The following is a 72,089-nucleotide window of genomic DNA, read 5'->3' as shown; positions in this document are numbered from 1 at the left end:
TGGGTATTCATCCTTTCTGATGGAGGCATAATACTCCATTGTATATATGGACCGTGTCTTCTTTATCCATTCCTCTGTTGAAGGGCATCTTGGTTCTTTCCACAGTTTGGCTATTGTGGCCATTGCTGCTATGAACATTGGGGTACAGATGGCCCTTCTTTTCATTACATCTATATCTTTGGGGTAACTACGCAGTAGTGCAATTGTAGGCTCATAGGGAAGCTCTATTTTTAATTTCTTAAGGAATCTCCACACTGTTTTCCAAAGTGGCTGCACCAACTTGCATTCCCACCAGCAGTGTAAGAGGGTTCCCCTCTCTCCACATCCTCTCCAACACTTGTTGTTTACTGTCTTGTTACTTTTGGCCATTCTAACTGGTGTAAGGTGGTATCTCAATAGTGGTTTTATTTGAATCTCTCTGAAGGCTAATAAGATGAACATTTTTTCATGTGCCTGTTAGCCATTTGTATGTCTTCTTTGGAGAAGTGTCTATTCATGTCTTCTGCCCATTTTTTGACATGATTATCTGTTTTGTGTGTGTTGAGTTTGAGGAGTTCTTTATAGATCTTGGATATCAGCCCTTTGTCTGTAGTGTCATTTGTGAATATCTTCTCCCATTCTGTGGATTGCCTCTTTGTTTTATTGACTGTTTTCTTTGCTGTGCAGAAGCCTTTGATCTTGATGAAGTCCCAAAAGTTCATTTTCACTTTTGTTTCCTTTGCCTTTGAAGACATATCTTGAAAGAAGTTGTTGTGGCTGATGTCGAAGAGGTTAGTGCCTATGTTCTCCTCTAGGATTTTGATAGATTCTTGCCTCACGTTGAAGTCTTTTATCCATTTCCAGTTTATCTTTGTGTATGGTGTAAGAGAATGGTCGAGTTTCATTCTTCTACACATAGCTGTCCAGTTTTCCCAGCACCATTTATTGAAGAGACTGTCTTTTTTCCAATGTATATTTTTTCCTGCTTTGTTGAAGATTATTTGATCATAGAGTTGAGGGTCCATATCTGGGGTCTCTACTCTGTTCCACTGGTCTATGTGTCTGTTTTTGTGCCAGTACCATGCTGTCTTGGTGATCACAGCTTTGTAGTAAAACTTGAAATCAGGCAACGTGATGCCCCCAGTTTTGTTTTTCTTTTCAACATTTCCTCAGCAATTTGGGGTTTCTTCTGGTTCCATACAAATTTTAGGATTGTTTGTTCCAGCTCTTTGAAAAATGCTGGTGGAATTTTGATTGTGATGGCATTGAAAGTATAGATTGCTCTAGGCAGTGTAGACATTTTAACAATGTTTATTCTTCTGATCCATAAGCATGGAATGCTCTTCCATCTTTTTGTGTCTTCTTCAGTTTCTTTCATGAGTGTTCTGTAGTTCTTTGAGTACAGATCTTTTACCTCTTTGGTTAGATTTATTCCCAGGTATCTTATGGTTCTTGGTGCTATAGTAAATGGAATCGATTATCTAATTTCCCTTTCTATATTTTCATTGTTAGTGTACAAGAAAGCAACTGATTATTCTTTAGAAAATTTCGAAATTTATGGGCTGCCTGGGTGGGTCAGTGGGTTAAGCCTCTGTCTTCAGCTCAGGTCATGATCTCAGGGTCCTGGGATCAAGTCTCACATCAGGCTCTCTGCTAGGCAGGGAGCCTGCTTCTTCCTCTCTCTCTCTCTCTCTACTTGTGATCTCTCTCTGTCAAATAAAATCTTTAAAAAAAAAAGTCTTTAGAAAATTTCGAAATTTATTTGTTCATTATTTATATCTTTTTTTTTTCTTTCACTTACTAATATCTCAAATTTCCCAGGCCATGGTATATTTTACTTTCCTCTCCTAATCACTTTTGCAGCATTATCAAAATTAGTTCCATCTCAGAATATAATCTATAGATGTTTATTCCTCTTTCCAAATAATTAATTAGCATGCTACATAAAATAAGACTTGCCCCTTGCCTCTTTGCCATCCCATTAAATATATTCTTTCAGTTCAGGATGCTGATATTTTTCATTGTTTGCTATTTCAAGCTCAGTGACAGGTTGCTTAACCAAATCAGCTTTAAAACACTTTCATGTAGGGCTTTATAATGCAGTGTTTCAAATGTCCTAGTAAAACTCAGTACATTTCCTCTACTGAGTTGGTTTTTTACTGGTAGTGCTTTTTCCTAAGTCCATGGCTGTTTGGTAAATTTTGTAATTTAAAATTTCACTGTGCTTCCTAGTTTTTCAGTCATCTTTTTGCTCAGGGTTTTCCTGTATTTTTTTCAAAAATGAAAATTCCTTTTGGAGGATTGGGAAATTTATAAGGATGAGCAAATTATATATTTGAAGGTTAATGAGAACTGTACCAAAGTAGTACAAGAGATAGTAAGGTTTTATGGCTATATAAAAGTAAAGTTCATAAACAAATTGCCCTTACACAAATCATTTATGTCCTTTTAAACATGGCATGGACATATGAATAAGGATGAATCACACAGCAAAACGCTGAGCTAAGAATCTTACCATGTAATATGATTAATTTATTTCTCCCTCTCTCACCTCCATGCCACCGCAGATCTCTTCCAGTGTTCTGTTAGCTAATGTTCTTGTGATACACACAAAGGGAAGAATTTCTTACTGCTTACTATGTACTGAGCTGTTGATTCAAATACGAATAAGACATACCCAAGGTTTGGGTCCAACAATTACTTCCCAGTCCTCATATTTCTTGGCATTTCAGCAACTTTTCACACTATTGACCACTCCTTCCACCTAGGAATATTTTTAAGACTTGGCTTCTGCAAACCATTTTTGCTTCTTGTCTTAACATCCACAGTGACTTTTTCTTGGTCTTTCTTCCTAATTCCTCCTCTTTTCCCCTCCCATTTTGTGTTGGAGTGCTGCGAGTCTTAGACCTTGACCTTTCTTTTTATCTTACATGTACTATCTTGGTGATCTCATCTCAGTTGATGCCAACTTTATTTATTTTTTCAGTTGCTCAAGTCAAAGAGCAAGCAGTTGTACTTGACTTCTGTCCTTCCCTCACACTGCACATCAATCTGTTATGGAATCCTATGTGTTCTGTCCTTCAGGTGTAACTTATATCACTACTTCTGCCACTCACCTCCTTGCTTTGAGTTACCCTTACATCTCTTCTTACTGCAGTAGTCTTCTAATAGGGCTTCTTGTCTCTGTCTTGTCGGTTTAACCTTAAATTAGGTATCAGAATCCGTTTTTTAAAAAAATCAAGTTACTTTGTCATTCCTTTGCTCAAAATCCCGTGGTGCAGCTTATTTCATTTAGGGTAAAAGCCAAAATCTTTTAATGACCTAAAGGAACTCAGGATTTTAAACCCATTATACCTCGGTGACTTTCTTCCCTCCTATTCCCTCCTTATTCCTTTTGTGTTAGTTACACCAGTCAATTTACTGTTCCTCAAAAGCTCCCACCTAAGCACTTTGCACTAGCTATTCTCTTCATGTGGAATGATCTTCTTCTTGAGTTCCTCTCTGAGTCCTCATGTCTTTGTTCATGTATAACCTTATCAGTGATTCCAGCTCTATCCATCACTGCCCTGACCCTCAAGGCCTGCATCCGCCCCTAGTCACTCTGTTAGTTCTTGCTTCCTTTTATTATAATGTATACTTTAATTATTTTAAAACGTAGTGTAGCCTTTGGCTCTTTCCACTAGAGTATAAGTTTCTTTATTGCAAAAAATTGTTTTGAGACTACAGTATCCTAAGAACCAAGAACATTCTCAGACCATAATAGATGCTTGGCAGGTATTAATGAACTAGGAAGAAATAGAAAAAAAAGTGAAGATTATTGAAATATATCATAGTAAATTCCGAGGTTGCATATTAGGTGCCAATAGAGAACAAAAAGAGACATCTAATCTAGTCTGTTCTGAGGATTCTGGGAGGGCTCCCAGGATAAGAAGATACCTGAACAGAATCTTGAAATAATGGTAGGGTTTAGTCAGTGGAAGAATTCTTGGAGAAAATAAAAAGTTCAGAGACACTTAAAATGTAAAGGGGTGTATTGAATGAATAGGTTTGGACAGAGGTAGTAAGTTTAGTTTTGGAATGTTACTATAAATGTATCTGATGTACATTCACATGAATGAGATCAACAAACAGAGAGACCATTCATCTAAAACACTGAGCACAGTGGGTGGCCAAGTAGAACTTAGTATCAGAGAGATAAATAACTTCCTCTGATTATTTTAAAGTTGTTCTTAATAACCCCCACCCACAAAAACAAACAAACAAAACATGACAGCATTGAGGACTTGTTCTACACACAACCAGTCTTCCTTGATAGTAAATTCACAAAAACTGAGCATATACAAAGAGTTGGTGGTTGTAATTTTAAAAATTTACATCAAAGCTGATTTGCTGCAGATTTATTACTATATATAATCATGTCTTTGTTGCATAATTATGTGCATGATAAATTACCCATACAAATTACTTTAATTAGATAAATTTTACATAGTCAGATCTTAACTTGGGTTTTCTATCACTCTATCACTATCTCTGTCACTTCATAGATAACTCATGCTACCGGATTTTTACTACCCCACTGCTACTCCAACTTCCCCTACCATCTTTTCCCACACAGATACTGGTACACAAGCAAAGATCCATGATTTTATTTCCTAGAATCTAGGTGTTTTATTCTGCTATGGACTAAATTGTGTCCCCCCCCCCCATATTTATATGTTGAAGCTCTAACCCCCAATGTGACTATATTTTCAGATAAGGCTTTTAGGGAGATAACTAAGGTCAAATGAGGTCATAAGAATGGGCCCTAATCCAACAGGGCTGATGTCCTTATACGAAGTGGAAGAGACATGAGAGATCTCTCTACTCATGCACAGAAAAGAAATCATATGCAGATACAGTGAGAAGGTGGCCATCTACAAGTTAGGAAGAGAGATTTTACCAGAAACTGAATCTGCCAGTGCCTCTGTCTGGGACTTCTAGTCTCCAAAACTATGAGAAAATACATTTTTGTTGTTAAAGCCATCCCATCTTTTATATTTTTTTTTATGGCAGTCCAAACAGACTAACACATCTTCTTATGCTACCCAGTTCCTACATGCATGCTGGTATTTTATAGTTAAGTCTTTTTCATGTTGGCTATGAATTCCTACTCATTTACTTTTTTTTTTTTTCATTTACTTTTTTGTTCCACAATTTATTTAACAAATATGTGTTGAGTATTAGCTATGAGCCAAGTGTACTGCTAGTTTGGGAGACAGAGGAGAAAAAGCAGAGGCAGACTCTTATCCTGATGGAATTTATAGTCTAGTAGAGGAGAAGATAGTAGAAGAAGTAGACAAACAGATCTTGATTCAATTTATAATCCATGATTTGAAGGGATTATACACATTGAAATACTAAAAAATAATTAAGAATGGGTAGGAGAAGGTGATCTGACAAAGTGGTTGGGGAAGAACTCTCAGAAACATAATGGAGCCTGCCATGCAATGAAGTATAGGCTGGAAAGGTTTGGTAGGGAGACACATTTCAGCTACGTTTGAAAACCTGCAAAGAGGCCGTAGTGGGGAAGGAGTAGAGAGATGGAAAGAGATTAGATCTTGTGGAAGCAGATTCAGTTTTATTTTTGGAAAAAAAAAAGCAGATTCACTTTTATTCTTGAAATACTGGGAAGACATTCTAGGATTTTAAGGAAAAGAAAGTATTATGATTTCAAAATATGCCTCTGGCTGCTCTCAGGAAAATAGTTTTGAAGAAGAGTATAAGTGATGACAGAGAGATCTTAGGTCGCCATTATAGTGCTTCAGGAAAGAGATAATTACGGCTTGCTCTAGGATGATGGCAGGGAAGATGGAGAAATGGAGGAGCCCCACCAGTTTTTAAGGCAGCAGACGTTCTGAACCATGATGCTGTGGGGTTGTCATCTTATATGCTGTGCTTCAAGAAGTGTAGAAGTCAAGATGGGACTCCCGAATAGATGATGAGTAACAGGTAAAGGGAGAGAGAATAGGGGTGCCTGGCTAGCTCAGCTGGTTAAGTGTCCAGCTCTTGGTTTTGGCTCAGGTCATGATCTCAGGGTCCTGGGATTAAGCCCCATTTTCTGGCTCCACCCTCCATGCTCAGTGCGCAGTCTGCTTTTCTCTCTCCTGTTCCTCCCCCTGCTCTCTCTCTGTCTCTCAAATACATAAATAAAACCTTAAAAAAAGTTGTGTGGGGGGGCAGAGAATAACTTGGTTACCTGGCTTCTGTAGTTATTTTTTCCCTCCCATAAATATTAATTGAATGCTTAAAGACAAATGGTGAATACTAGTCCAGGTGCTGAGGCTGCAGTTGTATAAGCGATAGATCTGATCAGTGCCTTCTTGAAATTTGAGGTGTACTGGATAACAGGCAAGTAAACAGGGACTTTTAACATCGTATGATGATGGTAATGGAGCTTTAGGTATGGCAAAGACAACAAATTGATGCAGGGGCAGAATAAATTGTTAGGAGTAAAATTTAAGTCAAGGATGATTAGAAGTAAAAGGATTTAAAAGAAGAGAATGATTAATACCAAATTATGAAAAGGGCTTTAGTGCAAAGGAAGATGTGAGGGAAGAAGGGTAGGGATCTTCTCAGGCTTCCTATAGGCACAATGACATAGCAGCTGCCATTCCCACCATCAAAAAAGCCCTAAATGGCAAAGTCAGTGAATCTTAGGAACTGCTCAGCCTTCCCAACTCAGAAAACTGATCTACCCATTAGTGAATTGCCTACTAACAGTGTTAAAAGCCTTCCCTTCTATAATTAGAAACAAAAAAGTTTCTTTTTTTTTTTTTTAGAAACAAAAAAGTTTCAATGGAAAATACTTAAGAAATATACACATAAAATATGAATACAAAAAATACCAGTTGTTCCTATTTTGGCAAGGAATCTGGAGGGTGGGGGTGAATGACACTCAAAAAATTACGTAAAGGAGAAGCTACAGACCCTTTACTGGGCCAGCTCTTTCAATTTGACATTAATGGATGATGCTGTATGGCTCTGAATTTATCATTTGGTTCTAGTGGCAGAACCTTGATTTTTCAATGACTAAAACCCCTCTGCCTTTTATCCTAGGACAAGGGAGTGAGTTTTTATTTTATTATTTTTTGTTTGTTTGTTTGTTTGTTTGTTTTTAACTGTGGTAAGAAAATTGAACATAAAATCTATGCTCTTAACAAATGTGTAAGTATAAGGCAGTATTGGTAACTATAGGCATAGTGTTGTGCGCATCTCCAGAACTTACTTATCTTGCATAGTTGAAACTTTATGCCCATTGAGGAGAAACTTAGGGAGAGAAATTTACTTTGGCCTCTTTCCTTTCCCCACTTTGATAACCTGCCCAGGACTCTAGGACCTCCCAGACTCAGACTCAGTTCTGTGCTTGCTGATCCCCCCAGAGGCTGTCACTCTCTGCTGAAATCTACTGAAATCCAAGGCCAACCTCATGTTTATATTATTATGAATATATTACCTGGACATTCTTTGTTTTACTTCCTTTTTAGAAAAACTTGACCATCTCCTGCTTTTCTTCCCTAATGCTAACCAACTACTTCCTTGCCTACCTGGATCATCCTGTTTCTTGACACTGGACATCACCCCCTTACAGTCAGGTTAATTGCATTTCCTGTGCTATTTACATTTGAAAACACCTGGGCTCCTTGTCTGTTCAATGGGTGTGTCTGATCTCTTGGTCCTGGCGTCATTTAGTTTGGTCCATCCTGCTGTGCACCCAGTCTCAGTAACATAAATCTTATACTTGATTTTAGGAAAAACTCATTCATTCCCACAGGTAGAACTAAAACTGAGCAGTGAGTAGAAGAAACTGTTGTCCAGAGGGGGAATTAAAAATACACATCTAACAAAATACTCAGGTTGGATAAGGAGACAAGAATCCCCCAATTTATTCTATCTTCCTATACTTCTGTCACTATTTTTCTCATTGTTCTCCCAATCATCACTCCATTAGAACTTAACACATTTTTTTTTCTTTCCTTTAGGTAGAACAGGAATTTATTTAGGTAAAGATTAAAAAGCTGAATTTATAAAATAAGGTTTTTTCTTTGTGAATTTTAATATAGTTTATTTTTATTAATTTTAATATAGTTTATTTTCCTTCTCAAGTTTGTTCTTTCATTGGCTTAAGCCATAGATGGCTCCAATAATCTAGAAGTTTTACTAAAATGAAGAAAGGTCTTATGGACATAACACTAGAATTCAAAGTATAAGATCATTTTTCTATTCTGCTTTTTATTAACTTTGACTTTGCTGTGTATTTTAACCTCATTTTTCCATAGATAAAGAAAATACTAACTTGGACACTGTGAGGATAATTTGGTAATGTCTAAAAAGTTTTATAGTTTGCCACATAAAATTACTATTAGCATCTTAAACATATTTAATAAAAAGAAATGGATATTTTTGAACATCTATTTTTCACTTGGTCTGTCAAAAATTGACACGTCTCCACAAATAAGCTTATTTTAAAAATCATTGGCATTGCTGTAAGATTACTGAAGAATAGTTGTGTGACAAAATTGTGTGCAAAGTATGAACCTGTTTTCAATTTGAAACTGGCCTGGAAAATGAGATTCGTGACACTTCCAGTGGCCTAAAATATTTTGTCAACTTTAGGTAGAACTAGATTTTACAAAGTCTCTGAGTCTGCCAAGAAATACAAGGGAAGAACAATTAATAGAATTCCAAATCCAAGGTAATTTGCTAATTTTAGTGTCTAAATAAATTTCTCAAGTTTCTTAATAGGAAAAAAAAGTATTTTAAAGGCACTGAAAGAAGCTCACGTGAAGATTATGAAGTGCAGGGCAAAGTAGGTTGTGGGACAGTACTTGCCTAATAAGCTACCTGCTTTGGGGTTATATTGTGGAATTTTATTAATGTGATGCTTATGCCATATTAGATATCATGGAGAGATCTTACTGTCTTAACATACTCTTACTGTAATCCAATTCTCAATAAAGGTGGACATATCTAACTGAATTACGAATTTTTTAAAATGTTCTCTATAAATACATATACTGAGTTAGGGAATATTATGATATTAGGAAGAGATTGGGTATTTCAGGATAGGCTTACAGGTCTGCTGTCTCATTTTGTGGTATGTTGGGATGAGTTAGAATGGGGATCATCTGGCGAAATTGGTTTGTCACCAGCTAGGGATAAGGTGTCAGAAACTATTCTATTCATTCATCTGGACAGTGTCAGTCTCTGAGGGATTGATTCAGACTATGCCAACAGAGAAAAGATTGTTATGAGTGCTGATGTATTAATATCCTGTTTTTCTTATATGGAATTACATAATAATTTGGAGACTAAAGCAAGGAAAAACTTCTCCAGAAATGAGGTTTGCTAAGTATTGGAATGTACGAGTAAGGGAGGACATCTGGATATCCTTCCTGGATATCTTTTTAAAATAGGAGCAAGATTAATTATCTAGGGTGATTATGGATGGGCTTGTTTGCCACAGGAGGGTGGATCATAAGTGCTGTTCTATGAGAGTTCTTGCAAGGGCTTCACTGTGGATGGCGTCTATCAGTGCCTGTCCCTGTTTTTATGATTACTCCCCCAGTCATCACTCTAACTGATACTAATATTTTTTTTTCTTACCTTCAGATGGTATGGGAGTTTATTTGGGTGAAGATTTAAAAGTTCATAATATAAAACCTGATCTTTCTTTTCTATATTAATTTTTAGTTTTTTATATCGTTCTTTATTTTTACTCACCAAGTTCGTTCTTTCAGTGGCTTAAACCATAGACAGAGACTGGGAAAAGCCATTGTAGATATTGTGAATCAATGAAGGTTCAGTATTATGTTTTCATGTTTATTTAGTACCCTCATCACAAACTAGAGCAGTGGGTCCACATGCTGTCAATAAAATTGATTAATTGAAATAAATTAATAATTTGTTCTTTTTAGCATGTCATAGTAAAAAGGAGTTTTAATTACTTTTATAAAAGTTACTTTCTTACAGAAATGTAAAATTCACAATCCCCATTAATTGAATTTGTTATCCTTTCAAGAGCCATATGACTATCTTGGGCGTTTTTAATCCATTGTTTCATGAATCCTCTTTCATCTAAGACTTGATTTATAAGGAGATTACAGAATCTCCAGATGCTTTAATAAAGATCTGTTCTCCCTACACAAGTTAGAGTTACTGGTTTAGCTGCTGTGTATTTAATATATTTCATGTATATTTTAGAGGCAGAACGAATGAATGAAGGTTTGTGTGGAATGATCAGTGGTGTACTTAACAAGTTCATCAGAGGTTTTTCTTTTTTAAAGTAAACATTCGATGTTTGAATTATTTATTATTTATCTACTTTTACTGAAGTGCAGTTGACACATGATGTTGCATTAGTTGCAGATGTATAGCACAGTGAGTCAACAAGTTTAGATGTTATGTTATGCTCTGTATAAGTGCAGCTACCATCTATCACCATATACCTCTAGTACAATACCACTGATATTCCCTCTGCTGTACCTGTTATCCCCATGACTTACACATTCCATAACTGGCCACCTATACCTCCAACTCCCCTTAACCTATTCTGCCCATCCCTCATGCCCTGACCCTCTGACTACTATCAGTTTGTTCTATGTCTTTATGGGTCTCTTTCTGGTTTTTGTTTATTCATTTGTTTATTTTTGAATAATTTTAGATTCACAAACGTCGTATAGGAAGTACAGAAAGTTCCCATATACCCTTCATCCAGTTTTCCTTGTTGACATCTTATATTAGCCTGGTACTTTTGGAAAAAACTTTGTGCATTACTATTAACTAAACTCTAGACTATAATCAAATTCCTCCAGCTTTTTTCATGAATATATATTTTTTCTATTCCATGATTTGATCTAGATTGATCTAAATTGCATTTAGACAAAATTTTTATTGAAATAAAATGTTAGCATTAGAAATAAATGTTAATCTTCTATGAAGAATACATTGCATGTCTGTAATCCCCATTCAAGTCAAGATGCGAAGGAATGCTTGCTCCTGTGAGAGGGTGCTTGGAAGAACTACCTCTTCAGTCTGTTAGGTAATTTTCAACCCTTTCTCTGGCTTTCCTCATTTCATGCAGGTAAGTGAGAATGAAGAAGAAACTGCACACATGACTGAGTCTGCCCTGAATACTGTCCCACTTCTGCCTTCTCTAATAACCCAATAAATGTTCCAGCATTTTAAATTCTTTTTTCAATCACCTGTCCTCTATAATCTGTAGTCCTCACAAGATTCTTACCGGAGTATCAGTGGACTGCTCTAAAAGGGCATTAAACCAGTCCCCTGTGAAACAAAGTGCAAGATACACATGATACTCTTTTGTGTTAGAATACTTTTATTGGAGAATGGTAATGGCTTTCTTTTAAAAAAACATATTCTGGAAAATTTTAAATCATTTTCTTTCATTGCTGCCATATTATATACTGATATAAACATTATTTTCTTCTCCTAAAATATTTTCTGGAAAGGATATAAATCCATGGCATTCTGGAAAAGTGTCAAGGCCATCTGACAGCTGTGTGAGAAACTTTCTTATACTGGGCTTTGGAGAAAGGGTTGATCCATTAGCAAAGTTTTAAACTGAGGTGGCAGTGGAACTTTACAACTTTGCAAAAAGAATTATTTTGCAAGCTATTAGAGAATATCCTTAGAAGCTATTATTTTACTTTTGAGCTTGATTTTCAAATAAATAAAACTGTAGGTTTAAAGGCTGTCTTTTTAACATATAAAAATAAAGATACATTTAAAAAGCTTAAATTAATATTATTTGATTTGAAAAAGCAGTTTTGGGTGCCTGGGTGGCTCAGTTGGTTGAGCAACTGCCTTCGGCTGAGGTCATGATCCTGGAGTCCCGGGATCGAGTCCCACATCGGGCTCCCTGCTCAGCAGGGAGTCTGCTTCTCCCGCCAACCTCTCTCCTCTCATGCTCTCTCTCTCATTCTCTCTCTCTCTCTCTCTCTCTCTCAAATAAATAAATAAATAAAAATCTTAAAAAAAAAAAGAAAAAGCAGTTTTATTAAATGAGAATTAAAAGTATTTTCACTCTGATCATATCAGAAAGTGTAATGTTATATATACTACTTCTGAATGATTGGACAACTGTCTGTGAGAGATCTTGACTGTAGATGTTTAGGAATAATAACAGTCTCATATATTAGAAGATGCATTGAAATAAAACTGGGAGATTTTATAAGAATATACTCTGCATATGTTGTATTTCTTTAAGAGCTTTAATCTCATGTATTTTAGATTGAGATATTGGGATGTAAACTTGTCTTACTGAATTCATGTTGGGTTACCTGTCAGTTCTTTCTTTCTTTTTTTTAAAGATTTTATTTATTTATTTATTTATTTGACAGAGAGACACACAGTGAGAGAGGGAACACAAGCAGAGGGGGAGTGGGAGAGGGAGATGCAGGCTTCCCGCAGGGCAGGGAGCCCGATGTGGTACTCCATCCCAGGACCCTGGGATCATGACCAGAGCCGAAGGCAGACGCCCAATGACTGAGCCACCCAGGTGCCCCCTGTCAGTTATTTCAAAACTATTTTGCTCTCAGTCTCTTTGGTGTCCACACTAGCAACTCATTTTAACTTGCTGTCAGCTTGGATTTTGGGTTATCCTATATTCTGAAACCAGCCCCTGTATTTGGCCTAAAGTTTATAGAGATCTCGTCTCAGAGTCTTGAAAGTTTTGATTTCCTAGTATTTATTTTCCAGTATCCTGTCTAGGTCTTTGACGTTTTGTTGCTAAGGCTCATAACCTGAGTGACTGCTCCCTCTTGCTTAAAACCTACATTCGTTGACCATTGACAAATTCTGGCCTGAGAGGCCAGTTTACCCTTCTTCCACCTACTGAACTAATTGAGCCGTAACTTTTCTTGCCTAAACATGTGGTGCCACCCTGTCCTCTGGACTGTAATCTCTTGATTAATATATTTGGAAAAAAAAAAAAACCCAAACTGGACTCTTGATCTTGCCTCTTTTAGTTCTCTTCTATCTTTTTTGTTTAATTACTGCACTTCTACTGTGAATCAGGAATTGGGTAGATGCTATGGGGAATAATGAAAAAGACCCTGCATTTTTACAACCTTGGCTGGTGGAAATAAAAGACATGCAAACATTATTTCTTGACTGTGTAGTGAGAGCTCAGGGAATTTTCCTGGACTCTTGTTGAGTCTTGGAGGATAAGTAGAACTAACCAGGCCTTGGGGTCCTCCTGGCTGTTGGTGGCATGCAAAGGCACAGAGATGTAAATCAATATGGTGTGCATGAGAATAAAAAATGTTGTTACTACTGAATGAATTTGAAAGCTTTTCTTGCTACCTCCCTTACCATAGTAGTTGTGACACAGTAGTTGTAGAGAAATCAATATGGCAGGGCTTCCGTGAAGTTAAGTCAATATTAGATCAAGGGATTTAGCAACTAGAAGGAACTGAACTCTGTCTCTAATCATGGCTTAATTAATTTGCCATGTTCCAGGTGAGAACTCTGGTGAAACAAGAATCATCTCAGAGAGATCGTTCTGTTCCTCACTGATTTAATCAAGATTTATCTAATATTCATAAGGATCTGCTATGATCCCAGAACTCATGGGATCATAGGGATCATCTCATGGGATCTCATCATGAATATACATTTACAGAATGGAAGTAGTCGGTCCTTCCAGTAATTGAACCTATAACCTTGCCTATAGCAGGGTGGGCTAATGAACATTTTGGAATGAATTAGCTTCTATTCATTAATAGGAATTTTTATTGAGTTGAATACAATGAGAAAGGTAAAATAAGACACTGCCACTGCTTTCAGAAGTATTGATGGAATAATAGAAAATTAAGATAATGTCATTTAGTGCTAAATTATATAGTTTAATTGAACTTGTACTTCACGTGTGTAGTGGAAAATCTCCTAGCTGGAGTTATGTGACATACATTCTCTCTGGGTCACTTGACATTGTGGTGGGGTCTAGCCACCTCATCTGTAAAATGTAAAGTTTGATTGATATTTAAGGTCTTTTCCAGTGTTAAAATGTAAAGATTTTTAGAAAGTCTGTTCAAGAATTTCAGTCTTAGATCTAGATATTCCAGTGTGTGTAGGGGGACCTTGGGTCTACGAGGGGAACCGTCTGCTCTAGCATCTCTCCTTTATAATGTTGGTAATGAGCATGTGGTTTTATGTCAGATAAGACTGTTGACCTGGAGAAAGACAGAAAAGAGAAGAGACAAATACTGTCTATGTGAGTCAGCTATACAGATGAGATGTTGTTTGGATTCAGATATAGATGATTGCACTAAACATATTTTCCTGTATGGCTAATTATCATGAATCTATAGATAAGGATCCTCCCTCTCTTATTTTATTGAAAACTTCCTTTGAAAGCTAACTTTATATTACTGTGGTTTGCAAAGCGTGGCTAGAGATGGCCTAGACTCTATGTGGTTGGACCATCACAGGCCACTCTTTGCTAGGCTTGTGTCGCTTCAGTAATACAACCTCCATAAAGCCTCAATGACTGGCAAACTCTCTTCTGGGGACTCAGGCTAATAAAAAGAGCCAGAAATTTTATGGAGCCTGGTCCTTGAGCTTGGACTTCTCTGCAATAAACCTCAGTGTTGTGTCTGTCTCTCATCAGAGCTGCTTCTAGCCGTAGGTACTTCTATCTCCAGTGTATTCTGTATACTAAAGCCACCCTCAGGAGGATAGTGTTGATTGGTTGGGGATTCCTGAGTGGAACATTCTGGTTATTATCTGAAATCAGGGCTACAATGGTTTTCTTCTATTTCATTATGAAAAAACAAAAATAAAAAAGAAGGGGCAAACAGAATTGAGGATGGAGAAGGGTTTTAGGAAATGGAAACTGAATCGGGAATAATATGATTTGAAACTTGAATTGTTAGGGAGTCAAGCTTTATGAACATCAGTTTGGGTGATCTCAAGTTGTGGAAGAAAACTATTAAGATTTTCATATAAGAATTAGAGTGAATCTCTTCTCTATTTGAGGTTGGAACTATTTTCTGTTTATTTTGCTTTTGTGATCCAAAGGTTTCACAAGATTTGATGCGACCGTTGTAAATATTTGAGAGTAGAGTTGGTCCTTAACTACTGTCAAAATCAATCCTGTGGTCCACGTTTAGAAATTATGATGCTCTGTAATCATTCCCTAATTATTGCAGATACTGCGGCTAGATAAGCATGATACAGCCTATTCATTAATGGGAAGCTCAAAGGTGAGCTCACAATTCCTGTCCTTCACAGATCATTTCACAAATGGACTCTGAGTAATTTGATTAATTCTAGCTGATATTTGGAATGTAGTTCCTATCCCTTTTTTTCCTACCTGATAAAGAAGAGAGTTTCTCTCAGGCAGGCAACGGGTAACCTGCTTCTCCTCCTGACAGGATCCCATTGTGCTGTGCTATTGCCCCGCTGTGTTCAGGCAGGGAAAGGTTTTCTCTGCAAGATCCATCTACATTTCTGTTCAGAAGTGAGGGCTGATGTAACGGTTAAAAGAAGGCAGAATTGCTTTTTGGGCTCAATTAGCTTATGCTGCCAGATACGATTCTGTGTATTTATATAGCTACTTCCCTTACCCTTTATCCTCTAAAGCCCCTTGCCCTTGCTTTCTCTATCAAATCAAAACAGTAACATCTGTTTCATACTTTAGAGTTGATACAAGTCGTTTCATGTGCAATATCTCATTTAATTTCAACCACTCTTGACATGTCCATGAACATATCTAAACAATTAAAATGTTTCAGGATTAAAGATGAAGAGTTCAGTCATCCCAAGTTTTACTGACTAGATGACAAACATATGGTGGCTAGAACTAACTAACCCTTGGAAAAATTAGAAAGTGGACAGTTTGTCTTCTACATTCTCCCACCTTGTTCGGTGTTTCTTTTCCTGACACAGCCCAATCTTCCTTCTGGCATACTACTGCAAAGGGCTTTCACTTGGCCTCTGATGAACCAGGATTCTCTCTGTGAAGAGCCTCCTCTGTAAGGCAGCCTGCTTCCCATTTAGTTTCTTTCCCATCCAGTCATCAAAGTGTGCACGCCTTACATTTTTTCTTCTGAATCTCTTCTCGGCTTATGGCTCATTGCAGTGGTCTCTCTGAGGGCTATTTGCCTCTTGGATGAGAAATCCCAGAGATAATGTCTTCACCCAAAGAAATAAACCAGGAATGCTAGAATTTCATACAGAATGGCAGATGTAAATTAGAGAGTCTTCAACTCACAGGAGGCAGGTGACTATCCATGCCACACAGTGCAAAGCAGGTTCTTTCTGGAAGGCACAGTATGGATAAATAGTCAATTGAATCTTTACTTTTCACAGACAGCTTTCAATATAATGTAGATTGATATTAAATACCGGTTATTTATCATTTTCGCTTTTAAGAATAAACTCCCAAATACACTCTGACCACTGCATAACTCATTACCACTGGCAAATAGGTGTTTAAAAGGTGTTTGGGAAGAGGATACTCTTATACACGGAATACTAAGTCTTTTCCCCTTAGGAAAGTTGAGTTGCTGATCATAGAAGTAAAATGTATTTACATTTATAAACTTTCCTCAGAATAAAATAGAAAAGAAAGTTTCATGTGGTTTAAGCTAATCGAAGAGAACATACAGACCACCTAGTCCAAATTCCCTTACCAGGCAGATGAGAAGACTGAGGCATAAGGAGCTCGGCCTCTTGCATGTTAGCGTAGGCTGTGCAATTAGAACCAAGGTCTCCTTACTCCACCTGCGAACCTCTTCTGCAATACGGTTTTGTTGCCCATCGTCAACTGTGATAGTAACCTGGGATGAAGAGTAGACAGTCTCCCGCAGGCCTGCTCATCTACCTCCTGACTGTCACCACCCCACTTCGGTTTTCAGTCTACACTGCTTCCCTTATCTCTACTTGAACCACTATAATTTGGTTTCCTGCCTTATAACCTGAGTGCACATTATTTGAAGTAGACACCATGTATACATCCCTTTCTCATTCTAAGGATAAAACAGAGCACCTCGTGCATGGAAGGAACTTAATGTACACTCTGTATGCAAATGTTTAAGTAATAAAACTAAGATATCTCTGGGTCAATTAGCTTCGTAAAGGTAGAGACCACGTTTTATGCTTATATGCCCACTACTTTATCCTTAGGTGCTAGTGTTAATTAACTATTTGTGGAATGAATAATAAATAACTAGATGAGTAAAGTAGGTATTTAAACTATCACTGCTTTCCTAATAATTTGGAACTTTTCTAAGTGATATTTAAAAATATTGTCATTCATCATTTGAGTGGTGTTTGGTAGAAGCTAATTTTGTGTTGATTAAAATGACATAATTCTATATTGAAAGAAAGGTTTTTACATGCACTGAGAGTCATTCACAGTTTATTTCAAATTATCTTTTTTTTTCTTTTAATTGGACAACAGAAGTCGCATTCATATAGATAGATGCAATTTATTTGTATGAATTGAAAGTTATTTTTCAAAATAGATTTAAACGTTCTTTCTGGTTTCCATGTTAACACAACATTTCACACTTCTGTTACTATTCTGTGTCTAGTTTTTGTTCAGACCTAGGCAACTTCTTGGGAGTCACGTTAACAGGCTTAAAAGATAGATGACAATATAATTCACTCATTCTCCATGGAAAGCACTATTCTGTCATGCTTTATTTTGCTCAGGACTCAGCTGACTGCTGCTGCCAACTTTAGGAAACTGTCAGCTGGCTGATTGCTGGATGAGTTAGAATTTTAGCTCTTATAGTTATGTGGTGTGCAGGGGAGATGCCTCTTACCATGAGACATTGGACAAGAGTCTTCACCTCTATTGGCCTTTGTTTATTTCAGCCAGAAATTTGGGACAATAACACAATTCCTGTAGTGTTGTTACAAGGAAGAGATTAAGTGCATTCAGTGCCCACCTTTGTGCTTACACAGTAGGTGCTCACTGGGTGCTCCCTATACAGTAATTCTCATCACCACTGTGAGGGAAAAAAGGCTCACAACTCATTGAGCAGGAATTTCTTGCATCTGATGAAATGGTTTGTTTTCCTAACTTGCACAGCCCCTGTGGCATGTGCTTTAGTAGAGTGGCCAGTCTCGAAGACAATTCCTTGTGGCAGCATTTCATTTCTACAGTGTTTACAAGAGGGCAGCCAGCCAGGAAGCCAGATCAGGGCAGATTCCAGGCATAGGCAGTATAGGAAACGTGCATAAAATTATTACCACAAACTGCCTTCAAAGGGTTGTTCTGATTGTCTAAAAATATACAAATAGAACTTACTCTAATGATTTCATTCTTTTGAGGATTTCCTCCCTATTTCTGTCAGTGTTAAAAAAAACCACTGACAATGAAGGGAAAACTGTTGCCAAAACTCTTTACAATATGTGTATTTAGCTGGTCATGTGTGTTGGAAAATTACAGCCAGGATTTGGAGATTCAGCCCATCAATCTCAAGTTCAGTGTCAGCACGGCCACAGTTTATATATAATAAAATCCATTGCTTTTCCTATCTTTGATCAACATACACAGATTTAGAAAATATAGCAGATTATATAAATATTCTGGAAAACGAGAATTCATCCTTTTTAGGTTCAGGCTCACATGAAAGTTCATTTTCAATCTGAGGCACTAGAAAATGGTGCTCAAGTGATTTCTGTTCTGCTTTTCTCGGGTGCTATTACTTTGGAGTTATCTATTACCTGCAAGATCAATTGTTTCTCACATGCCATTGAAATAGATCATCTCATAATAGAGGCAGAGCTGACAACAATGTTACACTGGAGGCATTTGGTCTGGTGGCACACATCCTGTGACTTGTCCTCTCAAACCACCAACTTCATTAAGTATCTTGTGTGATGGGTAGTTCAGCAAAATCAATGGATATTCAACTGGGCTCCTTACTGAATGGGAGAGAGAAATTATGTGCAACGGCCACTTTTCCGCTCACACAAAAGAGTTTTATTGGAACAGTAGATGAAACAAGTGGCCTCAATATCCTTCCTTAAAATTCATTTTACTGCTTTTTTTAAAAAAAAAAGGTGCATTTAGAAACATTACAAATCACTCATCCATACAACTTCTGCTTTAAAGGAAATAACTAATTAAGTAGATGCACAGGGATGTCTAAGCTTCTTTTCTTGATGAATGTTGCCCAATGCTAAAAAAATAAAGCAAAAAGGGATAAAAGAACGTAATGTAGCAGCTTGAAAATGGAAATTTAGAGAATAAGCTAAGATTTTCTAGCCTTCATCTAAAAAACTGAAAGCATCAAAGAACTTTGTTTTTCCTGTTCAATTTGCAGAAGTCTATCTATCTTGTGAAGCATCATGAAGAGAAATTATCTCTTAGAAAGAGGAAACTAGGAATATAAAGTTAACTGCTAGTAGAATCTTAAAACAAGTCACTCTCCCTCCCTAAATGTCAACTTCCTTCATAAAACTTATGTAACACCAGTTTTTATATTATGTTTTAGAAAAATAATAATCAACCTTGGCTTAAAAATGCAGGCTGACATGATTGGTAGGTTTAAAGATTATTATATAGTAGTAAATCATTTTATTTTGCTTTGCAGGCTGATTTTCCTATGTGGGGGGGGGAATAATTTAGAATTTCAATGAAAAAAAAGATTTCTATTATAATTTTACTTTCCCCACTGGAAACAGCTAAAGAAAAGTAGTCAGCTTTGGAATTTGCAGTAGTGAACTTGTTGTTTTTTGGACTTGTAGGACATTGCAAGTTTGAGATCATAAAATATAAATTGGACAGCACAGGAAATATAGGTGATTATTTTGTCTATATAATATAGATGTTGCTTAGTATTTCAAAAATAATTTGGAGTGATTACTCAATTCATTTACTAAATTTGGATTGGCTTTCATCTATTAGATTATTTTATTTTATTTATTTATTTTAAAGACTTTATTTCTTTGTTAGCAAGAGAGTGTGAGTGAGCACAGGCAAGGGGAGTGGCAGGCAGAGGGGGAAGGAGTCTCCCCACTGAGCAAGGAACCCGATGTGGGACTTGATCCCAGAACTATGGGATCATGACCTGAGCCAAAGGCATGCACTTAACTGACTGAGCCACCCAGACATCCCTAGATAATTATGTGATTTTCCCACTTATTCAAATAACGTTAATTAAGAACTTACTGTTTAACAATATTTTAAGGAGTTCTATATTCACTTACTCCTGTTTATTTCCACATTTTTTTCATATAAAACGTAATCATCTGATGACTTCCATGTATATATTTGATCATTTTTACCTAAAAAATAGCGATTTCACATGGTTAAAAATCTCTATATGTGTGTATACATTCACAACTGTTATAAAATGGGTATAGAGGAAAAAAAAAAGACCAAAAGGGAACCATTAAAGGATTTTATTTCTCAAACATGATCCATCCTTAAACATAATCCAGAGCTTAAAAACAAGAACTTGTTGAGTTAACATAACTATAAATGTTGAATATATCTGAAGTGACAGGAGAAATATTGAATCTACTATAAATCCCTCCATCTTATTTTCTCCAAAAGGTGCAGTGTCCAGAGTTTTTTATTAGAACAGCTATCAAGTAGCAAAATAACATAATTTCCCCCCTCCTTTTTAGGATACCTTCTGACATATCAAAACAAGGGGAGGGGTAGAGGAAAGAGGGGCCAGAAATCAACCACCATTGGAAACTCAACCTATGAACAACTCAGAATAGACACAGCAGTTGCCCTTCTGAAAGGGAAATATATTCCCATTTATCTTTCCATATGATTTGTCATAATTACAAAGTACCCCAGGAATGGTTACGCTGTTTATTTCTTTTCAATGTGGAAAGTAATGTTATTAAGTAAATCCTTGAAGTCCTATATCTTACTTATTACATCAACAAAGGGCTACCTATTTTCCACATACACAGCTAGTCACATAAATTGCTTAATTTCCCCTTTATTACATTAACAGCATGTAAGATTAAACATTAAGCCCTTTGGCTGTTAATAATATACTTAACAAAAACAATATTCTTCAAGTGAAAAAGAGAGGTTCTTTCAAGAGTTCTGAAAGGCTACTTAGAAATGAGAGCCTACCTATTAAGGTACCACATAGTTATCAAATGGTTTAACACATTTTGATTTATGCTGTTCTGTTATAGGTACAAAATACAAGCTAACTGGTTTGACAGTAGAACATTTTGATAAGGAGTTACATTCAGAAAAAAATGAGTGGTGTAGAGAAACCTTAATTTTCTTTAATTAGGAAAGCAGGTTGGGACATCTGACTTCATGGTGGAACTATAATAATATACATAACACTTTCCTGAATTCTTCAGAGTATAAATTTCTATTCCTCTGTGGAAAATCCTTTTATCTATAGGAGTTGGTCTTACCCTGTTATCTGCTTCATCTTACCATCAGACAATCTGTAGACATAGAAAACCCCTGAAGTATGTGTCTTTAAGTATGAGTTTAAGCAGATAGAGTAATGCCATTGGATGAATGGCATTTCTTTTTGTTCATTTTACCTGCAGGGCCTAGAACAGTGCCTGACACATGCAGTTGTTGAATGAATGAATAATTTGTGGGTGGGAAGGCATTTCAGCAAATGGACCAGGTGGGTTTTTTTTTTTTTTTTTTTTTTTTTTTGCCAAGTCTCCATCAAGGTCTTTGTTAGAGCGAGACAAAGATGTGCCCACTCATCATTTTTCAATGATCTCTCTATCTCTCTCTCATATAGATACTCAACAAATACAAAATACAGTCCTCAAAGAGAAACAGTATAAATGTAAAATCTGGGACAATGTTGGGATGAGCTTCCTAATGTTTGCAGACCTGGTGAGTGTCTGTAGGGTTCTTGTGTATCTAGTTAGAACCACAAGAGTGTTGATTTTATAGATTAAGTTTATTTGCTCCACTTCAGAGTTCATAAGGGGTGTCTCAATATTGGTTTTACAGTAGGAGGGAGATTGTAACTGGAGTAAACATGTATTTTAAAGGTTTTGTTTTAATTTATTCTTATTGGATACACAAGAACACACTATTTCCCAGCATCCCCATCAGTTGGATTTGAGACACATAATGTATTCTGGCCAGTCGGCTAGATATAGCAGTGATCTGTGTAATTTTTCAAATAAGAACATGATAACATGTGTGTCTAGGTGACTCCTTTCACCCCTGTGGCAACTGAGGTCAGTTGTCCTACATGGAATTGTCAAAACCCTGCACACACTGGTTCTTACTAGACATATAATATGAGCAAAAAAGCATTTGTTATTAAGTCACTGAGATTTTAGAGATGTTTGTTTCTTCACAATCTAGCCTATTCTGATTAATACATTTTGCAATCTATAAATATTTCTCCTTAGTTGTTTGACCCAACATTCTAAGCAGTGTTTTTCATCAGCTCTGAAACTCTGTGTCATTAAAAATTAGGAAAGGCAGATATATGAAGATTTCAAATGTTTTACTTGGCAGTTTTACAAAAGAAATAGATGAGAAAAAGAATTACTTAATGGTTAAATAAAAAGATGTTTTGTTTTTCCTGTCCCCCGTGCTTCCCCCCGCCCCCCGGATTATGTTAAGGCAAGTTCTAGACATCATGTTATTTTACCTATCTCTAATGAATGAGAATAATTCTTTATGTATATAAGTACCACTCCATTATCTCACTTAACAGAATTGATACTTCACATAGTGAGTGTTTAAATTTCTCTGAATGTTTAAAAATTTGGCAGTAATATATTTACATTAGAATTCAAATAAGGATGACACATTGTCTTTTGTATTTGTCTTAAAATTATTTTATTCTATATGATTTCCCTACTACAGTCCCCTTTTTTCATGCCCATGAATTTTTGGGAGAGAAAATGGGTCTTCTGACTTTTAAAAAAATTCCATATTCTGCATTATGCTGATTGCTTTGTTCTGTCTTTTGTCTTGCTGCTCCATCCCTGTATTTTATATAAACTAGTAGTTAAATCATTTCATTTTATTTCATATTATTTTATTGTGCAAAAAATATATCCGGTACATTATGAGAAATATAATGTCTGGTTGTTCACCTTTATTGAAGCTAAGTTTGATCATTGGTTTCATGTGCAGTCAGCTTGATCCTTCCATTTTAAAATTCCAAGTGATTTAATGTCTATTAGCAATTGTTGCCTCAATCCATTTGCTTATTTGGGGTTACAAAATGGTTATTTTCTAATTCTATACACATAAACATGAACATACAAACACACACAGACTCATACACCTCCTTGTTTCATAAAAGAGAGCTTATTAGCTCTGAGCAAATCCAGCTGCCATGAAGTCCATGTGTCACAGTAGTGACGTCACTAGCCAACGGCCAACAAAGATCTAAGACCTGTCAACAATATGAGTGAATTTGGAAATGGATGGTCCTTCAGCCAAGCCTTGAGATGACTGCCAACACCTTGATTGCAGCCTTGTGAGAGACTGTGAGCCAGACAGTCTAAGCTGTGCCCAGATTCCTGACTTAGAAACTGTGAGATATTTGTTACTGTAAGCCACTAAATTTGGGGGCAATATTTTCTGTAGGAATAGATAACAAAAACAGATTTTGGCTCTGGAAGTACAATTGATGTTCTACGGGTTGCTTTTTCATTAGTGAGATAGCCTGGAGATCACTGCTTATTAATTATAATTTTTCCTTCTTTTTATATTGCATACCAGGTCATTGTGTTGATGTACCATAGTTTATTCAACAGATATCTTGCTAATGGATGTTTAAGTTGTTCCTAGTTTTTGCTGTAGCTAATAATGCTACAGGGAATAGTCTTATGTATAGGTCATTCTCATAAGTGAGGTTGAGGATCTTTTTACATATTTTTTCTTTTCCAGTGAATTAGCGCTATATATATATATGTATATATATATATATAATAACGATTTTTTAAAGAGCAGTTTTAGGTTTACAACAAAGTTGAGATGGAAGTAGAGAGATTTTTCACATACTTTCTGCCCCTTCTATTATCAACATCACTCGCTGGAATGGTACAATTTTGCCAACTGTGGACCTAAATTGACACATCATTATCACCCAAAGTCCATCATTTACTTTAGGGTTTACTCTTTGTGTTACATATTCTATAGAGTTGTAAAAATGTATAATGACATATATCCATCATTATACAGAGTATTTTCACTGCCCTAAAAATCTTCTGTGCTCTGCCAGTTATCTCTCTCCTTCTGGCAAGCAGTGATTTTGTTGTTGTTGTTGTCTCCATAATTTGCCTTTTCTAGAATGTCATATAGTTGGAATTATACAATAAATTGTCTTTGCAGATTGGCTTTTTTTCTTAGTAATAAGTAAGTTTCCTTTTGTCTTTTCATGACTTGATAGGTCATTTCTTTTTAGCACTAGGTAATATTCCCATATTATCAATTATTTCTCTCATGGATCATGTCTTTAGTGTTCTATGTAAAAGGGTATCATCATCATTTAGGGCCTGGTACTTCCTGTTTGGGGAAGATATTAACTATTAATTAAATTTCTTTAAATATAGCATATTCAGATATTCTGGTCCTTTTTGAGTTTTGATGGATTGTATCTTTCAAGGAATTTGTCCATTTCAACTAGGCTATTAAATTTGTGGACATAGAGTTGTTCATAGTGTTCCTTTGTTATCTGTCATTTTAATTCTCAGATCTGTCATAAGATCTGTAGCGATGTCCCCTCTTTCATTTCTGATGTACTTTCTAATTTATATCCTCTTTTTTCTTAGCCTAACTAGGAGCTTATTAACTTACTGATATTTTTAAAGAAACAAATTTTGGGGGCACCTGGGTGGCTCAGTGGGTTAAAGCCTCTGCCTTTGGCTCGGGTGATGATCCCGGGGTCCTGGGATTGAGCTCCACATTGGGCTCTCTGCTCAGTGGGGAGCCTGCTTCCCTTCCCTTTTCTCTCTCTGCCTGCCTCTCTGCCTACTTGTGATCTCTGTCAAATAAATAAATAAAATCTTAAAAAAAACAAAATTTTGGTTTTGTTGATTTTCTTTGTTGATTTCCTGTTTTAAATTTTATTGGTTTCTGCTCTAAATCTTGTTAAATTTCTTCTGGTTACTTGAGATTTAATTTCCTAAAGTGGGAACTTGGATAACTGATTTTAGGTGTCTAATATGCATTCTATGTATAAATTTCTCTGTAAGTATTACTTTTGCTGCATACTAAATTTTGATTTGTTTTAATTTTTATTTAGTTCAAAATGTTTTAAATGTCTTTTGTGATTTCTTTGACCCATGTGTTATTTGGAGGTATGGTGTTTAGTCTTCATATATTTTGGCATTTTCCAGTTATCTTTCTGTTATTGATTTTTAGTTTAATTCCATTTTATTCTGAAAGCAGACATTGTATGATTTATAATCTCTTCAATTTGTTAAGGTGTGTTTTATGTTTTAAGGTTACTTGTTAAAATGTGGTCTGTCTTGGTGAATATTCCAAACGGGTTTGGAAAAAAAAAATGCATATCTGCTGTTGTTTGTTAAGTAGTCTATAAATGTGTATTATATCTAGTTCATTCATGATGTCATTGAGTTCAACTACGGCCTTAGAAATTTTTTGCCTGGTGGATTTGTCCATTTCTAATGGAGTAGTGTTGAAGTCTCCAACTATTACAGTGGATTTATCTATTTCTCCTTGCTGTTCCTTTGTTTTTTGCTTTATGCAGTTTGACATTCTGCTGTTAGGAGCATACATGTGGAGGATTGTTAAGTTTTCCTGGAGAATCAACTCCTTTATCATTATGTAATGCCCCAATATTCCTTGCTTTGCAGATTGCTTTGTCTGAAATTAATATTTCAAAAAGAAAGCAGACAAAACTCCTGCTTTTTTTGGATTAGGGTTAGCATGTTATATTTTTCTCCATCCATTTTCTTTTAATGTATATGTGTTTTTGTGTTTAAGTGTATTTCTTGTAGAGAACATATAGTTGGGTCTTGTTTTTTGATCCACTCTAACAATCTCTGTCTTCTAATGGGGGTGTGTGTGTGTGTGTGTGTGTTTATTTATTTATTTTTAACTGGTGTATTTAGCCCACTGAAATTCAGAATAGTTAGTTGAGTTAATAGCTACCATATTTTAATTATTTTTTATTTGTTGCCTTTATTCTTTGTTTCTATTTTTGTTTTCTGCTCTTTTACTATCTTTCGTGGTTTTATTTGAAATTTTTATACATTTTTTCTCCTTTCTTAGGATATCTGTTATGCTTTTTTTTTTTTTTTTTTTTTTTTTGTGGTTGCCCTAGATTTTGCAGTATATATTTACAGGTAGCCTAAGTCCCTTTTCAAGAAACCCTGTATCACTTCACTGGTAATGTGAGTACCTTACAATAGCAAAATAATTCTAATTGCTTTCTCTCATGCCTTACATCATTGCTCTCATTCATTTCCCTTATACACAAGCATAGATGCATGTACATACACACACACACATATGCATACACAATCAAATACATTGTTCTTATTATTTTGAATAAACTGCTATCATATCAATTAAGAATAACAAAAATATGTTTTCATTTTACCCTCACTAATTCCTTACTTGCTGCTCTTCCTTTATTTCTGAAGATCCAAGTTTCTGACCTATAGTATTTTCCTTCTCTTTAAAGAATTTCACATTTCTTGCACGGCTGTTCTTCTTGTAACAAATTCCCTCAATTTTTGTTTGAGAGAATCTTTTTTTTTTTTTATAAACATATAATATATTTTTATCCCCAGGGGTACAGGTCTGTGAATCGCCAGGTTTACACACTTCTCAGCATGTTTGAGAGAATCTTTAATTCTTCTTCACTTTTGAGGGATAATTTCATGGAGAACAGAATCCTATATTGGTGTTTTCTTTCTCTCATCAATTTATTTTTTATTTTTATTATCATTTTTAAAAATTTATTTATTTGACAAAGAGAGAGAAAACACAAGCAAGGGGAGTGGCAGGCAGAGGGAGAGGGAGAAGCAGGTTCTCCGCCAAGCAAGAAGCCCTACTCAGAGCTTGATTCCAGAATCCTGGGATCATGACCTGAACTGAAGGCAGATGCTTAACTGACTGAACCACCCAGGCACCCCTCTCTCATCACTTTAAATATTTTACTTTACTTTCTTCTTGCTTGCATGATGGTTTCTGAGAAGTCAGATATAATTTTTATCTTTGTTTTTCTATAGGTAAGGTGTTCTTTTCCCCCCTCTCTGCCTTCTCTCAGGATTTTTTCTTTATTTTTCATAGTCTGAAAAGAATATGACTGAGTATTTTTTGTTTGTTTGTTTTTCATGCTGCTTTGTGTTTTCTAAGCTCCCTGGTTCTGTGGTTTGGTATCTGACATTAATTTGGTTAAATTCTTAGTCACTGTTGTTTCAAATATTTCTTCTGTTTCTTTGTTTTTTTCTCCTCTCGTGTTTCCTGTTATGTGTAGGTTATACTTTTTGTATATTCTGGGTTTGATCTGTCAGTGCTTGAATATTCTGGGTTTTTTTTCCAGTCTTTTTTTCTTTTTCTCAGTTTTTGAGGATGCTACTGATACAGCTTCTAACTTGGACATCCTTTTTCCCTACCACGTCCAGTCTACTTAATACCCCATCAAAAGGCATCACTGTGACGGTGTTTTGTTTTGTTCTTTTTATGCCTAGCATTTCTGTTTGTTCCTTTCTTAGGATATCAATCTCTCTGCTTATATTGCCCATCTCTTCTTACATGTGGTGTACTTTATCCATTAGAGTGCTTAGCATATTATCATAGTTGTTTTAAATTCTTGATCTGGTAATTTCAATGTTCCTGCAGTGTCTGGTTCTGATGTTTGCTCTGTCTCTTCAAATTATGTTGTCTTTTGATATACTTTGTAATGTTTGCCTGATAGACATAATGACAGGGTAAAAGGAACTTTTGTAAAAAAAGGCCTTAATAATATGGTAATAATGTGTGGGGGAGGGTAAATGTGTAATTGTAAGGATAATACAGTCCTATGATTAGGTCTCAGTCTTTCAGTGAGCCTGAGGCTGGATTGTGAACTTCCCAAGTGTTTCTCAGTTTTCTTCTTCCCCTTTAGGTGGAAGAGGATGGCCAGAATGGGCTGATTGTGTATTTGCCTATTCTCATGGGAAAGATAGAGTGGTTGGAATTGGGTATTTCCTTTCCCTAGGTCAGGGTAGGCTCTGGTTAAGTAGTTCTCTTGAGGGTTGGTTCTGTTAAGGGTGCTTTGGCCAATTTCAAAATGGTTTGTTTTCCCTTCCCCCTGCAGAGAGCCAGGGGTGATTTTTCTCTGACGTAAATATAGGAATCAATTCAAGTCCTAAAGGTAAATCTCACAATAGTGTGAGAGTCCAACTATTATAGGGTCCCTCCGGAGTTTTGAACTCTCAGAGTCGTCTACACAGAACCTCCAACAACTCATCAGTTTCAGCTTAAGTGTTTCCACTCTAGCACTGGAGCCCACAGCAGTTTCCATTCAAGAGTTTCTGCTCCAGTAACCTGTTTATCCCTGTTTTTGTCTATCTTCCTATTTTTGTCTCCCCTGTTTTGTCTGTCTTTCCAGCATTGAAGTGAAATGGTTTTTCCTATGACCTCATCTTACCTACAAATCCAAGAAAAGTTGTTGATTTTTCAGACTCTTCAACTTGTTAGGATAGAGTGGCAATGTCTAAGCTCCTTAAATGCAGAACTAGAAAACTGTGTACCGCCCATACCATTTGTTAAACAGGTTATTTTCTCTTCTCAAATTTTAGGAGTCCTTTATGTATTGAGGATATAATCTCTTTTTTATAAATTACACTTTTTCTCCAATTTGTCACTGATCATTTAGCTTTTGCTTTTATTTAATAATATTTGTTTTATATAATAAAATTTATTGTCTATTTTCAATGGCTCTTGGATTTCAAAGTATACTTAGAAAATTTTTTCCAATCAATTTTAAAGAGATACATTCATTTTTTTTTTCTTCTAGAACTTGTGTAGTTATAATTATTTCACATTCACACCTCTAAGTCAGCTGGAATTTATCCTGTGTGAAGAAGAGATCCAATTTTAGGTTGGTTGGTAGTTTATAACTTCTGTTCCTTTTATTTTTTCTATTTTATTATCTTTTGACTTTTTTTTTTTTTTTTTTTTTTTTTTAGAAAGAGAGATCACAAGTAGGCAGAGAGACAGACAGAGAGAGGGGAAAGCAGGCTCCCCGCTGAGCAGAGAACCTGATGTGGGGCTCGATCCCAGGACCCTGAGACCATGACCTGAGCCGAAGGCAGAGGCTTAACCCACTGAGCCACCCAGGCGCCCCTATCTTTTGACTTTTAAACCTATTCATTTTGTTCTCTTATGGTTTATTTTGTTGCTTTATTTGTTGGTCTTTTTTTATCGTTTTGAGATGCATTCTTTATTGTTAACATAAGTATTTCATTCTTTTCTCTGAGCACTGCTTTAACAGTATTCCATATATTTAATCTGTTTCATTGTCAATATTTTCTAGAAATTGTGTAATTTCATTTTGTATTTTTCCTTTTGATCCAATTAATGTCATTTATATTTTTTATTTTAAAAAATTGGTTATTTATTTTAATGGGAAAGTCTCTTTATTTATATTTCATTTTGTTTATTTTTGTTTCAAGGTTTTATTTAAATTCCAGTTAGTTAACATACAGTGTAATATTAGTTTCAGGAGTAGAGTTTAGTGGGATCCATCACTTGCACATTACACCCAGTGCTCATCATATCAATTGCCCTCCTTAATACCTCTCCATTTAACCCATCCCCCTGCCCACCTCCCCTCCAGCAACCCTCACTTTGTTCCCTGTAGTTGGGTGTCTGTTTTATGATTTCTCTCTCTTTTTTTCCCTCTTTGTTCATCTGTTTTGTTTCTTAAATTCCACATATGAGTGAAATCATATGGTATTTATCCTTCTCTAACTTATTTTGCTTAGCTCACAGATTGGAAGAACAAATCTTGTGAAAATGTGTATACTACCCAAAGCAATGTACACATTCAATGCAATTCCTATCAAAATACCACTGGCATTTTTCACAGAGCTAGAACAAATGATCCTAAAATTTGTATGGAACCGCAAAAGACCCTAAATAGCCAAAGCAATCTTGACAAGAAAAACAAAGCTGGAGGCATCTCAATTCTGACTTCAAGTTATATTATGAGGTTGTAGTGATCAAGATGGTATAGTACTGATACAGAAACAGACACATAGCTCAACAGAACAGAATAGAAAACCCAGAAATGCACCCACACCTATATGGTCAACAAAGCATGAAAGAATATCCAAAGGAAAAAAGATAGACTTGTCAAATGCTGCTGGGAAGACTGGATAGGTACATGCAAAAGAATGAAATTTGATCACTTTCTTAGACCATACATAAAAATAAATTCAAAATGGATGAATGACCTGAATATGAGATAGGAACCCATCAAAATCCTAGAGGAGAACATAGACAGCAACCTTTTTGACATGTACTGTGGCAAGTTCTTACTAGACAAATCTGAGGAAAGGGAAAAGAGGCAAAAATAAACTATTGGGACCTCATCAAAATAAAAAGCTTTTGCACAGCAAAGGAAACAATCAACCAAAAAAAAAAAAAAAGCCCTTCAGAATGAGAGATGTTATTTGCAAATGACATGTCTGATAAAGGGTTAGTATCTGGAACCTATAAAGAACTTATGAAATTTAACACTCAAAAAACAAATAATCCACTGAGAAATGGGCAGAAAAATGAATAGAAATTTTTCCAAAGAAGACATACAGATAGTAAACAGACACACGAAAAGATGCTTAACATCACTTATCATCAGGAAAATACAAATCAAAACTACAAGGAGATACCACCTCACACCTGTCAGAATGGCTAAAATTAACACAACAGATTTTAATACCACTTTAAAAAATTACAAGTAGAAGGGACTTTAAAATTTTTCTTATTTCCTGCTTTTATTGTATATGTTAGAGAATACAGTTTTTACTGTTTAGTTTTTTTGTTTGTTTGTTTTTTAAGATTTACTTATTTACTTTAAAGAGAGAAAGAGAGAGGGAGAATGGGGGGGGAAGAAGGAGAATCTCCAGCAGACTCCCTGCTGAGCATGGAACCCCACATGAGACTTGATCCCTTGGCCCTGAGATCACGACCTGAGCCAAAAATCAAGAGTCCGACCCTAACCAACTAAGCCATCCAGGTGCCCCAACTTTAATATTTTTAAGCTAGCTGCAGTTTTTAAAATCTATTAACTTGTGTGTGTGTGTGGGGGGGATTATATGTAGTAAATTTTTATGAATGATCTATGTTCACTTGAAAATAACCTATCTTCTGTCAAAGTAGTAGTTTACAGTATTTTCCTATAATATACCTTATTGTTTTTTTTTTATTTTTATTTTATGCATTTGGGGTTTTAAAGTCTCCTCTATCTTTGCTGACTCAGTCTACTAAATCTGTCTTAAAATGAGAGAGATATTGAAGATAATTCGTAATTAGTGTTTCACTACATTTCTTCTATCTCCTGTAGTTGCCTCTTTATGAAATTGTTGCTGTGTTTTTAGTTTATAGATATTGACTTATTTATTCTTCATTATGATTTATAGCCTTCAACATAATGCATCCTACTTGTCATTTAATACCTTTGTCTGTATTCTGTCTAATATTAATGTAATGATCCCTGCTTTCTTTTTTTTTTAAAGTGCATTTGCTTATTATATCTCTGCTTTATTAAGATGGAAGATTCATTAGGCTGAAAGGGAACTCATGCAGCCTTGAAACGAGATATTCTAGCTCAGGACCAAAAATAGGGGAAGTGAGGTGGGACAAATTCATGTCTTATTCCCATTTGGGATGTGTGTGTTAGAGGACCTAGCCTGAGATGACATTTTTTTTTCATTTTGGTCAGTATAATCACAAGTTACATTTTCCCCACCTCTAATAATAGTCTGTTTGATTTCATATTCTAACAGGACTAATAGTTTCAGGACAGAAAGTCTCGTTTTCTCTCATGAAGCAAAACACTGGAAAGGTGAAGGGGAGAGACAAATATTAAGATCAAAACTAATTATTAAGGATTTCTATATAACATTTATGGTTGTTTGAGGATTTTTATTCATTTTTTTCTGTGGATTTCAAAGAGATAAGATGAAAATAGACTTTTGCAAATGATAGTAATGTAGTTTGCTAACCAGCCGACAAGAGTCTGTTTTTGCTTATGGAGTTTGACTTTACAGTGGTGAATCAAGGGGTCATTTTCATTAAAAATATTTTTTCCCACCAATATTTTAGATTTGTTTTTAATTAGATAGGCTAAGGATAGATAGAATATCATGGTAGTTGGCATGCTAATATTAAAAAATACTTTTTTCAGGTGCCTGGGTGGCTCAGTGGGTTAAGCCTTTGCCTTCAGCTCAGGTCATGATCTCAGGGTCCTAGGAGAGAGCCCTGGATCGGGCTCTCTGCTCAGCAGGGAGCCTGCTTCCCCTCTCTCTGCCTGCCTCTCTGCCTACTTGTGATCTCCCTCTCTCTGTCAAATAAATAAATAAAATAAAATAAAAAAACACTTTTTTCTTTTTTAAGTAAAAATAAAATTTAATGGCAAAAATTCCATAAACTTGATGAACCATATACAGATAAAGCATGTGAAAGGATTTTTATTTTTCTTGGTGAGATATTTTTGGGAACTAAATTGGGTTGAAAGAGCAGAAACAATATCCTTTGTTGACTTGCTTATCTCTAGAGGGTATATTTATATTCTCTTTTCTATAGGAAACACAGTGTAATAAAAAATTCCAAGTTGTCTGTTCATACAAAGCTTAAGTACTCCCGAGAGCAACACATTCTTTATTGGAGAAAATGAAAGTTATTAAAAACCTCTTAGGCTCTATGAATAGCTCATTTACCTACTTTGCTTAAATGCTAGTCTAGAATTAGTTCTTGACCAGAGAGCTGCTTATTTTGCAATTAGCAAAGAAGTGAGCTTTTTTGATAATTTTGTTTACTTGTTCATAAATTAACTAAATGTCAGTTCAGTAGTCTGCTTAAATGTGGTGCAACATTTAGTACCCAAAGTAACTATTTTTTTCACACGGCATGATTGACAAGGTGTTAAATGTGCACAGAAACTTTATGGTAACTAGTATGTCCTTTTTGAGAAAACCCTGACTGCACTACAATATAAAAATGATTCCATAATAAACAGACTCAAGAGACAACTCCCTAGGGGATGAGGCACATACAGGTAATGACAGGTCCCATTTATTGAGTGATTTCTGTATTTGGCATTAAAGCTAAGTGCTTTACAAATGTTAACAGTAGTCATTAATTGTTATCATATATCTGTAAGGTAGGTATTATTGTAACTATTTTTCTATCAGATCGTGAGGCTCAAGTAGGTTAATTAACTGGTTCAAAGAAATGTAATAATGATGGAGGTGGGATTCACACATTGATTCTAGATTATATACTCTTTTAATTTTTAAAAATTAAAGAAAAAATTTTAAGAGAGGGTCAGGGGAGTGGAGGAGGGAGAGAGAGAAATCCTAAGCAGGCTCAGTACAGAGCCCAACAAGGGGCATGATCTCACAACCCTGAGATCATGACCTGAGCTAAAAGCAAAGTTGGATACTTAACCGACTGAGCCACCTGGGCACCCCCTACTTCTGTTTTTTATTTATTTATTTATTTTTTATTTTATTTTATTTTTTAAATGTTATTTATTTGTTTGACAGATTACAAGTAGGCAGAGAGGCAGGCAGAGAGAGAGAGAGGAGGAAGCAGGCTCCCTGCTGATCAGGGAGCCCGAGGCGGGGCTCGATCCCAGGACCCTGGGACCATGACCTGAGCCGAAGGTAGAGGCTTTAACCCACTGAGCCACCCAGGTGCCCCTACTTCTGTTTTTTAAATGAAAACATTTTGATGTAAAAAGATGCCAAAACTAATGCAATAAATATATACATAAAATAGATTATGAGATAAAACATTACAAATATAATTGAAGCTCATTTGTTCTTGGCCCATTTCTACTCATATTGTTCTCTTTCTTTACCAGAAATAGCCACCGTCTGAATTTTTTATTATCTTTCCATGTATTTTTTTGTTTAACTGCATGCCAACTTACTCCTAAACAATATATCCTATTTCTTTAAATTAAATATTTAAAAACATTATATAAATTAGAAACTACTGGTGATATCCTTCTGGAATTTGCTCCATTGTTTCTGTGAGATTTATCCATGTTGAAACAGGAGTTCTTTTTCATCTCTTTTTAATTATATATTGTAGTATGCTCTAGAATGTAACGAATTATTAATCCATCCTCTTCCTGGTAGGTATTGTTGTTGAATCCATTTATTGGATATTTTTGAAACATTTATATCCTAGTTTTCTTTGTACATATCTTAAAGTTCCCTAGGAGTAGAATGACCAGTGGTAAGGAGTGTTCATTTTTAAATTTAGGAGATAGTTACAGATAAACTTCCTAAATACTTGTTTTGGTGTACATTCACACTTCCTGTCATTCCATATGTCCCTTTGTATTGTTGGATTCCTTTTTCAATTCAGTTTTGTAAATCTGACTGTGAAGTGATTCTTCCGTGTGGTTGTTATTCATGTTTCTCCTTGTCACTGGCTGAGGATCTTTTCATATGAATGTATCCTTTGTTTTCATCTTCTGTGAATTGCCTAGTCATAGACTTTGTTTCCTATTGAGAGCTCATTTAAAGTTATTTGCCTTTTCTTTTTTTTTAATTAAAGTATAATTAACATACAGTGTTGCATTAATTTCAGGTGTACAATGTAATGATTCAGTGATTCTATACGTTATTCAGTGCATACCACAATAAGTAGAGTCACCACCTGTCACCAAACATTGCAGTCTTGTTAATTATATTCCCTGTGCTGTAATTTTCATCTATATGATGAAAATTTATTTATTTATTTTTGTAACTGGAAGTTTGTACCTCTTAATCCCCTTTGTCTGACCTGGCAACCACCAGTTTGTTCTCTGTACTTAAGACTTTTTTGTCTCCTTTTCCTTTGTTGTTTGTTTTGTTTCTTAAATTCCATATGAGTGAAATCATATATTTGTCTTTCTCTGTCAGACTTATTTAACTTAGCTTAATGGTTTCCATTAAGTGGCCAGTGCTCATTATTTTTCATGGCTGAGTAATATTCCATTCTTGTTTTCTCTGTCTCTATCTATTCTTACATATAGATGTTCTTTATTCATCTATTGGTGGGTGCTTTGGTAGCTTCCATATCACAACTATTATAAATAATGCTGCAATAAACATAAGGATGGAACTGTAATTTTCTTTTAAGAATTTCCTTTCTTACTCTAAAATCAAAAAGATTTCCTACATTACTTCAAAAAATATCATTTTGCTTTTCACATATAGTTATTTAATAACTTTGGAATTTAATTTTGCATAAGGTAAACATTGAGACCTAATTTCTTTTTTTTTTAATTTTTTTAAGATTTTATTTATTTATTTGAGAGAGAGAGAGCATGAGAGGAGAGAGGTCAGTGGGAGAAACAGACTCCCTGCTGAGCAGGGAGCCCGATGTGGGACTTGATCCTGGGACTCCAGAATCATGACCTGAGCTGAAGGCAGTTGCCTAACCAACTGAGCCACCCAGGCGCCCCAAGATCTAATTTCGTAAACAGAACCAATTGTCCTCGCACTATTTACTGATCATTTATCCCTTTCTCTACTGATGTGCAGTTCTGGAGCTATTGTATATCAAGTATGCATATATACATGAGTATATTATTGGACTTTTTCTTCTATTCCATTGGTTATACGATCATCCACATGCCATTATCATATACACATAAACACATATACATATAAATCAGATATACATATGATTCTTTCCTTTGCTGTGCAGGAGCTTTATATATGTATTTTTAAAGATTTTATTTATTATTTGACAAAGACACAGTGACAGAGGGAACACAAACAGGGGAGTGGGAGAGAGAGAAGCAGGCTTCCCATGGAGCAGGGAGCCTGATGTGGGGCTTGATCCCAGGAACCTGGGATCATGACCTGATCTGAAGGGAGACGCCTAATGACTGAGCCACCCAGGCAGTCCAGGAGCTTTGCATTTTGATGAAGTCCTAATAGTTTATTTTTGCTTTTGTTTCTCTTGCCTCAGGAGACATATCTGGAAAGAAGTTGCTACACCCATTGTCACAGAAGTTACTGCCTGTGCTCTCTTCTAGGATTCTTATGGCTTCAGATCTCACCTTTAGGTCTTTCATCCATTTTGAATTTATTTTTGTGTATGGTGTAAGATAGTGGTCCAGTTTCATTCTTCTGCATGTTGTTATCCAGTTTTCTCAATACCATTGTTGAAGAGACTGTATTTTTCCCATTGGATATTCTTCCCTTTCCTTTGTTGATGATTAATCAACCATATAATTCTGGTCCATTTCTGGGTTTTCTATTCTGTTCCATTGATCTATATGTCTATTTTTGGGCCAGTACCATACTGTTTTGATGACCTTGGCTTTGTAATAAAACTTGAAGTCCAGAATTGTGACTTCCAGTTTTGCTTTTCTTTGTCAAGATTGCTTTGGCTATGTGGGATCTTTTGTGATTCCATACAAATTTTAGGATTGTTTGTTCTAGCTCTGTGAAAAATGCCAGTGGTATTTTGATAGGGATTGCATTGAATGTGTAGATTGCTTGGGTAGTATAGACATTTTAACATATTTGTTCTTCCAGTACATGTCTTTCCATTTCTTTGTGTTGTCTTTAATTTCTTACATCAGTGTTTTATAGTTTTCAGAATACAGGTCTTTCACCTCTTTAGTTAAGTTTATTCCTCAGTATCTTATTTTTGGTGCAATTGTAAATGGGATTGTTTTCTTAATTTCTCTTTCTGCTGATTCATTATTGGTGTATAGATATGCAACGGATTTCTATAGATTGATCTATAAATGTAAGTGAGGTGTTAAAGTCCTCTACTATTATTGTATTACCATTAATTAGTTCCTTTATGTTTTTTATTAACTGTTTTATGTATTTCGGTGCTCCCATGTTGGGTGCATAAATATTTGCAATTGTTATATCTTCTTGTTGGATTGTTCCCTTAATGATTGTATAGTGTCCTTCTTTGTCTTTTGTTGCAGGCTTTGTTTTAAAGTCTGTTTTGTCCAATGGAAGTATTTGTCTTCTGGCTTTCTTTTGACATCCATTTACATGATAAATTTTTCTCAATCCTCTCACCTTTAATCTGCAGGTGTCTTTACCCATTAAATGGGTCTCTTGTAAGCAGCATAGATGGGTCTTTTTTTTTTTTTTAGGATCTATTTATTTTGAGAGACAGAGTGTGCAGGAGTGGGGGGAGGGGCAGAAGGAGTGGGAGAGAGAATCTCAAGCAAACTCCCTGATGAGCATGGAGCCTGAGCACAATGTGGGGCTCAATTCCATGGCCCATGAGATCATGATCTGAGCCAAAATCACAAATCAGACATGCCAGCTGAGCCACTCATGTGCCCTGGGTCTTGTTTTTTTAATCTACTCTTTATTCTTTTCCTCCCCATGTTTTGGGGATATGGTGTCATTTTTCATCCTTTTATTTTGTGAGTTCCTTGACTGATATTTTACAAAATTTTTGATTTTTACTGTTTTTTGTTTTTTTCTATCTTCATACTGTCAGTTTTGGTCTTTCCCCTCAAAGAGTTCTGTTTAATAGTTCTTGCAGGCCTGGTTTAGTGATCATGAACTTCCTTAGTGTTGTTTATCTGGGAAACTTTTTTTTTTTTTTTTTTTTGGTCTGAGTATCTCTTTATCTTTTCTCCTGTTTTGAATAATTACCTGCTGGACAGAGTATTCTTGGCTGCAGATTTTTCCTCTTCACATTTTGATTTCATCATGCCCCTCCCTTGGAATGGCTTGGAAAGTTTCTGCAGAAAAATCCCCTTAGAGCCTTATGGGATTTCCTTTCCCTTTTATGTAACTGTCCTCTTGTCTTGCTGCTTTTAAAATTTTTTCTTCATGACTATAATTTGCCATTTAATTATAATATGTGTTGGTGGACCTGCTTTTGTTGATTTTGTTCAGGATTATCTGCCTCCTGGATCTGGATATCTGTTTTCTTCCCCAGATTAGGGAAGTTTTCAGCTATAATCTCTTCAAATAAATTTTCTGTTCCCCTTTCTCTCCTTCTGGGACTTCTATAATGTGAATTATTATGTTTGATGGAGTCATTGAGTTCACTAAGTTTATTCTCATTTGCATAATTCTTTTAACTCTTTTGTTCAGCTAGATTACTTTCCATTTTCTGTCTTCTAGGTCATTAATTCATTCCTCTGCTTTTTCTTTCCTGCTCCTCTTTCCATCAAGCACGTTTCTAATTTTGCCTATTGAGTCCTTTGTATGGTGTTGTTCCTTGTTTCTGTGTTGAGTCTCACTGATGTTTTCCACTCTTTTTTCAGTCTAGTGAGTATCTTCATCATTATTACTTTAAATTCTTTATCAGCCATGTTACTTACATCTGTTTCACTTAGATCTCTGGGTATAGCCTTGTTCTATTCTTTCATTTGGGACAAATTTCTCTGTCTTCTCATTTTGTCCAAGTCTCTGTGCCTTCTTTTTGGTATTAGGAAAGTCAGCTACATCTCCTGTTCTTGAGGGTAGTGGCTTTATGAAGAAGTTGTCCTGTAGTGCCCTGCAGTGTAGAGTCCTGTTCCCCAGGCCCTGATGCTTTAGGGAGTGTCTCAGTGTGTTGCTGTGATGAGTGTCCTTATCACTTTATTCTTCAGGCCAGTCATTTGCAGAGGCTGTCTTTGTCTGTTGTGGGCAGTGTTTGGTCCCTGGCCTGAATGGGACATGTTTTAACTAAGTGTGCTCTGGTCTGCTTCTGAAATGAGACCTGTTGCCTCTACCCTTGGAACTGAGGCCCTGCAAAACTCATGGGTCAGGAGATGTGGGTATGGGCAGGGGTTTGGGCTGGTCTACTGAGACTGAGGCAAGTATGCCTGGGAAAGGTGGTTTCACTGGAACCAAAGTTATGGATTCAGGGAGGTATGAGAAATTAGAGTCCCATCAGTCATTCTGTCATGCAGTCAATCTACTAAAGTGCTTACCTTTAAATTGTATTACTTATAATATATGTATGTATATGTTGACAGTGTCTGAAGTTAATAATTTTCCCTACTCTACACATGAATAATATATCTAAACACTTACAGCTTATTGAACCCCATTATCTTGTATATATTTTTGTTCCAAGTATTAATTCCATCTTTGTTTGGACTCCATAATTAGTTTTTATTATTATTTTATATGGTCAATATTTTTCCATCTTGTCTATTTTTTAAAAGATTACATTCATTTATTTGAAAGAGAAAGAGAGGGAGTGCACAAGTGGGGTAAAGGGCAGAGGGAGAAGCAGACTCCCATCGAGCAGGGAGCCCAATGTGGGGCTTGATCCTGGGACTCTGGGGTAATGACCTGAGCCAAAGGCAGCCACTTAACTGTCAGAGCCATGCAGATGCCCCCATCTTATCAACTTTTATATGTTTATTTGCTCCATCCTTTCTTGTTTCTTATTCATTCTTGAATAATTTTCAATTTTCCTGAAATACTTCTTTACAACTTAATTTAGAGAAGATCTGTTGGAGGTAAATCTTCAGAGATGTTAATTGAATGAAGTGTTTATTTTCTCTTATTCTTGAAGATGTTTCTATAGTCCTTGGTTCTGTTTTTTTCTGTTAAAAATTATACCATCAATTTAATTATTATACTTTTTGCAGTAATATGTCTTTTCTCTCTAGCTGCTTTAAAAACCTCTGTCTTTTTGTTTTGGAATCTTGTGATATCACTCTAATTTGCCCAAGTGTAGAATTTTTCTTTATCATGCTTATGATTTGGATTCTTGAACCTGAATTCTTAGTCACAGGCTTTTGGTATATAGTCTATCCCCCAGTTTATTCTCTTCTGTATTTCTGTTACCTCAGTTAGACATGATGTTCTTTCCTTCATGTCTATTAACTTATTATTCAAATTTTACATCTTTTTATCTCTGCAGTTTTCTGGATTAGTCTTAGATTGAGTGCCAAATCATTACTTCTCAGCTGTATGCAGTCCACTGTGTAATCTATCCACTAAATTTTTAATTTCAGTGATTATATATTTTCTTTCTTTAGATTTTGTTCATTTGTTTGTTTGTTTTTCTTTAACCTGAACAGGATTCTAAATAGTACCTTAAGGCTTTACTGTGTTTGATTCTGAATAGTACCTTAAGGCTTTACTGTGTTTGTTTTTAAAGATTTTATTTATTTATTTATTTGTCAGAGAGAGAGAGAGAGAGAGAGATAGAAAGAGAAAGCACAGGCAGGAAGGGAGTGGCAGGCAGAAGAAGAAGCAGGCTTCCTGCTGATCAGGGAGCACAATACAGGACTTGATCCCAGAACCCCTGGGATCATGACCTGAGCTGAAGACAGATGCTTAACTGACTGAACCACTCGGTGTTCCAAGATTTTTGTTTTTAAAAAATATTTTTAATATACTGATTTTATGTTATGCAACTGGTTGTCTGTGATCTAAAATCTTTGGGAGTCCAATTCTGTTGTTTGTTTCTCTTGTTGATTTAAAGTTTTATTTCCTATCATAGGACTTAAATTTATTGCTTCTGCAATTTTATAAATATTATCTATAATATTATATAATATCGTAAGTTGTTTTCATAATAATTTTTTCCTAAATATACATTTTTGTTCTGTTTATAGCTAATTTTATCAAGCTTGTTTTGCAAATGGTTGAAACTGATGTGAACTCTTGCCTTTTCTAGTTAGGATAATTTCTCTTTCCAATTCAGCTGAGTATTTTCTGACCCTCTTACCATTTTGTGGCAAACAATATTGAAATGTAAAGAATCCTTTTAGCCAAATATTATACAGTTGCAAATATTAGTCTAGTATAGATATGATTCAAATTGCATCCCAATCAGTGTATAGATACTATCAGACATTTCTGATTATATTTTGAGTTTTAAACATATTAGGGAAGAAAACAACAAGAAAGCACCACGCTGAATTAATTATAATTCAGTTAGATCTATTTATAGAACACATACACATAAACAAAAATAAAAACATTTATAACCTGGTGCATATGCAGCACATGTGTGCATATATCTACATACACATATAGTTTAACAAAGTATAGGAAGATCATGTGATTTTAATTTTTTCAAACTTAAAATTTTACAATTTGTGGGTAGATTTCCAGGAAAATAATCTTACCCATCCACTCTATATAACAAACACACTTTCCCCTCCTCTTCCCAAAACAGAACATGTTACCTGTAGAGTTCTTCTCCAATTATAGTTGCTATATAATGTTTGAGATTTCTTAGTACTTCACTAATGATAAACTACATGACTGTGAAATATCTCATACACTAATTTGCTATTAAGTAGAATTAAGGAATAAACTCTGTTGGATGGTTTTAACCAGGGAAAAAGTTATGAATTAAATTTTAAGGTAATTGTGTAATGAGAGACAGGTTCTAGAATTGAGGAATGAGATGTATTAAAGGAAATATTTCACTCTAAGGAAATGATGGTAGGGAAGGTAATAAAGAGGAATATAACAAATCATGTGCTTTTCATGAGGATCAATATTTTCATTATGTGATAAACATTCTTTATAGTTTTCGTTGGGCTATTGCTCAGGCTATATTATATTTAGATCATTTGTCTAGAGTAGGTTTTTAGGAAAATTGGTGTTGATTACTGGTTTTCTTTTTCTTTACTACACAAACAATAATAAATCAGGAATAATGGAAATCTAAAAATAAAAAAAACTAAACACACACAATTTTTCTTCGTCTTGTTCATATGCATGTACAATTTTGCATAATTATAATTATAGTGCTTTCTGATTTTCCTCTCTGCATTTCTGTATCTCTGCATTTCTCTTATTGTTCAGTGTTGTCCTCATTTTTAGTGGCTTCATCATATTTTACCTTTGTGATATGGAATCATTTACTTCACTCTCTCTCTGTTAGTGGTAGACATTTATGTTGTTAACAAGTCTTTATTTTGTAAGAAACACTATTGTTTGTCCACATAGAATCCATTCCCCTCTTTTTCATTTCTAACAGAACCCCATTTTGTACAAATACCCATACATCTCTTGTGTGAATCAATGGAGGATGTGTTTATTTCTAACCTAAGAATGGAAGCTGGTTAGACAAAGCCTGTCAGTACCTGGCATTCCTTTGGTGACTATCACTGGTCTGGAGTGGCTTTGGGTGATGCAACCAGAGAGAGTTTACATCCCAAATATATCACTTGCTAACTATGACTATAGGAACAATATTTAATCATTCTGTGTCTCATTTCCCCCATCTGAAATTAAAACTAATAATGGCACCTACACCAATGGTTGTTTGAAGTATAAATAAGTGAATACACCTGAAGTTCTAAATCAGTTTGTTAATGTGTATCATAGTACTGGCATATAGCAAGCATGCATTGTCACCTATATTCTTCAGAGTTCTATCACTTGTTTAGTGGAATGTCTTCAAAACACAGTCTAAGATAGGATTCCTCCTATAATAAGATGTCTGCTTCTGTGTGCATGTGTGTGTGTGTGTGTGTGTGTGTGTGTGTGTGTGTGTGTTTAGGTGCAAAAAACTGGAGACCTCAAACCATTAAAACTTTAGACCTTGGGTCATTATTTAGTCCATATGACAAATAAGATCCAAAGAGGTCAAATGAATTCACTCAAGTCAAACTGTTAGTAGCTGTTTTTCATCTATTGTCCAAGTTGAATTATTTTTCTTTTTAAAAATTTCATAGTACATTCTTATTTTTGTATTCACTATTCATTAAACACTTACTATGTGCCAGGAATTTTTTTTTAAGCTTCTGGAAAATTTGGAGAACAAAACTGATTATTTTTAAAAAATATGGTGGCAAGCCATAAGTTGGATTTGGTGGGGGAAAGACATAACATTAGTCATATTTAAGAAGGACTACTCTAACTTCTATATGAGACTGCCTATAGGGAGATCAAAAGGGATGCAGGGAGAGAAGTTAGCAGACTAATGAAGGCTGCTTGTGACCCAGTGGGAGAATGGTAGTTGGAGAAGAAGTGAGGAGTACAGGGATTCAGGATCTAATCCCTTTGCTAAATTTTAAACAATGTGTGTAGTAAGGAAGGAGTGAAAATAATCCCCTTTAATCTTTATCTCTGATATCACTTATTTTCAAAGATTATTGTTAGTGGTTTAGTGTGTATGTATCACCAAACCTTATCCTATGTCATTTACAAATAGTTTATGTATATATAAAATAAATTAATTATTTTCAATCTATTTTCAGTTTTTTCCTCCTTTATTCTGTGTTGCTACCTCCTTTTTTGGATCTGAATTAAGAATTAAGTCTTAATGATTTTGAATTCCTCAGAAACAACCCACTTCACAACAGTTGTGATCTTTGATATAAAGAGTTAATTAAGACAAGTGAACAAAAAACATCAACATAAGTGAATCTTTTTTTTTTAAAATTTAGATAGAGTGCAATTTCTGAGGATTTGAAAGACTGTTTCCATTCATTTTTAATTTTTCTTCTTCTTTTTCCCCCGTTGTTTTTTTTGTTTGTTTTTTGTTGTTTTTTTTTTAACTTCAGGCTGAAAACCAGTAGAGGGCACTGATAACCCTGTACATGCAAGAGATCTAATGGAAAGATACTCACAAACAAAAAGTGGAATAGGGTTTTCAGATAGGATCAAAGCACAAGACACTACAGAATGTAGTTTTGGGGTTTTTCTGAAAGTCAAAACTATTTATACTGCTAAGGGGTGAAGTCTTCTTCATCCACCCTCCCCTTTGGCACATTTGAACGTGGGCTTCTAGAAAACATTCTAACATATACAACAAAAATTTTTGATGGAATGAAAGTTATTTAATAATATTTTCTTATTTACTTGTCAGTTATTTTATTTGATTTAAAATGGTCGGACCCTGAAATCCTTTGAGTAATATAAATTGGTTAGAAAATTGAAGTAGCCTTGGTTAACAGAAGGATTGTATTTTTATAGTCTTTCTGTGTGTGTGTACATGTGTATGTATTCAAAATCTTAAAAAGTATTCAAAAAAGTTCTATCTATACCTGTCATGGGTATGTAAAGTGCCTGGGAAGAGCAAATGTAGTTTGGAATCACTATTTCTTCCTGTGTTAAAACCCCAAATTGGTGTAAGTTTTGAATTTGGATCTTCAACAAAATGTAAATAAGCAGTAATACTCTAGAATTAATATATTTGTTTATTCATTGATTGACTGAGAGAATTTGGGCTATGGAACAGCTGTGAAAACTGACCCTTACATAGTCAGTAATATCAAATGATGGAGTACTAGAAAAATAACATATCATTTTCTCTCTGAGTCAGAATCTATATAATAAGGAACTCCCTCAGAGTAACCCCAGCACTTTTCAGCTGTGTAAAATCTTTTAGGATTTTACTTACTAATTTGTACTAAAATTATTTACCTTATACATTTTGAAAAATTTTTCGAATCTCACATTCAAATGATGGATATTAGTGTCCTAATAGGCTTTTCATAGCCAGGAAATACTATATTTTATCCATGCTGAAGGGTAATGAACTGCCTTCATCACCCACTGGAGACATTAATTTTTAGTGTCTTCACTGAGATATCATATAAGTTCAAAACAAGAAAAATATACTTTCAAAAACATGTAGAAGAGTTCATTTTCAAGATGTTTCATACTTTTGCACTTTGAGGAGTCTGTGGAAATGGTTAGCCTTGTACACAGAAAGCTGCATTCTCTTTCACCAGGACTAGCTTTGATGAATGCTAAATATATTCCAGCACTTAGGAAGACAGAAGGACCACAGACCCAATGACACTTGATTATAAGTATTATTTTCCTATTCTTGGATGATTTAATGGGCAAAACTGCAACAATGTATACGTTTTTCTTGGCTTACTTCCTTTTTGGTTAAACTATAATAGGATATGGCAGTTCATGGCTTTCTGCCTCTGGATGGCAGTAACTCCTGCTTAAATTCATAACCCGTAACTGTAATATCCTGAAGTAAGGATTTCCCATTCTTTGTCAGTTTTCTATCCAAAGAAAACACTAATTTTACTTAGTCTAAAAAAAAATATATATATAAATATATATAAATATATATAAATGTATATAAATATATATTTATATACATGCATACATATAAATCTTTTAAATTTATACACACACACATATATACATAGACACATTTGAAAACTAAGTGAGGAATCTGTTTAACGTTAAAAATTGATAGCATAAATCCCAGGTTAAAAGGAAAATGAGGACGCAAAGAGCTAACCTAAAAAAATTGGCATTTGGATATTTCCATATGTTTATATGTGATTCATTTTCCTTCTTACATAAATTAACAAATGCTGCAGAGCCAACCATATTTCTTACCTCGAGACAACGAGGCATTGCGAAGACTCTAGGAATATATCCAGGCTTTGGGAATAAGCACGTCTACCACTAAAATTATGTGCTCTGATTAATATAGTCCATCTGGATTTTCTGACTGTGACTTTTCATAGACACAAAGAATTAAAGAGCTTAAACATTAAATAAAATTAAATGCACACATGTTTAATGTAGTTCACTAAACTCTCCCTGCAGTGGCTACTGGAGTGCCATAAGCCAACATCTGGGTTGGGCTGTGGGTTGTAATTTATTGTCCGTAATATTTTTTTCTGGTCCTCCTCTTACTTGTCCTTTTAAACCTGCAATTTCGTTCCTGGTTCTCCACCTCAGCCCCAGATACACTTGCATTGCCCACCCCCTAAAATAAGCTGTGTTTGAAAACCTAGTTAGGCACTTTTTAGATCTTGCTGTCTGCATGGAGGGGCTACAGCTGTGCTTAAGTAGCGCTTCTGCAGCCTGCTTCATTCCATAGGTTGTATAGCCTACTGGCCAAACTGCACAGCCTCCTTGCTGGGGAGGGAGGATGGGTCAGTAAGTAAGAAAGAACACTGTTGGAAAATGTACTACATTTCAGGCATGCTTTATCCTTTTAACAAATGTCCCTCTGAGAATTTAAGGCTTTTTGAAAGTGATACATTAAGACCAAAATTTGCTGCATAAGATAAATTCTTGGGCATGTCAACTTTTGATGTCTAATTGAAGTGACATTAGTTTCTGATGACTTCATAATAACTACCTTCAAACCAATGTTGATTTAATAGACTTTACTATGTACTCATGCATGTAATTCTTTTTAACTCAGAAAAATGAATATAATTTTAATGACATCTGGATGATACATTTTTAAATAAATATTATTACAATGATGATTTTTCTTTGCCTCAAATAAAATAGTCTATTTATGAGGATGAGGATTGGGTTTCCTTTGGGATAGAGTGGAGAGTCTTCACTCAAGGTAAAGATGGACAGAGAAATAGCTGGAACAGAAAACGGTCCTAAACACAGAAGAATACATAACCTTGGTACTAAAGGAAAGAACTCAGATTTACTGAATCCCATAGTGTTTAGAAGTAGGTATGGAATCTGGCATAGAAAACTTAGCATCTGGATTCAAGTTGACAGGAATAGGTGTAAGAAAGTCCAGCAAATTGGGAAAGAAGAGGTCTTGAGAAGCTGCTTCTGCTGCTTCTGCTGCTGCTGCTTCTTCTTCTTCTTCGTCTTCTTCTTCTTCTTCTTCTTCTTCTTCTTCTTCTTCTTCTTCTTCTTCTTCTTCTTCTTCTTCTTCTTCTTCTTCTTCTTCTTCTTCTTCTTCTTAATGTATCCTGTAGTTCACATTAATTGTGGAGCTATTTCTTAGAGGATCTTCTGTTTTAATTTCTCTTTCCTAAGATAAGAGGTGCAAATCTTTGTGCATTTAAGTTCGTGCCATAACCTACTTAGACTGGTTCTTATCATTGGCCAAAATAAAGCTGTGACTCTAGGGAGTTATTGTATCTTGCATCATCTGGCTTGGGTTACTTCTAAAGTGCAATGACATCCTCATCCCCAGGTAGGCAAGAATTGACCACATTGCTAATAAAAATAATGTCATGGGTAGAATCCAATGTTCTGAGGATTTGTGTCTGAGTTGGGTCAGAGCCCTTAAGATTTTCCACTCTTCCCACTTCTGAAACTGCAGGGTGCCTTTTAAAAATGTCTAAAGAGTGTTTTTCATTTAGTGGAATTCTCCTAAGTTCTATCTCCACCCTTCCTCCCTGGGTTCTCCTTTGACTGGTTTCCATGATTTTCATTCTCTTGCCTTGTGGGTAGTTATTCATTTAAGAAATATTTATTAGGTCTTTAAAAAATGCCAACTATTATGAAGCATTGTAGAGGATACTAGGTATACAGTACTGAAGAAATAGATACTGACCTTCCATCATGATGTTTGAGGAGGGATGCAGACCAAAGGGAAAAAAAATACAAATCAGAGGGATGAGGACTCCATGAGAGTGTACGTTGTGCTGTGGAAGTAGGATCATCCAACATAGATTTTGATGGTGGTGGAGAGGTCAGGGAAGGTTTGCCAGGGTATGTGATGTCTGAGCTGTTATCTGTTGTCTGTGGTCAAAGAAGCCAAAGTTGAGGCCAGCCAGGTGAAGGGAGGATGGATATTTGGGCAGAAAAACAGCATATTGAAAGGCTCAGAAATGAGAAATAGATAAAATTGATTGTACTTGTTGAGTCTTCCAGGAAGCAGATGTCAAGATAGAATTGCATGTGCGAGGGATTCTCTGAGGGAAATGCTTGTGATGGATAAAGAGGCAAGGAAGCAGAAGTGGTAGTGGAAAGTCATTGAGCTTGATGCCAGCCTAATACTTGTGAAAGGAAAGTAGGAGGAGAGGAGGGTAGAGTAGGAGAAGCCAAACTGCAGAGCTGCTCTGCGATGTCTTGGCCAGCTCTAGAAAAGTTACTTGTTGGAAGAGTCCCAGAGCCCTCATGGGAGACTAAAATGGGTCAGACTCCAGTTCTCCTGGCCTCAGTCACTCACAGTGCTTCAGTCATTGTCTGGAAGGATCCCAGAGAGAGTAGGGCTTTGGAGTGAGTGCTGTGGTAGATCCCTAAGGTGTAGCAGCTAGAGACTGTACACTAACTTGCTACTGTTGCTACTGTACCCAGGGAAGATTCTCTCCAGAAGGGATATCTGAGTGGCATACCCCATAGTTGCCTAAGTTTACCCTTTTCACAGTACCATGTCTACATCTATGGTTCAGGGAGAAGTTCCTTCATGGCTCCTATTGCCTCTCCTTCTGGAGGGAAGCACCTAGGAGAGGGAAGTAAATGTGAAGAAATACAGCCTCATAGCTACGGTTCATTTCAGGGCTGTGAGTGGTATTCACTATCTCCCTTGTCCACAATCTATTCTAAATTCATCCCAACCTCAGCCATCGCCTCTGTAGGTCTTGGTGTTTTAGTTTGTTGAGTAATTTTAGCCCTCATTCCTGATAGGCCTGAACCCCTGGTAATTACAACCCTCTTAGGTCAGGGCTGTTAGACATTCATAGTTCTAGTTGGGCATCCTAAGTGAATGGAGTGGAACACTTGGGTTTGATTTATATTCTTCACTTCACTCAGTGTGTGAAAAGAGTACTATATTCTTTTATTGTTGTTGTTATAAGTATTCTTTTCTTAATTTTTATTTAAAAATTTTTAAAAATTCAAATTCAATTTAATTAACATATAGTGTATTATTGGTTTCAGAGGTAGAATTTAGTGATCCATCAGTTTCATAAAACACCCAGTGCTTATTCCATCAAGTGCCCTCCTTAATGCCCGTCACCCAGTTACCCCATCTCCCCAGCCATCTCCCCTCCAGCAACCTTGGTTGTTTCCTATAGTTAAGAGTCTCTTATGGTTTGTCTCCCTCTTTGCTTTTGTCTTATTTTTCCTTCCCTTCCCCTATGTTCATCTGTTTTGTTTCTTAAATTCCACATATGAATGAAATAATATATTTGTCTTTCTCTGACAGATTTATTTCACTTAACATAATTCCCTCTAGTTCCATCCATGTCATTGCAAATGGCAGGATTTCATTTTGATGGAGTAATATTCCACTGTGTATGTGTGTGTATACATATATATATATATATATATATATATATATATATACACATATATGTGTATATATATGTATATATATACCACATCTTTTTTATCTGTCCGTCGAAGGACATCTGGGTTTTTTCCATAATTTGGCTATTGTGGACATTGCAGCTAAAAACATTGGGATGCTTGTGCCCCTTTGAATCACTATGTTTGTATCCTTTGGATAAATACCTAGTAGTGCAATTGCTGGGTCATAGGGTAGCTCTGTTTTTAACTTTTTGAGGATCCTCTGTAGTGTTTTCCAGAGTGGCTACACCAGTTTGCATTCCCACCAACAGTGTAAGATGGTTCACCTTCCTCTGCATCCTTGCCAACATCCATTGTTTCCTGAGTTGTTAATTTTAGCCATTCTGACTGGTGTGAGGTGGTATCTCATTGGGTTCTGATTTGTATTTCCCTGATGCCAAGTGATATTGAGCATTTTTTCATATATCTGTTGGCCATTTTTATGTCTTCTTTGGAGAAATGTCTGTTCATATCTTCTGCACATTTCTTACCTGGATTTTTTTGTTTTTTGGGTGTTGAGTTCAATAAGTTCTTCATAGATTTTGGATACTAGCCCTTTATCTGATAAGATATTTGCAAATATCTTCTCCCATTTGGTAGGTTTTTCAGTTTTGTCTACTATTTCCATTGCTGTGCAAAAGCTTTTTAATCTTGATGAAGTCTCGATAGTTCAATTTTTCTTTTGTTTCCCTTGCCTTTGGAGACATGTCTAGCAAGAAGTTGCTGTAGCTGAGATCAAAGTGGTTGATGCCGGTGTTCTCCTCTAGGACTTTGATGGATTCCTGTCTTACATTTAGATCTTTCATTCACTTTGAGTTTATTTTTGTGTAAGAAAGTGCTCTAGTTTCATTCTTCTGCATGTGGCTGTCCAATTTTTCTAACACCATTTGTTGAGGAGACTTTCTTTTTTCCATTGAATATTATTTCCTGCTTTATTGAAGATTAGTTGACCAAGAAGCACTAAATTCTGCTGGTGTTCTATGGGACCTCCATATGGACTTAACAAATGTCCCTGCCCCTGTGTTGACTTTTCTTCTTTGGTCTTTGAATACAAGAAATCCAGAGTGCCCAGGGGACAAATATGACCTGTAGTTCAGTGGGATCCATGGTGTGTCCCTTGGCAAGAGTGTGCTCCTCTGGGAACCAGGACTTCTAACCCAGAGTTGTGGGTAGGGAAAGTCCCTCAGTTTGTCACTAGGGGTGATGATAATTGAGACCACTCCTGCTTCCATTCCTTATTTCCCTGACTCATGTGTTCTTTCTATTAGAAAGAACCATATTGAAATTCTCTAATTCAGTGTTTATACTGTATCCTGGCCACCTAATTCCTACAGAGTATTGCTTCCAAGCTGGCACTTCAGGCACATTTTCAATAGACACTTCTAATACAGTATGAGGCCAACTGCTTCTGGGTGGTGCAATGCATAATTTGAGCAGTAGATCTCATGATATTGAGTCTACTTTTACATTGCCTTCATTATGAAGTGAATCCACTGCTAGATACTATCTTGGTATTCCATGCCTGGGACTCGGGGATTCTGTAAACATTCAGATAATGGTGGAGGCTGAGTCTCAATGAGCACAAAAGGCAAAACCATACTTATAAGAGTTGTCTGTCCCTATGAGTGCTAACCACTAGCCCTTTCAGGATGGAAGAGGACCAATGTAGCCAACTGTCTACCATAGGCCAGCTAATGCTTTTAAGTTTTAACAGTGTCATATTAGGATGTAGCATTGACTTGTATGGTTGGTAGGTTGGGCATTCAGAGATGACAACAGCTAGAGTAGTCGTAGAAGTGGAGGTCTATGATGTTAGACTCATGTACACCCTCCATTTCTTCCACTATGGTTATTCCTGTCATTTACCCTTGTGCAAGTTCTGGGGTTGCTGCTGCTGCTGATTGTCTAATTTCAATGAGATGAGTTGTAGTCTTGGTTATTTAATGTGCTTTCTGCTAGACATTAAAATGTGATACAAAAAATCTTTATGTTTTATTTCTACTTCCATATACCACTAATATATCTTCTATTTCTTTCTTCTGTGTCCCTGATCAGACATTTAGACCATTGGCCATTGCCCAGAATCTACATATATACTGGCACTGACCCATTTTCTTTTCCACACAGCCTGTCTGACCAGACATATATACATATAATATCACTTTCTTTTCTAAGCATTGGAAGATGTTCTTTCTCCATTATTCCTTAAGGCTATCCATAAGGATGGCTGGAATAAAATCATCATCTGTTTTTCGCTTTCCATCACATACTTGGCCAATTGTCATGTGAAGATTTGTTTTTTTTCCTCCCTCCTTTAGCTCATATGGGACCTCTATATGGCCTTAAGTATGAGCTGAAGGAGGGGCGCTGATGCAACTTTGGGATGTGACTTCGGTGACTGCTTGTGCCCTCTTGCCATGGTTGGATTTGGTACAGAGGTAACCTTTCTACCTTACAGTGTACTGATTCTGGGTCCACCCAATTTTATGGATATTTGGGTCTGACAGAATTGAGACCAAAATGGCTGGGCTTTTATACTCCTGCCTATCTTAGACACCAGATATATGTTGCTTCAGAAAAGTTATGATTGCAGGTGAGGTGGCTTTCTGTTGATTGCTTTCCCCAGAGGAAAGAATATTTCAAATGAAGCTATTAGAATAGGTAGAGCCATTATGATATGGCATTTTCAGGTGATAATTTTTTTTTAAGATTTTATTTATTTATTTGACAGAGGGAGAGAGAGAGAGAGATCACAAGTAGGCAGAAACAGGCTGTGGAGGGGGGTGGGGAAGCAGGCTCCCTGCTGAGCAGAGAGCCTCATGTGGGTCTTGATCCCAGGATCCTGAGATCATGACCCAAGCCGAAGGTCACTGAGCCACCCAGGTGCCCCTGATAAAATGTTTTTATGTTATTAGAGCATAAAATACAAGGCAGAGAGATGTTGAAGGTAAGACTGTAGAGTTATATCAAGGCCATGCCATGGAGGGCTTGTGTATGCAGTGCTAAATAATGATTATGAATGTGAAATACTGATTTTTTGTTGAGTTATTACTAAATGCCTTTTGTTTTATTTATAATATTCTCATTTAGTCCTGAGGTTGCCAATATTATAAAAATTGATATATATAAATTGCCAATATATAAAAAATATGAGGATCGACCATATGTCAGAAATGTGGAAGATTGGATAGGATGCTGTTATAAAAATCTAGTTGACAAATGATAAGGTCCTGGCCAAAGAGTGGGGATGGAGAGGAGGGGTTAGATTAAAAAAAAAAAAAATTAAAAAAAAAAAACCCAAAACAAAATAAAGTTATCAAAACCTTGAGAATGACTGAAAGTAGAGATTTCAGAGCATGAGGAATTAAGGAGGACTTCAGATTCCTGTTTTAGGGGACATTGTGAATGGTGGTACTATCAACAAAAGGTATACTTTTGGGTATAATTATTTGTGTATATGTGTGTCTGTTACATTAAAATGTGGTCAGAGACTACTAATTATTTCTGTGTTCCAGCCCTTAATATACTACTTGGCTCAATCTGTAAGTGTAGAGAGAAATGGATTTTACTGATAAATTAATCACCACAATCATAACATGAAATTAGCTAAGTCAGTATTGTTCAAGGATAATAAACTTATTGAGGAATATGAGAAAACATTTATAATATGTCTTCATTACAATTTTCATTTTGCAGAAGTATAATTTCTGCTTATTGAGGATTCCTATATTTATCTTTCTTCTAGCATACTCCCTTTTAAGTGTTAAAAAAATTCACTTCACTTCTAGAAAACAATTATTTACACAGAACACATGAATTAAACTTGATTGGTGAGAATTTTGGCAGAGAAATCAACCAAGCACCTGGTAAAATTAATGTATGAGCAAAATTATGACACGTTTTGATACTAGAGTCTTGATACAATGAGTCTTTCACTGTCAGTTCACTGACATGATGGACCTTTCACTTACCTTTTAATGTCATATGCTTTCTAAATAAAACAACATTTAACTGGATTCTTTTAAAATTACAGTAATTAAACCCTTAAGCTTCTTCTGTTATATAATAAATTATGCTATTATTTAGAAAGACATTAGTATACTTTTATTAGTTAAGTATCTAGGCTTGTAAAGTGATTTAATTAGTACATGAACCAGGTATGTGTAATTGTAACAGAAGAATTTAAGAATGTCCAATAAATACTGGCTACTTGTTTTATTTAACCAGCCATGTGGAAAGAGTCTACGTTCTGTAGTAGAGCCAATTTGAAACTAACCTTGGTTACTTTATATTTGGTTAGAGCAGTCACATAACCTCAAGACTCAGTTCCTTGTTTGTAATATGACGATGGTAAAACCTTTTCAGGATTGTTACTGGGATTATAGATAATGAAGGTAATGTATCTGGCATATAATAGGTAGTCAGTAACAGGAGTTGTTATTACGGTTTTTGTTGTTATTAATTAATACTGGTTGTGCAAGTGCGACTTACAAGCTTTATGACCTGGTGACATGAGCTCTTTGAGCTCCTTCCATTTATTTCTCAGCCCGTACTTGCTAAAGGATGTGAATCACATCTGAATTTCAGTCTAAGTATAGTTTTATGGTAGGGCCAGTGGGTCGGTTGTAGTAATATAACTGCGTTACCACCAGACAATCTAAAAGTCAACCCCTGACTTGATCAGGAGTTTTCTCAAAGAACTGTGAGAAAATCCTTGAAGTTTAAATGTCTTTTGTATTTTACTTGCTGAAATCGAATGGAAGATTTGCCATTTGGGAATTGCCTGCATCAGTGCTTCCTTCCATTAGCAAAGATAGGTGAAAGTTGACTGTAATTAGCTGTAATTAGCTACTGATCTTTTTGGACAACCAGAAAATCTGTTTTTTCCTCCAGACATTAAAAGGACACTCAGAAAAGATAGAACTTTTGTAGCAGATAATTTTGAAGCAGATGATATTGAATCCTTCAAAAGCAGCACTTTTACCATTGTTGGTTCTGTATGTATTTTTAGCATATTTGTTAAGATGTGTCATTGTCTAATGGGGGAATAAAGAAAGAACTAAACATGTAAGAATTTTCCAACTGGCTGTATAGTGCTGTGTATGAAACACTGAAGCTAATTGAATTGAATGGCTTTGAGCCCTTGGAAGTCACAAAGTGACAAGGTTTGCTTGACAGCTAGTGAACGATTATTTCCCGTCCCACTGATTAATTTGGTCAATTAGTGGCAAATAGGAATGTCACAAGTGGAAAGGGTAATGAGAGTCATTATAAATGTAAAAGTAAAATTGAGGGCAACCTTGTCACAAAGGGGTCTGCTTTGGGTAGCTCAGGCACTGATGGGACTAAGAGTTTGTTCTCATTTCTGTCTCTCTTTCCTTAGAGACTGAATCAATTTGACCAGAATGTCTAGGAAATCAAAATGGACCCATGGCAACATTTTCTAATGTACATATAGAAAACTTTTTTTTAAAGTAGCATTTAAAATATTCATCTTTTATTTGGTCTTTTAGTTATATTATCAAATTAAAATTTGCAGTTGTGGGGCACCTGGGTGGCTCAGTGGGTTAAAGCCTCTGCTTTCGGCTCAGGTCATGATCCCAGGGTCCTGGGTTCGAGCCCTGCATCGGGCTGTCTGCTCAGCAGGGAGCCTGCTTCTCCTCCTCTCTCTCTGCCTTCCTCTCTGCCTACTTGTGATCTCTGTCAAATAAATAAATAAAATCTTTAAAAAAAATTTGCAGTTGTATTTTAGAACAACTGAGAAAGATGCAGATTTGAATACTCCAAATGCTGAGTATACCTATGATTTCCCAAGTGTAGAATGCTAACTAAAGCATTAGAACAAGACCACTGTGTTGGTTTTCTGTGCCTGCTGTAAAAAATTAGTGCAAAATGGGTTACCTAAAACAACAGTAATTTATTATTTCTCAGTTCTGGAGGCCAGAAGTCTGAAATGAAGGCATTGGCAGAGGTGGTTCCTGTTGAAATGGCCCCCTAGCATAGAGGGCAAGGAGAGACTGAAGAAAGAGACAGATCACTTCAGATTGATAGATTGCAGTTTTAATTAAAGCAAAGGAACTTACTTATGAGGCTTGTCTAGAGTGAATAAAAGAGAAAATAGATCTCTATACCTGCCCACCAGAATCTTAAAATTTTATATACAGGCCTTAACTAGGTCCAGTCACATACACTGTCCAGATGGTCTCAACAAAGCCTTACTATCTCAAGGCCATGTCCTTGGAATGGCTCCCACTAGAGAACAGTTGGCTGAGCTATATATTCTAAGGACATGGGAGAGGGCCTCTGCCCAGATCCACATCAGGAGTCAACCAGTGGTCATGTTTTCTCTATTACCCCCTCCAACAACTACTTCTGGAGGCTCTGAGGAAAAGTCTGTTCTGTGTATCTGTCTTAGCTTCTGGTAGCTGCTGGAAATCCTTGGCATTCCTTGGCTTGTAAATGCATCACTCCAGATCCTACCTTCTTCACAAGTTTTCTCTGTGTGTCTTCTTTCCTCTTCTTCTAAGGTCAGTTGTCATTGGATTTAGTGCCCACCTTAATGCAGGATGATCTGGTCTTGAGATTCTTAATTTACATCTGCAAAGACCCTTTTTCCAAAAAAGGTTATATTTACAGGTTTATGGTGGATATATCTTTTGGGGGACCACCATTTAATCCTCCACATTCATTTTTACAATGAACACCTTCCAGTTTGATCATGTCCCAAGAATAAAACTGAAAGGTAAAGAGGATTCTGTATGTGTACAGACAAGAATTTGTGGTCTTTGCACTATGACTTCAGCTCACAATGGCTGATGAGCTGATAGTGCCTACCAGACCCAAGGTAGCCTACTGACAATCATCTCTGCATCTGATGCATCTCTGTACCTCCCTTCATCAGATGCTATCACTTCATGCTTCCTAGCTTAGTGCTCTTACTTAAAGCTCCTTACATTCAATCCTAAATGTATCTATCTTTTCCCCATTCCTAAAAAAAGACTGCACGATCAGGTGCTACACTGTCCTAGAGATGAATTCAGTTGAAAGGCTGAAATAATATTCTTGGGAAAGGATATATTTTTTCTTTGAATTCAACTTTTATATTCCATTTGTCCTGCTTTTCTTTAGTTTGACTTTTGAGCATTTTTGGCTAGGAATATCTCTTGTACTTGTAAATGGCTTTCTGATACTCTATCATGACTTTCCTTTAGACAGTATGCTGTTACCAGATATCTTCTCCTAAAACAACAAGTCACAGTTTTGGTTGAACTTTTTGGTGATCCCATGATTACCATGAGATAAACTAAAAAAGCGTTCTCATGAAATAAAATTCACCTCTAACCTACACCTTTGGCTATGTTTTCCCCTCACAACTCTTATATCCGTGATATGAGGAGATGAACAATGAATGAGTTTCTCACTAGGCCCCAAAACGTGTCACTCTCTGTCACATTTTCTGTGCCTTTGTACACACTGATCCCTATATTTGAAATGTGTTCTACCTTTTCCTTTTGACTCCTTATTAATCCTTCAAAACCCATTGCATATGTCTTCCCTTCTCTATCACCTTCTCACACTCCTGGGGGCATAGGTAGTCTCTTCCCTTTCAGCACTATGTTTATGCCAATAGTATATAAATATAAGGCTGTATTAACAATTTATGTGTAGTCATTCATTCAAAGATATGCTTGAGTGAACTCACTATGTTCAGGAACTATGTGCTGTAATTTTCTAAATATGCTTACTTCACTAGTCATTAAGCCCCATGGGGAAAATTATGGACTTTTTATCCATAGTGCCTCATACGATGACTATGAGATCCAAATAAATGCTTTACAAATACATGAATGAATATGCAAATGAAAGGAGAGATTGAATGTTGCTAAAGAATATTTTGGTCAATTCAGATACATTCTTAGGCTGTAGATATACAGGTCAACCTTCTTAACTTATGATTCTTTACATTCCATCATATAATTTACTCACTATTATATAACAGAATTAAGCTGTTATTCTAAGAAAAAAATATATATTCAAAGCATAACTAAGATACTTGAGAATGGAAGGACCAAGTATTGGCTTTCTTCAGAAGTGATATGTCAACTATTTTACATTCAGACCATCTAGAAATTAATCTCTGCCTAAGCATAAATTCCCTCTGAAAAGCATTCTGTAATAAAAACAGGGTCGGCTGTGTCCTTTAATGCTTCCTGGGGTGACTCGTCAAGGTGACATATTATATACATTACATCAGTGTGCCTTATTGTCAACCTCTGATTTGTCCGCTCTGTCCTTGTGCACCTTCCCAGGCAGGAAAGCACTGAAAGTATATGCTGAGGTGGAGGAGGCTGTATTTGGCAATAAATGCAAGGGCACTGAAGACACATGCTTTAGGTTGACATGTAATATCTCATTCAGAGTTTCATTATCATTAAAATAAAAAGGGAGACGGAGGTGAGTAGAAAAGGGGATGGTAATTCATATCCTAAATGGAATATTGGGCTTTCATATGTCCTGTTTTATATGGCAAGGCCAGCAGCCTTTGAATGCAACATCCTTCTCTGTAACATACCTTGACTTTGACACTGCACCTTGATGAATGCCTAGCCAATGCACTGTTTCTCTCCCTTATATTTTGTTGGAACAAATAGTAAGTTGTCGATTTTTTTTCACACTTTATTAAGTGTATCTCTGTTGATGTCCATCTGTAAAGCAAATTAACAGAAATAAGAAAGGAATAGTCTTTATTTATGCAAAGCAATGAAATTATAATCCCAGAAATACAAAACACAATTTCCTCATTACCCTTATAAATGGATAACAGAGTTTATTTTTTTTAAAAGATTATTTATTTATTTGACACAGAGAGAGAGAGAGAGGGCTCATAAGTAGGCTGAGCAGAGAGTCTGATGTGGGACTCGATCCCAGGACCCTTAGATCATGATCTGAGCTGAATGCAGAGGCTTAACCCACTGAGCCACCCTGGCTAATCCCCTGGCTAACAGTTTAAAAATATGACTTGACTTGTGTGTCATTCATAATGTCCTTCAGTTGGATACCTGAAACTATTTACTACCTAAAGTATGGTATGTACTCAGGTGGTCAAAGTTGGTTCACATGTAATGTTCAGTTTTGAATTTTTTTTTAAAACATTAACTCTTAGTGAATGGAAATGATTTTGAGCTCAAAAAAATAGTATATAGGGGTACCTGGGTGGCTCAGTCAGTTAAGCGTCTGCCTTTGGCTCAGGTCATGATCCCAGGATCCTGTGATCAAGCCTGGCATCAGGTTCCCTGCAAGGAACCTGCTTCTTCCTCTCCCTCTGCCTGTTACTCTCCCCCTGCTTGTGCGCTTTCTCCTTTTCAAACAAATAAATACATTTTTAAAAAGATAATATATAAAAGGCAAGATGATGCATATAAAAACAAATGGACTAAGAGTTATCAGACATTTATTCACTAGATTTATGGCATTGGGCAAGTTCCTTAACCTCTTTTTGCCTCAGTTTCCTCATCTGTAAATTTACAAGGTTGAATAAAGTCATAACAGCATACCCTTACATAGGATTTATTCTCTTCCTGACACTGTTCTAAGTGCTTTTTATATAATTCATTAAATACAGAGATCATATGGAGTGAGATCTATTATCAATTCCATTTTTTTTTTTTTTATAGGTGGAGAAAGACAGGCAGTGACAAGAGGTAACTTGCCCAAAGTCACATGGCTAGTAAGTGACAGAGCTGATTTTCACTGGGGTATTCTGACCTTAGGATCCGTGTTCTTAATCATTATCCTATACTTCGAGTACTTTAGTGACTATATTTTTACTGTTGTGTAGGAAGGGGAAATGTTATCTAGAAACTAGTACCTAATTTTGTATAAAATTTGTTTTCTTGCCCAGAATCAGTAGGAGGTATAATATTCGTACACCAAGCCAGTATGAATCTGTTTTTAAAAATCTTTTATGAAATACTTTCTTGAAACCATAATGAATCATTTCAGTGGAGAGGACAAAAATAGGACAGTGGGGCTGAACATTCCCATCCTTAGTTCGTCTTAGAAAGAATTTCTATTTCTTAATGATTTTGGACTGATTCAGTCAGAGTAGACAATATTTTCTAGGGATATCAATCTTTTTTTAAACTTTTTATTTAAATTTCAATTAGTTAACGTACAGCATAATATTAGTTTTAGGTGTACAATATAGCGATTCAACACTTTCATACAACACCCAGTGCTCATCATACAATACCCAGTGCTCATCACAAGTGCCCTTCTTAATCCCCAACACCATTTAACCCATTCCCCACTCCCCTTTCCCTCTGGTTTGTTCTCTGTAGTTAAGAGTCTGTTTCTTGGTCTGCCTTTCTACCTCTCTTTTTCCTCTTTGCTTTTGTTTTGTTTTGTTTCTTTAATTCCACATATGAGTGAAATCATGTGGTATTGTCTTTCTCTGACTGACTTATTTTACTTAGCATAATACACTCTAGCTCTATCCATGTCATTGCAAATGGCAAGAGTTCATTCTTTTTTATGGTTGAGTAATACTCATTTATATATATATATATATATATATATATATATATATATATATATATGCACACATATATATGTGCCACATCTTCTTTATCCTTTCATCTGTCTATAGACATCTGGACTCCTTCCATATTTTGCCTATTGTAGATAATGCTGCTATAAATATTGAGGTGCATGTATCTCTTCAAACTAGTATTTTTTTATTCTTTGGGTAAATGTCTATTCTTTGGGTAAATATTTATTCTTTGCTAGATCATAGGGTAGTTATATTTTTAGTTTTTTGAGGAAACTCCATACTGTTTTCCACAGTGGCTATACCAATGTGCTTTTCCATTAATAGTGCAAGAAGGTTCCTTTCTCTCCACATCCCTGCCAACAACTGTTGTTTCTTATGTTGTTGATTTTAGCCATTCTGACAGGTATGAGGCAATATTGCATTGTAGTTTTGATTTGCATTTCCCTGGTGATGAGTGATGATGAGCATATTTTCATGTGTTTTTGGCCATCTGTATGCCTTCTTTGGGAAAATGTCTACTCATGTCTTTTGCCCATTTTTAATCAGATTATTTTTGGGGGTATTGAGTTGTATAAATTCTTTATATATTTTGGATACTAACCCTTTATCAGATATGCCATTTGTAATTATCTTCTCCCATTCTGTAGATTGCCTTTTAGTTTTGTTGGTTGTTTTCTTTACTGGGCAGAAGCTTTTTATTTTGATGAATTCTACATAATTTTATTTTTTATTTTGTTTCCCTTGGCTCAGAAGATAGACCTAGCAAGAAGCCGTTATGGTAGGGCTATCTATCTTAAAGATTGGGTGGAAAGCGTAGAACATGCATAAAATTCCTGCATATCATTATCTCCTGTATAGATATGGAAGAAACAAAAAAATATTTGGCCATGTTCCTGAGAATTGGACTTGATTTGGCTAGAGAGAATTCTAGTTATCTTTCTATTCTTGATGTCAATTGGGTGCTGAATAAGAATGTAGCCACTATGAAAACTTTAAAGTGATAGATAAAATGTTATTTTCTAGTAAAATTTTGACATGCAATTAGTGTTGTTTGTAAGAAATTTGTGATACTTGGACTCAAAGCCAGAATTTGAATTCAGAACATACCCTTTCACTGTCTCATGACCCTGGGAAAATAAATATTTGCCCTTCAGATTTGTCATTTATAAAATGTAGTTAGTAATAATAATTTATCTTAAAGGTCTGAATGATAATTAGTTTTATATGCTTTAGGGATCATATGCAAAAAAGGTATTATTATGATTGTTATGAAATATTTATTAGGCATGCCTTACCAATGAATGTGTGATATCCCTTCTCCAGTTTTCAACCTCACACTTTTTTTCCCTCCATCTTAAGGCTTGGGGTAATATTTTCCAGATTTTTCATATTCCAATTAGAGACATTTTTTTAAACAACATATAGACTAATAGAAGAAGGAACGAAATGAAATTTGGGGAAGGATAATAGAAAAGGAAAAAAATTAGAGGAACAAAACAGTGTAGTGATCATCTTTTGAGATTTCCAGCTTGTTAGACTCCATAATATTCTGTTATATTTTGGTAATACCACTTAGCCCCTGCCTGTGGTTCCTGTGAGGCTATCATTCACAGAATTATACTTTGAGAGGGGTGACCTGGTGACCTAGATGGCCACTTGTTTTATTCATTGATCAATGGAAGCAGAGTTCTTCCCTGCACTTTTGTTGACTCTTAAAAGAGAAAAGCTCTCTTCACTTTTATATCAATAGCTGAGACAACATAAATGTGGGACTTTCTGTGGCCATGTTACCAACCCCATCCCCCCACCATATTGCAGAAGAAATTTACCTTAGTAGGAGAGAATGAGGCTAAAATACAGAGAAAACAAAACAGAGACAATGGATATAGAAAGCCTACATAGATAACATGGTTATGTGTTTTCAGCCAGTGATCCCTGAGGCCTAATCTACCTCTAATTTTCCCATTCAGTCAGTGAATACTTACTGAGTGCCTACCAAGTCAAGTGCCAAGCACTGTTTTAGGTTTTGGGGGTTTAAAACACTTAAAAATGCTTGTCTTGTGGAATTTACATTCTAGTAAGAAGAGGCAGACAATAAACATGAAAATCAAGTACATTACATAGTACATTACAGAATGATAAATCCTGTGAGATATAGGGAATCAAATAAGGTGAAAAAATATGGAGGCAAAGCTGGGAAAAAGGAAGTGGGCAGGTTTTGATTTAAGTAAGAGTTACGGCAGGCATTTAACCATATTTGAAAGAGGTGAGAGAGTGAGCCAAACAGGTTTCTGGGAAGAATGATCCAGGGAGCCAAAACAGCAAGTGCAGCAACCTCCAGCAAGAACATGCCAAGTATATGCCAGTGGCAAGGTAGCCAGTGTGGCTGAAACTGACTGAGGGAGAAATTGAAGGAGGTAAGGCAAGAGAGGCAAAAGGGGGATCGGTCCAGATTATATAGGGTAATAGAGCCATTGCAAGACTTTTGTTTTTATCTCTGTGAAATGTGAAGCCATTGCCAGGTTTTAAGCAGCAGAGTAAAATGACCTGGGTTATACATTTGAAGGACTTACTGAGAAGGACTGTAGGGAGAGAAAAATGGGAAGTAGAAAAAATTAAGAAGGAGGTTATTTTAACAATTCAAGAAAGAGATATTACTGGTGACTTGGACAAGGATGCGAAAAGAGGTTGGATTATGGTTTTGAATACAAGGCCAGTTGGATTTCCTGAGGAATAGGATGATATTAGGAGGAAAAGAGAAAGATCAGTGATGATATGAGCAACTGGCAAGTGGCTTTGCTATCAGTTGAGATTGTGAGGGGAGTAGGTGGAGCAGGAATTTAGTTTTGGACATGTTGAGTTTAAGAACTTTGTTAGACATCGGAGTAGTTAAAATAGTAAGGAATTGAATATGTGATTCTGGAGTTAAGAAAATGGGTCTGTGAGAGGTATGAATTTGGCATTTAATGACATGAAAATGTAGGAGTTTGCTAAAGCAATATAAGAAGGTAGAGAAAATCCAAGAACAGAGTTCTGGGGTAATCCAATATTTAGAGGTCATAGAGCTATAGAGGAATCCCAAGGAGAAAAAAAGTAAACTGTGCTGTGGGAGGGAAACCAGTAGAGGGTGGTGCTCTGTCAGGCAAGTGAAGAAAGTGGATCCAGGAGGAAGGCTTGAAAAATTGTGTTAAATGGGTCAGCATGGAAGCCACTGATGGCCTTGATAGGAGTTGTTCCTGGAAGCAGTTTAAGTGCAACAGCTGGAGCAAATCTTGACTAGAATGCACCTGAGAAATCATAGGAGAATAATATGCAGACACTGAGGATAAGCAACTTTGTTGTAGGCTTTGCTGTGAAGGGAAACAAATAAATAAGGTAGCATTTAGCTGGAAAAAAGGATTACATTTTTTTAAAAAATATTTTCTTTTTTAAAAGGAGAAATTATAACACATTTGTAGATCAATAGGAGTGATCTAGAAGAAAAGAAAAATTGCTGATGAATGAGTAAGAAGGAAGAATCGCTGGATCAAATTCCCTTAGCTGGGGAGAGGAGAATGGAATTAAGGGGACAAATTCAGAAGGATTTTATAAGGAAATAATACCTCTATAGTAATAGGAAGAAAGGCAGAATCAGCAGAAATAGATACTGTTTTAGGTTAAATATAGGAGGTTAGAGTTTGGGGAAATTCTCTTTCCAGTTACTTGAGCCAATGAATTTAGCTTACACCACTTCAGATAGTTCCTAATATAGCCAAAAGTCTCTTGAGAGAACAAACAAAGGAAGTTGAATAATTTCCCCAGAGTCATATAGCTAATAATATAGCACACTGCTTAATGGAATGGCACTGGAGTTAGCCAGATCTTGGAGCTTGTTTTTGATCCTAAGTCTAACCTAACTCAGGCCTATAAAGAGCTTCTTATTCATCATTCTTGCATTTGTTTGTTGAGCGACGAATAGACATCATATGGGAAAAAATAAAAATGTGACAGTATCAATGAAGAAGAGTTACTTGATACATTGCTAAAATACAATAGGGAGATTTCATTGGTTCAGAAATATCTATTGAGGCTTCTGTAAAGATTGTGAGGAGTGACATTAAACTGAGACTAGAATGATGGGGAGAATTTAAGAAGCAAAGGGAACGGGAAAAGCATCTGAGGCACTGAAGACAATGTTGACCACTGTTTGTGGTAGGAGAGAACGTGGAACTGTGATGAACAGAATGAAGAACAAGAACTGGAGCAGAGACTCCAAAAAGAATTTGATACGTGATGAGACTAGAACATAGGTTGAGCAAGATCATTGTTCTAATATGGTATTTAAATACAAGTAGATCAAGATATGAGTAGGAAGATCCTGAACTCATTTCCTCCCATGGACACACCAAAATCTTCAATTATTAGTACAACTATGTCTGAAAATGAGCTGAAGTCTGGCAGAAAAGATCTTATATAACTAAGATTCTTTTTTTTAAAGGGTAGGAGGTGTGGAGATGTGGAGTATTTAGAACCCACACATCTAGCATGACTACTCAAAAGTGGGAGGGATATCACAAACATAGAGGCTCACCCTGAGGAATGAGGGGTCTGAGCCTCCACATTAGGCTCCCCAGCCTAGAGGACCTGTACTGGGATGATGGCTCCCTATAATGTCTGGCTTTGAAAACCAATGGGACTTAAAACCAGGAAAGCTGGAGGGGTAGCTGAGCCTCTACTCTTAAAAGGTGCACACAATCTCACACTCCCAAGTCAGCACAGAGGGAACAGTTTGTAAAGTGCCTGAGTTTCATGTAAAGAAGATCCATTGACAAATTTCGGGCATGTGCTAGAGTGGCACCAATCTGTTGGAATATTCTTCAGGAATGAAAACACTGAAAAATGCCATCATCTATATATCTTCCTTCCTTCCTTCCTTCCTTCCTTCCTTCCTTCCTTCCTTCCTTCCTTCCTTCCTTTCTTTTCTACTTCCTTTATACCTTGCTGGCCCAGTGCAGGCAGACATCATTTCTGACACTCCACCTACTGTGCTAGTGCTGTTCATCCTGCTTTGGCATTCTCTTGTGGACTCCCTTTGTCCAAACCACTTGTCCTAGCCCTACACACCTCCCTAGTGGCTTTCCTCCCTGCCACACAGGCAGATATAGAGCATTCCATCCCCAAACAGCAGAATGGTTATTCTTTTCAAGATCATATGAAATATTTCCCAAAATAGATCCCATGATAGGCCACAAAATAAGTCTGAATAAATTCAATAAGATTATTATCATATCAAGCATCTTTCCTAAACACAGTGGTATGAAACTAGAAAATGATTACAAGGCAAAAACTAGGGGGAAAAAAAAAAACGCCACAAACGTTTTGAGGCTAAACAACATGCTACTAAACAACCAACAGGTCAATGAAGAAATCGAAGAGGAAATTAAACAAAGAGAGAGAGGCAAACCAAAAAAACAGACTCTTAACTATAGAGAGAAAGCTAATTGTTACCAGAGGGGAAGTGGTTGGGGGGGATGGGTTAAATAGGGGATGGGGATTAAGTGCTGTGATGAGGACCTGGAGTTGTATGGAAGTGTTGAATCACAGTGTTTTATACCTGAAACTAATATTACACTGTATGTTAACTAACTGGACTTTAAATAAAAACTTAATAAATAAAAAATACCTGAGACAATGAAAATAGAAATACAGTGGTCCAAGATCTATGGGACACAGCAAAAGCAGTTCTAAGAGAAGTTTGTGACTAAACAGATCTACTTCAGGAGACAAGAGAAATCTCAAATGATTTAACCTTACATGTAAAGGGTCTAGAAAAAGAAGAACAAGCAAAACCCAAAGTTAGCAGGAGAAAGGAAATAATAATGATCACAGTGAAAATAAAAGAAATAGATACTAAAATTTAAAAAAAAAGTAGAAAAGATCAACAAAACTAAGAGCTGGCTCTTTGAAGAGGTAAAAAAATTTGATAAAACTTTATTTAGCAAGACTCATCAAGAAAAAAAGAGAGAGGGCCCAAATAAATAAAATCAGAAATAGAAGAGGGGAAGTTACAACTTGATATCACAGGAATACAAAAGATTGTAAGAGATTACTACAAACAATGAAACCAATTAAACAAACAAACAAACAAACAAATAAATAAAAGGACGGGAGTAAGGAAGGAAGAAAAAAGATTACAGGCTAATGTCCCTGATGAACATAGATGCAAAAATTCTTAACAAAATATAAAATATTAGCAAACCAAATTCACAATATACTACAAGGGTCATGCGCTATGATAAAATAGGATTTATTCCAGGGATGCAAAGATGGTTCAGTAACTCCAAATCAATTAATGTGATATAACACATTAATAAAATGAAAGATAAAAATCATATGATCATCTCAATAGATATAGAAAAAGCATTTGATAAAATTTTACATCCATTTATAATAAGAACTCTTAACAAAGTGGGTATAGAGGAGACATACCTCAAAATGATGCATGCCAAATGACAAACCCACAGCTAATATTATACTCAACAGTGAAAAACCGAGCAGTTTATCTAAGATCTGGAACAGGACAAGGATGTTGATTCTTGCCATTGTTATTCACCATAGTATCGGAAGTCCTAGCTGTAAAAATTAGATAAGAAAAAGTAATAAAACGTACCCAAATCGGAAAAGAAGAAGTAAAATATTTGCAAGATACATAATTCTATATATAGAAAACCCTAGGAATGGCACTAAAAACTATTAGAACTAATAAATGAATTCAGTGAAGTTATAGGATACAAATTTAATATATATAAATCTGTAGCATTTCTATACACTGATATTTTATTATCAGAAAAGAGAAATTAAGACAACAATCCCATTTATGATTGCATCAAAAACCATAAAATAACTAGAAATACATTTAACCCAGGAGGTAACAGACTTACACTCTGAAAACTATAAGACAGTGATAAAATAAATTGAAGATGACACGAATTAATGAAAAGATATACTATGTTCATGGATCGAAATAATTAATATTGTTAAGCAATTTACAGACTCAGTGCGATCCCCATGAAAATACCAATGACATTTTTTACAGAACTATAATAAATTATCATAAATTTGTATAGAATCAAAAAAGACCCAGAAGAGCCAAAGTAATCTTGAGAAAGAACAAAGTTGGAATTATCACACTCCCTGACTTCAAACTATAGCTTCAAAGCTATATCAACCAAAAGAGTATGATACTGGCACAAAAACAGACACATAGATTAATAGAACACAATAGAAATATGCAATCACTTAATCTTCAACAAAGGGCCAAGAATATTCAGTGGAGAAAAGACAGTTTCTTCAATAAATGATGTTGAGAAAACTGGACAACTAAATGCAGAAGAATGAAACTGGACCACTTTCTTATCTTATATACAAAATCAAGTTCACAATGGATTAAAGACTTAAATGTGAGACCAGAAACCATAAAACTCCTAGAAAAAAACAGAGGCTATAAGTGTTTGGTCATCAGTACTAGCAATGTTGTTTCGGATCTCCCTAGGCAAGTAAAACAAAACCAAAAATAAACAAATGAGACTATATCAAAATAAAAAGTTTTTGCTCAGTGAAGGAAACCATTAATAAGACAAAAAGGTAACATATGGTCTGGGAAAAGTTATTTGCAAATGATATAACTAATAAAGAGTTATCCAAAATATATAAAGGACTCACACAACTCAGTATTAAAAACCCAAACAATCTACTTAAACAATTGGCAGAACACCTGAACAGACTTTTCTTCAAAGAAGACATACAGATGACCAATAGATGCATGAAAAGATGCTCAGCGTCACTAATTATCAGGGAAATGAAAATCAAAACTGCAATGAGATATCCCCTTACACTTGTCAGAAGGGCTATTATTAAAAAGCCAAGAAATAACAAGTGTTGGCAAGAATGTAGAGGAAAGAGAATTCGAGTTCACTCTTGTTAGGAGTGCGAAATGCTGAAGCCACAATGGTAAACAGTATAAAAATATTAAAAATACAACTACCATACATTCCAGTAATCCACTTCTGGGTACTTATTTGAAGAAATGAAAACACAAATTTGAAAAGATACATGTACCCCTATGTTTACTGCAGCATTATTTACAGTAGCCAACATATGGAACAATCTAAGTATACATTGATAAGTGAGTGGATAAAGAAGATGTGGTATATATATAATGGAGTATTACTTACCTATAAAAAAAAAGAATGAAATCTTGCCTTTTGCACAACATGGATGGACCTAGATGTTCTATGGTTAGTGAAATAAGTCAGATAAGAAAGACAAATACTGCATGATTTCACTTATATGTGGAATCTAAGAAAATAAATGAACAAACAAAACAAAGCAGAAACTCAGATACAGAGAGCAATCTGGTTGTTGCCAGAGGGGAGGAGCAGGTGGGATAAGCAAATAGAGAAAGGGTACTAAAAGGTACAAATTTCCATAAGACTCAGGGATGCAATGTATGGCATAGGGAATATAGTTAATAATATTGTAACAATTTTGTATGATGACAGATGGTAACTAGATTTACTTTGGTCATCACTTTATAATGTATATGAATGTTGAATCACTATATTGTACACCTGAAACTAATATAATGCTGTATGTCAACTTCACACCAATGAAAATAAATAGTTACTGTCATAAAGCACAAATGTAGGGTGGTATGAGTGTATATTTAAGATATTGGTGATAATAAAAACATGGTGTCACTTAAAATACTTCTACATAAACAATGTCATCTAGATCTCATAGACTAAATATTTTTTAGTGTATAAAAGGTAGTATTTTTATTTATATTTTGCAGATGAGGAACATCAGTCATTGGGAGACCTGCAATTTAAATGTCAGCTCTCTACTTCCAAAAAGCTTTCTTTTTCTCACTCAGTTGTGGTTTGGTAAACATCTCCTAAAATGCGCAAAAAATGACAGATGATTTATAAAATAATCTTTTAGTTGCAATATAGAAAATATATGAAATAACCTGCAAATTAATGAATGGAAAAAGAAAATGTAATCATGAGTTAAGAATAAAATATATACTTTGATGGGCAATTTTATATAAATAATATAAATATGATTTTATCCTTTTTTTCTGTTTCTAAGATTTCTTCAATAATAGGATTTTTTAAAAAATTGATGTGTAATTGACATTCAAAATCCTGCTAATTTCAGGTGTACATTATAGTGACTTGATTTTTTTTTTTTAGTAACAAAAATACACATTTATTTATAGCAGATAAAACTTGATGCCAATGCAAGGAGTATTTATTTCTTTTTAAAATTTTATTTATTTATTTTTATTATGTTATATTAGTCACCATACTCCTATATGGTAGTTTTCATTAGTTTTTGATGTGGTGCTCCATGATTCATTGTTTTTGCATAAAACCTGTGCTCTTTGCAATATGTGCCCTCCTTAATACCTATTGCCAGGCTCACCCATCTCCCTACCCACCTCCCCTCTGAAACCCTCAGTTTCTTTCCTGGAGTCCATAGTCTCTCATGGTTCATCTCCTGCTCCAATTTCCCTACCTTCGTTTTTTCCTTCCTTCCACATGTAAGTGAAACCATATGATAATTGTCTTTCTCTGCTTATTTCTTTTTAAGCATAATCCCCTCCAGTTGCATCCATGTTGATGCAAAAGTTGGGTGTTCATCCTTTCTGATGGCTGAGTAATATTCCATTGTATATATGGACCTCATCTTCTTTATCCATTCATCTGTTGAAGGGCATTTCGGCTTCTTCCATAGTTTGGCTATTATGGACATTGCTATTATGAACACTTGGGTGCGTATGGCCCTTCTTTTCACTACATCTGTATCTTTGGGTAAATCCCTAGTAATCCAATTGCTGGGTCATAAGATAGCTCTACTTTTAACTTTTTGAGGAGCCTCAAACTGTTTTCCAAGGTGGCTGCACCAACTTGCATTCCCACCAACATTGTAAGAGGGTTCCCCTTTCTCCACAGACTCTCCAACATTTGTTGTTTTTTGCCTTGTCAATTTTTGCCATCCTAACAGGTGTAAGGTGGTATCTCAGTGTGGTTTTGATTTGAAATTCCCTGATGGCTAATGATGATGAACATTTTTTTCATGCGTCTGCTAGCCATTTGTATGCCTTCTGCCCATTTTTTGACTTCATTATTTGTTTTTTTGGTGTTGAGTTTGAGAAGTTCTTTACAGATCTTGGATACCAGCCCTTTATCTGTAGTGTCATTTGCAAATACTTCTCCCATTTCATGGACTTTGTTGACTGTTTGTTGTTGTTGACTGTTTTTGTTGTTGTTGACTGTTGTTGACTGTTGTTGACTCTTTGTTGACTGTTTCCTTTGCTGTGTGGAAGTTATTGGAAGATAAACAGAGGGGAGAGGGAGCTGCCATAAGCTGGCCCTGGGAAGGTGATATGATACGGGAGCGTAAAAGTGTCCGGCGCTGGGATCTGGCACAGACTCACAGACTGGTAGTGGCAGGGAACAGACTTTAATGCAGCCCCCAGACAGGATCCAGGGGCAGCTCACGTTTTTGAAGCACAAAGGACAGAGATGTGCCAGGCCCTGGGCTCCCCCTCTGGGAGTATTGTTATGGGGCACACAACTCCAGAGGCTGTGATATTTAGCAGTGCAGACAGGAAGGGAGACAGTGTGGCCTGGAGAGCTCGGTGAAGAGCTGACTTGGTATTTTTATACATTATGAGATGATCCCCACAATAAGACTAGTTGCCATTTGTACAAAGTTATTTTAATATTATTGACTGTATTCCCTATGCTGTATATTATATCCCCATGACTCATTTATCTTCTAATGGGAAGCTTGTATCTCTTAATACTCTTAAGTAAGGGTACCCACCCTCCTATTCCCTCCCCTCTTGTAAACCAACAGTATGTCTCCTGTATCTGCAAATCTGTTTCTGTTTTGTTTGGTTTGTCCATTTGTCTTGAAGGTAATTAAAATTTGAAACACACACACACACACACACACACACACACCCTTCTGAAAATCAGAAAAATCTATGGTTTTAGAAGACAAAACAGAAATATAATTTGTATAGGTAAAGGCTTTACCCTAATTTAAAAACTTCTCTGTCCTAAATTATAAATATTTGAAAGATGGAACAAACTTGCTTTTGTACAGTACTTTCTACTTGAATTCTTTCTTTCTTTCTTTCTTTCTTTCTTTCTTTTTTTCTTTTTTCTTTTTTTTTTGATATATAGAGAGAGTGCATGTACTAGTTGGGGGGCAGAGGGAGAAGGAGAGAGACTCCTAAGCAAGCTCCATGCCTAGTGTGGATCCTGTTGGGGGAGGGTGGTGGGGAAGGGGTGGTGCTTGATCTCACAACCTGAAATCAAGAGTTTGACAATTATTTGACTGAGCCACCCAGGTACCCCAAAGAATTCTTTTGAGAAGGAATTCTAAGCCCAGCATTATCAATAATATTCTGAAGTTATGAGGAGAGATAACACTGTGACTGTAGCTGTAGCCTGTTGTGTGAGATCCTTCCTACATTATATGTGGCTATAGATTAATCAGATTAAATTGGGAGTATTTTTCAAGTGTTCTATAATCACCTATTCTTTATTTTGTGCATTTTATTGAAGAACTTGCACTTTTAAAAAAAAGTATTTTATTTTACTTATTTATTTATTTTTAGAGATTTTATTTATTTATTTGACAGAGATCACAAGTAGACAGGCAGGCAGAGAGAGAGCGGGGGAAGCAGACTCCCCTCCAATCAGAGAGCCCGATGTGAGGTTCGATCCCAGGACCCTGGGATCATGACCTGAGCCAAAGGCAGTGGCTTTAACCCACTGAGCCACCCAGGCGCCCCCCCCCCCAAATTTTTATTTTAATTCCAGTTAGTTAATGTATAGTGCCATGTGTTATTTTCAGGTGTACAATATGGTGATTCAACAATTCTTCATCTGATCTTTATCGCAAGTACACTCCTTAAACTCATCACCTATTAAACCCATTCCCCACCCAGCTTCCCCTCTGGTAACCATCAATTTGTTCTCTATAGTTAAGAGTCCATTTCTTGCTTTGGAGACGTATCTAGTAAGAAGTTGCTAAGGCTGATGTCAAGGAACTTACTGTCTTTGTTCTCTTCAAGGTTTTTGATGGTTTCAGGTCTCACTTTTAGGTCTTTAATCTATTTTTAATTTATTTTTGTGTATGGTATAAGAAAGTGGGCCAGTTCTGTTCTTTTGCATGTTGCTGTCCATTTTTCCCAACACCATTTGTTGAAGAGTCTTTTTCCCATTGGATAGCCTTTCCTGCTTTGTTGAAGATCAATAGACTGTATAGTTGTGGATTTATTTCTGGATTTTCTATTCTGTTTCACTGATCTAGGTATCTGTTTTTATGCCAGTACCATACTGTTTTGATTACTATAGCTTTGTAATATAAC

This window comes from Lutra lutra, chromosome 15, assembly GCF_902655055.1.
Source record: "Lutra lutra chromosome 15, mLutLut1.2, whole genome shotgun sequence".
NCBI classification, from domain to species: domain Eukaryota; kingdom Metazoa; phylum Chordata; class Mammalia; order Carnivora; family Mustelidae; genus Lutra; species Lutra lutra.
The sequence above is the reverse complement of the archived record's forward strand: the minus strand, read 5'-3'. Positions refer to the sequence as shown.